General features: G+C 41.4%; 1 protein-coding gene across 1 annotated transcript; it reads left to right on the top strand.

The window, feature by feature from the left end:
* Positions 1-20,975: 20,975 nt before the first annotated feature.
* Positions 20,976-60,249, top strand: LRFN2 (leucine rich repeat and fibronectin type III domain containing 2; the record flags this gene model as incomplete). Its single annotated transcript, XM_081998298.1, has 2 exons — positions 20,976-22,348; positions 59,331-60,249. 2 exons carry the CDS (start codon positions 20,976-20,978, stop codon positions 60,247-60,249), a joined length of 2,292 nt encoding a protein of 763 aa, XP_081854424.1.
* Positions 60,250-72,089: the final 11,840 nt, after the last annotated feature.

Here is a 72,089-nt window from a genome sequence, read left to right as displayed (position 1 = left end):
ATGTGTACAATGAAACAGATATTTACCTGTAAAATACCAAGCATTAAGTTAATATAAATTCAAAATTAGCAGGTGGTAAAAATGAATTTAGAGTAATCCTGGTGTTTTTTTATTAGATTTCATCGTGTCAGCTTTTCCCGCCTGATGAGCTGGTGCTCTGTAAAGCTAAGATAATGCAAGCCTAAGGTTCACCTTTGATACGTGAAAAAGCAGGTGTGATTTTCCACGTGCGTGATGAGGTTTGTGCTATCGTTTTGAGACCACTGATCAGGCCTGGTCAGAGAGTCGCTGCTCCTCCTCGTACGGGAAGCCTTGCAGGGAGAGGGGTGCTGCGCCCGGAGGGGCGCTGCCGGGACGGCGGGTGGGAGCCCCCCTACGCACCAGGGCTGAGCCAGAGCCCCCCAAAGGCTCCAGGACGCCTCCTGCACCCCACCTGTGGTGAGCCCAAGACACCTTCTACAAGGGTAGGGCTCACAACTTCCATTTTCTAGTGAATTCCAGCCCATTTATTTGCTTTCTGCTCTACTGAAATTCTGCATGCAGTTTCCATAACACAGGGTGCTCCCCCAGCTCTAAAGGTATGGAGCATTTTTGGGGCTGGGTGTTGAGGACCCACAGGAACAGTTGTATGTTGGTAAGGGGGCTGAAAGTTATTATTCCGGCTTGCACAGTATCTGCACTGCCTAGAGATCTAGCTTGTCTGGATGAGAAGAGCTATAAATGTAAGGTATTATTAGCACATGGCTTTGTAGTGAGCCACCCTCAGGCCACATTAAGGTTTTTGATGTTTCTCAGTTGCAGCCTCTAAAGGGATCTTAACATGATTTCGGAAAAGGAAAGGAAAAAAATAAAGAACCTTCAACCTCTTTTTCAATTTTATAGAAAAATAAAAACACTTGTGTTTTGATTTTGATTTTTGTTTGGAGCCGACGTTTTGTTAAGATGCAGGCTGAGCATCTTGATTATTCTCTTTTAAAAGTGACCTTGATCTTTCAAAAATGTAAATTAAAATAAAAAATCTGGTGACCTTTTTATTGAGGTCTCCAAGGAGCTGAGAGGAGCCATCCCTGTCTCCTAGTGTTGCAGGAATACCTCCTGCTAGGGAACACAATATCAGCCTGCGTTAAAATGCCCCGAGGACATATTGATGAGGGGAAATGCACTCTCCACGGCCTTTTTAACATTCAGCAACGGTGTAACTTGTTTGTTTCCTCTGTGTTGGAAATGTCAACAAATGTCACCCGAGTTCTTTCTTATCTTTTGACTTATTATTTGATATATGTGTGTGTGAATGTAGAGTATATTAATAAAGGAGCTTTATTCTCCCGTGAATTAGCAGAGTGAGAGTAAGGCTGAACTGCAGAAAGCTTTTTTCTCTGAGTTTTGCCATTAGGAAAAAAGCAATGCTCTGCAAAAGACTTAGGGAAGAGAGAGGTAAAAAGAAGACCTGTTAGCTCTATCCTTCTTCTAGCATGGGGCCTCTGTTCATTACTCCAGGATTTTCCTTGAGACAAATTTTGAGTGCTTTGTCCAGACCATTCAAATATGCTTTTTAGCAAAGTGCTTTCCGGGGAGACTATTTCATAGTCAAAACTTCTTGGATCAAAATTTCGAAAGTCCTTAACTGTCTTTCACACCTAAATAAAAATTTCATAACTTACTTGGTTCCCCAAAAGTGAGATTCCCCAAGGTTCTCAATGATACTGAGAGCCTGTAGGTACCTTTAGTTGCTTTTGGACATATGTCTGCAGTTCCTAAACCACTAATATTCTTTGAAATTGTAGCCTTTGCTTTTAATGAGGCTGCTGATATTCAGATTAAATTATCCTTTGAAAACAGTAATTTATTATACATTATAGCGCTAGGTACATAATATAATTATAATAGGTAGAATATGACATTTAACATTTATAAGGCACTTTTTGTACCAGTATAATTATTTAATTAGAGCGATGCTGAGAGTCCCTCAAAGCAATTGGGATTAGAATTTGCACATACTATGTAAATGCATAGAAAGAAACAGTTTAATCTCAAACGGCTTTCAAATGTGTTGACAGGACCGAAAAACAATGAGAGGTGAAAGTCTTTGCTTTCATTCTAAGGACAGAGAACTCACACAGAAGAACGTAAAAAGACTTTCCAAAAAGACAAATACCAGTTGTCTGTGACAAAGCACTGAAATTAAGTCCCTGTGCATGACAAGACCATCTTTCCTTTTCGTCTTCAGCTGTTTTATACACACTGAATTCTGATGATTTATATACGTCTGCAACGTGTTAAACAATTATTTTTCATCTTTAACAGTCAGATGTTTCAACTGTTTCTAGACAGTTAGTCATTGCTCTATATATTTCTTTTTTGTTTTGTTTTTTATTCCAATCTGTCCTCCTAAAAAAAAATAAATAGTTCTGTTAAAACATCCCTGGACCCATCTGTGAAATTATACTCTGTAAAACATTTAAAGACTATGTACCAATGATGTGCTGTCTCCTTAATGAAATGTGCTCTGGCTGCAGTTTTCAGCATCCAGGGTGGGACGTGATGGCAAGGTGAAGCTCCAGGCATGCAGCTGTGCCACAGGCAGCAATCCCCAGTCTCCTGCCTTTCTTCCAATTTCCAGCCAAGGAAATTTCCATGAAAACCTCACAAAAGCAAAGCTATGAAAGGCCAGATATATACCTCATCACTTCAGGATTCCTAATATCAGGTATCCAGAATCTCGTGACACAAATCAATTCTTGAAGTAGTATAATTTTAAACAATTACTGTTATGAGAGGGTTAAAAAACCTCACAGGAAAAAGAACAAGTCTTGTATAATTGTTCTATGTTCTATTAATTTGTGACCACTTTAAACCACCCTCTTAAAGCCCCATAATTAATTTTCACCTTCCTTTTGCACTACAGGAAGGAAAAACTCTTTAAAGCTTTATATAATGATTGGGAGACTCAGATAGGGAATCTCATCTGACCTTCATTCCAATGACAAAACTTTGCTAAACTGGTGGAACCAGTACACATTTTTTTTTTATACTGAGTATTTTAAATATAGAAATAAAAACAAAGGGTTAAATGCTGAAGACTATAACTGATGGGCATGGTGGTGTTGGGTTGATGGTTGGACTCGATGTTCTTAAAGGTCTTTTCCAACCTTAACAGCTCTGTGATTCTGTGATTCCAGTTGCAGCAAACCTGAAATGGAGGTATAACTAGAGTCAAGGAGTCCTCAGTTCTTTGCATTTTTTTCTCCATGTTTGTTCTGTCAAAGCTCTTATTCAGCTTATTTCTGTACAAAGAGGGTAGAGGGCAGCTTGGTAAAATCAGCCCTGTCGTTAAAAAGTATTCCCCCTATGCCAGCAATCTCTTGCAGAAATGACAACTTTTTACAAAGAACCAATACAAATGTAGTGGTCTGGAAATGCTGGAAAACAGTGAAGCAGGCGCCTGAAATGAGATGGGACCTTTTGCATTTTCTCCCAGCTCTTTGTGCTTTGATTAATCATTTGCTTGCATTTTGATAAGCAGCTGCACTGTGTGAGTGTATCTGAACCTCGAGATGCTTGTATTATTTCAGTACATTGCATCATATGGGAAGCAGTTTCCAGATGCTTCCTGACTCACATTGGTGAAAAAGTAACTCACACTTTTACTGGGTTTTAAGGACGGTAAATTCCTAGAAACCGAAGGCTCCTAAGCAATAGGCACTTTATCAGGAGACGTTAGATTTCTTTCATACTTCAGTAAAACAGCTATGGTTGTCAGGTTATGAACAGTTTGACAGAGAAATTATTTTGGCTGTAAGACGGCTTTGACAGAGAGATGTAAACTTTCTGTATTTGAGATGAAAGATGCTGTAAATACTTTGGGCTTGTATGTCACTGCAGCAGTGATGGAACCACCCGGTTCCAGAGGTAGCAACAAAACTTGTTTTGTTCTCAGAGCCTCATGTACTGGAGAGCAGTAAAGGAATCCACAGGTTTTCCTGTGGAAAATTCCTACAAGGTCCATCACCGATTTAGGGTGTGCCTTTCTGTTTTCAGGCTTCCCCTGTGGCTCTCCTCTATCATGTTTCATCGCAGCATCTGACCATGTTCTTCAGCATGAGCTGTGATCAAATGGAAGATATGACACCTGAGGGAAATATTTCCATATATCTGGTTAGGTTCAGTCTGTTTTCTGAATATGTTTGTGTCATCCCTGTATTCTGCAGCTCTTTACATTGTGCCAGGCATGCATCCGTACCTCTGGAGACGGTGCTTTTCTTTAAATGTTGAATTCCTTAGGCTGTATTCACAGGCATTTTATGTGCAGCACTTTTTTCTGGAAAGACATTAATATGCACTACTCCAGATGATCTTTACTCTTCACCTTTCACCAGAGCAAATTTGCATGTTCAGGCAAGGCACATTGCTGCAATGAATGACATGCACTGAGCCATCAAGCCAGGAAAGATGAGAAGCCGGGACAAGCCAGAGAGACTGAACTGCCCACTCTTCATTCGTCTCCATGCCATAACAAATTTTATTTTATCACTGTTCTTACTTTCCCTCCTTAGAATGATGAGGACAAGTCTCCTTTCCTTTCCCCTCTCCCCCCACCCTCCATTGCACTCTCACTCCTATGGTAGGTTTAGGAAAAAGTTAGATGTTTACTTCATTTGCTGCCCCCGTTTACCTAAACTGGGGAAAAAGAAAGAAAGAAAGAGAGAGAGAGAGAGAGAGAGAGAGAGAGTAATTTAAACTGATTTCCAAAGTGGGCAATAATCTTGAAAGAGGGAGTATAAGACCCTTGCTTCCCAGACCATCATTTGGTTGCAATCATTCTCAGTCGTTTTAACAAAGGATTGATTTCTCGCAGTGGCTTTACCATAATTTATCAACCAGTGCAATCTGATCCCCCTTTGTGTCTGGAATATTGATCCATGAAAGTTGACCCTTCTCAGCTCTGTCTGGTACCTGAGCCAGGACCACAAAGTGTGGTGGATGGGGGAAATTGTTAACTTGTGTTCTGGAGAGAGATATTTTCTATAACAAAAGCCAGTTTGACAGAATCATCTTCACTAGAAATTAATTTCCTTATTAATAGAGTTCATTATTATGGTCTAGTTACTCGTCTCCATTATGTTCAAAGTTGTGTGTGAGAGAGGTAATGTTGCAGACAGCACAAGGGCAGAAGCTGTTCTGGCTCTGCACTGAGATCAGGAATGCATAAAAATATGTAACCAGTTTACACCACAGAATAGTTGAGTCTGGAAGGCTCAAAGCAGGGTCAAATAGAACAGGTTGGCCAGGACTGTCTCCAGTCAGGTTTTGAACATATCCTAGGATGGAGGCTCCTCAACCTCTTTGGGAAACTCATTCTGGTGTTCAACCGCCCTCATGGTAAAAAAGTTTTTTCTTACATTTAAGTGAAATTTAATGTATTTCAATTTGTGCCTATTTCCTCTTGTCCTGTCACTGGAAACCACTGAGAAGACTCTGGCTCCACCTTCTTTATTCCCCCTCACCAGATATTTGCAAACTTTGATAAGATCCCCCTGAATCTTCTCTTTTCCAGGCTGAACAGTCCCAGCTCTCCCACCCTTTCCTCATAGGAGAAATGTGCCAGTCCCTTAATCACCTTCATGGCCCTTCTCTGAACTCACTCACAGATGTCCACATGTCTTTTGCCCTGGGGAGCCCAGGATTGGACCCAGCACATCAGAATCGTCTCACCAGTGCTGAAGAGAGGGAAAGGAACACCTCCCTTGACCTGATTGCAACGCTCTGTCTAATGCAGCCCAGGAGGCTGTTGGTGTTCTTTGAATCCCAGTTCCTTTTCTGCATAGCTGCTTTCCAAATGGTTGACCCTCGTTGGTACAGCTGGGGGTTCAGACTTGTATGTGAAGAGTCTTTGAGAAGATACAGTTCATCTTTTTCTCATAATTTCTGATGCTATGCTGACCTTCTCCCGCAGATCATTACTTGGTGACACAGATCCTTCACCAGTATACACCTGTGGGCAAAGAGTCCATTTAGCCCCAGTCCCACCATGAGGTCTCAGGCACCTCTGCAGTCCCAGATGTGCAGAGCTGCATCCTTCCTCAGGAACGTGGTCTGAGGTGAGGTCTCTGATGTCCTACAGCTAGTTTCTCTAGGGGGTTCTGGGGACTGTGCCTTCGATGTCTCACCACCATTGCAGAGCCATCAGTGGAGTTTCTGGTCTTGCTCTGTGCAATAATTGCTGTGTCTACCACCTCTTTCTGTTCACTGTGCTTGTGTTGCACACCAGCAAAAACGTGGCTTGCGGTTGAAGGAACCATGTGAACGCTGACATGTATTTAACACTTCCTATTGTGCTCTCTTTGTTCTAGGTCCCAATACATCATCATCAAAATGTTATGAATCCCTTACATTGAACATTATTTTTTGAGTCTCAGTACAGTTTACTGGGCAACATAATTTGCCTCTTCAGTTGTTGGGGGGGAAAAAGCATAGAGGAGGATAGCAGCCAAGCGGAAGTTACAAACTAAATTACCAGCAAAGCGGAACAAGCATCGTAACTCTTAGCCCAATGTCTGCATCACATTTCCCTTTTATTTGTTCCAGTTTAGTAACTGTTGTTACCAAAGAAATGAAAGACTAGTGGGCATCTAGCATGCCGACACTCCATCCTTACTATTGATGAACATGAAAGGGACCATGAGTATACTCCAGAGCATGTCAGAGATCCACGAGAAAGCAAGCTATTGAAGAGAGAAAGTAAACAAAATTATCTCAATGAAATCAAGAAATACTTTGGGAGGAGGTTTCACTGTTGTGATCATTTAAGTCTTTCCAGCCAATGCAGAGATTTATGATGATTTTTTATCAAAAACTCACTGATGTCCTGGCAATGACACCATGCAGAGGGCCTGTCGCAGATGCTGTTTTCACCATCCCTATTTATATTGTCAGCAGGCACCACTGAGTCCCTCTGTACTGAGAGAACTGAGATGTCCTTGTGACACAGCTCCCAGTTAATGTGATGGTGTACATTGGACAGGGTTTTTTTTCATTTTTCGTGCCAAGAAGTCTGTGACTCAGAGGTCCATGTTTTAAGATCTTACTCACATTTTACTTGGGCAAACCTCCCACAGGTTGAGAACGGACACTCCAGAACTTAGTCCAGAAAAAGGAGGGGACAGATCAATCTCCAGAATTCAGACAGACAGAACATCTTCCATGAGCCAACAGGCATGAGGGAGCATGAGTAGGAAAATATCAAGCAGGAACTCATCCCTGTAGGATGGACACTTTCCTCCCCTTTCCCATTTTGAGTAGTTGTTACAAGGATGCACATGTGTTTACAGACCTTGCTGTAAGCGAACTCAGAAGTGGGAGAATGAGTTGGGTGTGTGTTGGGCAGGTAAGTTTTATCAGGAAACCAGGTTGGGGTAGGGTGTTATAAAATATTTCTGAGACTGAAAGGAGTTACGCTGTGAGTTGCTTGGTTAAAGTAAGAGATGTGCTTCTTTGGTCATTTAAACATACATGGGAAAATCAGTGGAAACTATGAGATATTAGGATAGATAACCCAAGAGTTATTTTTTATTTATTTCTGAATTATGATTGTCTGATTGTTTTAATCTCTTCTTTTATATGAACATCCATCTCCTGGGAAGAATTTCTGTGATTTCTCACTCCATCTGGTTATAAGTATATAAATAACATAAGGCTATTTGGCTATACAAAAAGTGTAACTTTTCTCCTATATTTAATATGAAAAACTCAACCCACGCAAAAAATCTTCCATCAACATGAAAGGCAACATCTTGTCATGGTCATGGTGAGGAAGGAGGGACTGTCAAGATCTCTCTGGATTTCAGCACCTCTCACATTAAAGTCCAGGAGGCCAGCACCTCTTCTCTCATGGTAGAAGATATGCCATCCCAGTTTTAGTCTTCTGCTTTGGGGAATGGATGCTGTGGTCCTGAAGCAGCTCTGGTTTTATCCAGAGTTTCAGTTGCCTTGACACTTTTCAGTCAGGGTCAAGCACAATGGTTGTGCTGATCTTATTCAGGCTGTTTGCTTTTGGCAGCAGGCAAGGATAACGTGTTCATGCTGGCCTGCTTAGATTTGGCATCATCCTTGGGTAGAAATGGACAGAGTGGATTGAGGCATCTGTAGATCCTGTCAAGCAGAAAGCTGTGTTTAATTAGCTCAATCTAATTCAGGGAGACCTTTGCCACACCTTGTGGCCACTGAACACACACAGCTCAGTGGCACAGTGCCGACACCATGCAGTTGTCACTGAGCTCTGCGTCCTTCTAGACCTCCACTAGCTGCAGACCCTAAGGAAGCAATGAATATCAGCAATCACCATGGGTATTTTTTCCCCTTTTTTTGTCTGGAATATTACAGATTTCCCTCTCTGGGATAAAAATTGTATTTCAGCTTTCCATAACTTTTTCTGCTGCAGACAGGAAGCTTGCTCTGCTCTACTGAACAACGTAGCTGTTTATTTGCTTTTATAGAGGAGTTCTCATTTATATCAGACTGGTATTTTATAAACAGCCATAGCTTTTACCCACTCTGGGTGCCACCAAGACAGCATGTTTTGCTTTGTTAACGTTTTACAGGACTCATGATCTTGAAACCACACGTTTGCCTTTCCACCTCAAAACTTGAAACATTTTTCTGATTATTTCTTGAACGGTGGATGACAGGAAGAGAATTTAAGATGGGAAAATCCAATGGTGTTGGATATTGTTTTCATAATAGCCGAACAGAAATTAAATATACAGACCTTTGGGATGTGTTGTAATTTCCTGGAAAATGCAATCTATTCTGAGGATGCTTATGAATAGTGAGGCAAGTGCATCTGTTCTAGTATGAGAATATCTCTAATTGTTTTCCCTTGATTTTGTGTTAATGCATCTACACTAAGGGCAGGGAAGAGTGTATTGTATCCACTGCAAATAAATCAGTGCAATTAACCGCTGGTATATGTAAACTGACCTTGAGAGCTAATACAAGGCTGCTTTTAATATCACGAATCTAGTTTAAAATAGGCAGTACAGGGATCTGGCCCTGGATCAATGAAGGAAATGTTTTGAACAAATTGGGACCACAGAGGTCAGTCTTCTGAAAAACATAATTAAATTGGGCCTGAACTGGAAGAGTCACACATCAAAGAACTGCAGTGATCAAATGATTAGGGGATGAAGGAAGAGGGGGCAGCAGAAAGGGAGAAAGGAACAGCAAAGAGTGTATAAGATAGCAGCTTTAAAGATGTTTGAGAAGCAGAGAGTGTCTAGAGGCATAAAAAAGGAAATTTAGTCAAAAGCAGATTAAGTAAAAAACCAAAATTTTTGAAACAAATACCAGGATGTGTTGGCACATGCTAGAAAGCAAAGAGCATGTAAGGAAATGAGGAACAATAAAGCATGCAGAAAGACAATATTAGGAATGCAACGAGAAAATCCTTGGGTAATGGAGCCTGTTGTTTGCAATATAAATTTAAATGCAGAGTATAGCAGCTGGCCGCTCTTATCTGATAAGACTGTCATTCTGTGAGTAGTTGGTGAGCAGAAACTGCGAAGTGAAGCAGAATATATATTTGAAATATTTGGGGCTCATATGTTTTATTTTATCGCCTGTTTTCCCTTCATTTTAATTTTAAGAGACTTGTTCTTTTTTGCTGACTTAGTGCCAGTGAAAGGTGCTATATGGAGGGCCCTGGGGATTGAAGGCTTTTGTTCCCTCATAAATAAACATAGCAAGTGTAGCAAAGAGCTATCCTCATCTTGCCTTCCACTCACCTTCCTCTAGCCTCACCTGGAAGACTTCTCATCTTTCTTGGGACAAGGTCTCTGCAAACCAGAGTTTGACAGGAGAATAGCAGTATCTTGTATGGTTTCACATTCAAAACCTTCAGCCTCATCAACATGACTGAAATGCCGTGATATGCTTGTACTGTTGTTATTTATGAAGTAATACAGGGGTGGTTTTTATTTACCTTCCACTTGCTTTCCTGGTGCTGTTTCACTGTGTACTCATTTGCACCAGTCAAGTTTTCTCCGTAACCAGGAGAGTTAGAAACGTACTCCGCTATACGTGAACTTACTACTGGTGAGAGCTGACACTCTCAGCTATGGTGAAGTCAGTCATTGAAGTAGAAGAATGTGAGGTGTCAGGAAGGTGGGAAAACCTTCTTTCAGGGGCTTCTGTGCTGCAGATACTCAGGGCAGCAGATGGGACACGGGGGACTAAAGTCACTTCAGCCGTGCACAGATACCCACCTCCTCTGACTTCTGTTAGCTGCCAGCCGCGGGATGACAACGAACCAGCCGCCGAGCTAGGGAAAAGGCTGTAAAGGCTGTCTCTTAGCCGCAGTCTCCCTTTCTGTTCCATGACAGCAGACTTCCCCGTAAACTGTCTTTAGACACACGCACAGTCTCCAGGTACCTTGCAAACAACTGATTAGTAGAAGTCAATAGGTATATTTAACTTTATCTCACAGGGGAGAAAGAAAAGTTAAGTGAAACTCGTCCAAGGCTATGTATTAAGACAATGGTACAGTAATCCAGGAGCTAGCATTAAAGACAGATTTCTTCCCCAGAGATGCGGGCTCACAGTCTCTCCTTTCAATGTAAGTACGCAAACGCTATCCATGATACTAGATTTGTATTAGCAAATAGTACAGTGACAAGTCTTATGTGTGGAAACGTCACTCTGCAAAGACAAGGTATGAGAGTTGAGAGAGCTGGGTTTTTCAGGAAGGACTTGGTGAGTAACCTTGGGCAAGACATTTGAGCCAGATTGTGGCTCTTATTCACCTGTAAAAACGAGGCAGTAGCAGTCTAACCTGATAAGAAAGAACAGGTATTACTACCAAAAACCCATGCTGCCTTTCTCTTTTCTGTCCAGTAACACAGCAGTTTGGAAATATATAACTGTATAACCAAATGTGACATGGTCTACAACTTCAAAAACCCAATATACGCACAGTAGAAATAATGGGAGTCCTCCAGAGAAACAGTGAATTATCCTTCTGCATGGGAATTGGTAATTGAGAGTAACTGGAAAGAGAAGATTCAACTGACAAATCTATTTCTGTCCAAACTAAGTGAAAAACAAGAAATTACATTATAAAATTTATCAGGCTGAAGAAAGAGCCCGGAGTCTGTGGAGACCATGTGTTGTGTTGCAACGGCATAGCAGGGGTCACAAGTTTCTATCTCAAACCTCTGCTGATTTCTTACCAAACCATAAACCAACCACAATGACAAACCATTGGGGTTGTACTCCCTGTAACAGGAGACCTCTGCTACTGAATGCCCACGCTAACATGCTTAGGAATGCTAATCTGGGACATTCAGCACAATTTTATTTTGTTTTTAGTGTGGACTTCAGTTTTCCTTGCCCATGTTTCATAACATCTCCAAATCTTTGCATATGACTTTCTGTGACAAATTAAATCTATGAGAAACATCAGAAAAAGATCTCTTTGTACGTATGCATTGTTTTTCCCACCAGTGCCTTTCTGAGTGTAGGTTGTACATGAAAGGAAAACTGCAGTCCATATTGCAAATAAAGAATACTTCCTAAGAGATATTGGACAGAGTTTGTCTCTAGGGTTAAATGAAGGGTTAAAAAAAAAAAGGTAACAAGCCCAGATAAAGAAGAGAATCCCAATTTTAATTATCCTCCTTTTCCTTTGATGTGGAAAGAAATTAGAATATATAAAGGCTTCTATAAGAATTAGAGTAAGTTAGGGATAAAGAGCTACCTGAGGAGTTGCTGTTATGGCTCAGAGCCAAGGAGAATTTCAATTTAGATGATGAGAACAGGCCTTCAATTGTACCTGCAGAAAGCAATAGGGTATGTTGATGGACATTTATGTTTCACACCATAGGCAATATCCCTGAGAGAACTGCTCCTTAGTACCTGTGCAGCTTCCCTTTGTGTTCAAAATGAGTAAGAGGTGGAATAACTGGTAACGTCTCTACTGTGTTGATAAAGCAAAATGCAGGATCCCTGTAAAGAACCAGAAAAATGAATGAACTGGATGGCTAAAAATAACAAAGGGGCTCAGCTTAGCTGGCTCATGAGTTTGTAGATGAAATCTGATGGAGACTGGCACACAGCATTAAAATAGGAGGCAAAAGTAAATATTGGGGGGCATTAAATGAACAAACTAAAATGAATGGACCTACAAATGGTCTGGGGGAAAAAAACAACCCAACCCAAACAATTTCTAGTTAGTGCTGTTGAAAATGCTGGTCTGCGTTTCCTGTGTCCCTCTCTTTGCAAAATCACCATCCTCCACAGATGTGGCTGCACTGGAAAACTCTAAGAAATGGGTCAGATAGACCTGTTGTGGATGCAACACATCGCCATGCCTGGGGAACGGAGTCTGTCTTCCCCTGGGCAGGAGCCACCACGTAATGGCTCGGCTGCTTTGGGGATTCTCTTACGTCCCACCTGCAGCTTCTCATCACTTGGCTCAGGCAATTCAGGGACAGTGTCTTGCCCGTGAAGAGCAGCAACATTGCATGCAGCTGAAGTAAATACAAATGCACATGCACGTATCAAATGGTGTTACCTAAGTCACTCTGTTTACCAAATGTCTACACTTGGATTTTCTAAATGGTCTCTTTCTCTTCAATTTGCTTTTGTATGCTTACAAGTATCTGTCAGCATGTTTAAATTTTGTGCATATTCAAAAACAGTGCAGATAGCTAAGCAGTTTTTTGTCCCAACAAATCAGGCAGTTAAAGCCTGTGCTTTCCAGTCAGTGAAGGAAGAATAATGCAACTGCAGTTATTTTCACAGGCAAAATCACTCTTGTCAACAAAATCTGGCTATGGTTATTAAGGTTATAATGTGTCATTCACGAGTTCTGGCTAGAGCTAAATAATTTTTTCTGTTTGGCCAAGTTTTCTCCACTGTTTACTAAACCTGTTTGTGAGGTTGTTCAGGTTTCATGAGACCATTTTAGGAAAGGTATTAAATGAAGCATTCAAAATATTTGTTTCTAGTGTTTCTGAGGTGTAATATTTTCATTTTGAAATCGTGTATTTTGTGTAGGTATTTGCCTAAGGTAGCAAGATTCTTAATGAATGAGTAAATCAAACGTGCCTGTTGGATTCACGCTGCAGGACTGAATTAATTCAGCTTACTACAATCAGCATTCAGGAGTTAAAAATTGAACCATAAACTTCAGGACAGATGCAAATGAAACTGACCTTGGCATTGAAGGTAAATACCATTCTAGCGTAAAAATTTCCATCTTCTGCAGCACAGGAGATTTAGGCTAATTGCTAAGTGGAATTTTAAGCTCATGCTTCTTTTGCTCTGTTCTCTGTGTGTCCATGAAAGCTTTTCAGTCCAAGCTTTAAGTGGCATAATGCCAGGTCAGACAAGGTATAGGTTATAAAGAAGTAGTGGCACCTGTACCCTTTGGGTGGAAACTCTCTTATTTTGTTAACTAGATCACTACATAGTACTCAGATTTGCACAGTGTGTTTGCAGAAACAGCAGCCCCCACTATAACAGCAGTGGAGCTATTTTCACAAAACAGTGTTACTATCTAGTGCCAGTTCTTTAAAAAACTTCTGGGGCACATGGACCTTCAAGGTCCATTGAAGTGCACTGGAATGGGGCATCCAAGTAGCCTGAATACTTTTCCAGGTCTGCATCCTCATTAAAATTTATATCCCTGAGCTGTCTGAAATGTGTTTTTCTGTGGAAACTAGTAGAAAGTCTGGCTTCCAAATGATGTGTGTCCCCAACTGGCTTACTCCTGAATTATGTTAGGATTGCAGAGTAAACTCACTGCTTATTAGACCCCAGAGAACCTCACAGCTCAGACCACCTTAACAGCAAAGAGGTCTGCCTCTTGACTAAAAATATTGAACTCAGGTTAAAGTCTTTTCAGCAGCCAGGATATTAATAATGTCTCTCTTCCATGTGACTTCTTTGATGCCCAGCAAGAGGGGGACTCACAATGCATTATTTCCTTTGCAGAACTCTAATGAAGCTAATGAAGTCTCTCTCCTCTGCATTCATGAAAGTTATTCTATATCCTTGAAATGTGTGAGTAGTAAATATTTCTGAGGTTTCTGCATTTCAGATTTTATATGAAGTGATGAAAATATCCCAAATGTATTGTGGGGAAGTGCCAGACAGGCAGATGCTCAGAAGTACACAGAATGTGTTCACTAAGTTTTATTTTCTCACAGAATGAATCTCAAAAGCTTGACTAATTTTGCACATTTCTTAAAATTGAATGGCTTATAATGATGTCTTCATTTCAGCAAAGTGCTAGTAGAAGTGAGGTGGGATCTAACAGACTTACACCTTGTTTCCTCTTGACTTAAGATCTCTTGCTGCATTTCCTAGGAGCTAAGATGTAAGCACATCCTAGGATGTAAGTGTTCTAGGGTCGCTAAGGATATTAGACACACATACTGTCCAGCAGCCAGGAGTCCGTATCTTCGGCAGAGAAGCTACAAATATGTTTCTCCTGGATAAAAAGCACTGTGAAAGATTAAAATCCTCATGTACAGACATATGTGAGCACATACAATTTTCCATTAGTGCTCAAAATGCCCTTTCCACGTGATGTCTGTATACTGCAAGAAAGTGACTCTAGGAAGGGAATTTGTACCATATATTTAAAGAGCTCAGCTAAGCAGCACTCGTCAGTAGTTCCAATATGTCAAACAGAAACAAGGTGCTGAAATTTTTGACTGACTCTGAAATTGTCTGATAAGATTTGGGTTTATTATTGTCTTTCAAGTATTACAGATGTTAAACCTTCATAGAAGTGTCCAAAGTTATTTTTTTGGTCTAAGTACCCTGAAATGTGAAGAGCTAACTGGTTGCAGGGGTTAACTGTGTTGGAATATTAGCATATGGATTTGTTCTTTTAGGGTGTATGGAAAATACTGCTTTTAATGGAAGAAATGAGATGCCTTTTTAAACTAGGAGACATGAAAGGATGAAAACATTTATCTGCGTTAAAGCTGTGAGGCTCCAGTGCCAGACACCATCAGTGCTATAACCCTGTAATTCAGCAGAAAAGTTGCTGTGAGGTCAGAGCTTCCCCTTCCAGAACCCTGTAGTGAATAGAGGTTTGCAGAGGTAATGTATGTTCCACCACACTCATAGCCTGGTGATGCAAGGATGTTCAGGTTGTGAGTGAATTACATCTGACCTAGCTCTGCGCCTGATTACCTACATTGATAATTTGGACTTTTGATAAATGCATTGCTTCAGTCTTGGGAATGGTAAAGGAATTGGGTAAAGTTAGTACTTAAAAAAAAAAAAAGAAAGAACCTGACTAGTGTCAGGGAAAGATCAGGAAAGCATTATGAAAAATTGTGTTGGGTTTTCATGCCAAGGTTGTGGTAGCAGAGGGTCTGCGGGGGTGGCTTCTGTGAGAAGCTGATAGAAGCTTCCCCTGACATCTGATAGAGCCAGTGCCAGCCAGCTCTAAGGCTGGCCAAGGCTGAGCCCATCAGCAACAGGGGTAACACCTCTGGGGTAAGAGTTAAGAAGGGAAAGAAAATCAGCACAGCAATTGCAGCCAGAGAGGGGAATGAGAACATGTAAAAGCAACAGCTCTGCAGACCCCCCGGCCAGGGCAGCAGGAGGGGCAGGAGGGGCTCCAGGTGCAGGAGCAGAAGTTCCCCAGCAGCCCATGGTGAAGCCCACGGCGAGGCCGGCTGTGCCCCTGCAGCCCATGGAGCTCCACGGGGGAGCAGATCTCCACCCGCACCCGGGGAGGACCCCACGCCAGAGCAGGGGGATGCCCAAAGGAGGCTGTGACCCCGTGGGAAGCCCACGCTGGAGCCGGCTCCTGGCAGGAGCTGTGGAACTGTGGAGAGAGGAGCCCACACACCTCTTTAGCATAGCCCTCCCTAAACGCTGCCAAACTAGGACTGCTTCCAGGGCTGAGGAGCACAGAGCAGGTATGGTGGACCCCCAAATGGAAAGGTGAAAGCAAGGGAACAACACTCAAATGAAGCAAACTGCATAAATGAACCTCATGATGGTACTGGGATAGTAAAATATTTTTGGTTGCAACCTTGCTATGGTTGCAGTATTCAAGAAAAAGTTGTACAAAGGGCAATAATTTTTTTTACATTTTTTTCACCCAGAGTTCCTTTTTTTCTGTTGCTGTGGAAGCAATACCAGTCAAATTAATATAGGTGGAGCTTAGTAAAGACAGCCACGAATACCTGGAGAAAAGTGTGCTTGTAAATGTTTCCCCTCTATGATTTATAAAATGTAAGATGGTGGCTGGAGAAAGCAAGCACTTCCCATGTTAGAGCTATTAATTCTTTCCAATAAAACTAGTTCCTAAAAAGGCCTGGCCAAAATCTAAGTTGCACTGTACTCATGTACACCTGACGATGAGCAGCGTTACCCCCAAGGAGTGCAGGAGCCTGGGCAAACACAAAAGACAAAAGCTAAACAAAAGCAGTGCTAGCTATCGCGAGCCCGAGCCTGTAAGCACACAGGTACGTAACTGACTTTGAACACCTAAACAGTCTCACAGACGCTCCCAAAGCTAGCGGTGGCTTAACACCCAACCCACGTTTTAATGTGTGTAGTACTGAGGACAGATTCAGATGCAGAGACATTTACTTTCCCTACCACCACTGTCATTCAGTGGTGAGTTAGGCATAAACTACCTGCATGGATCAGGGAGAACATGAGACCTACCTTTCCCACACAGTTTTTGGCAATGCAAGGGATTAAGGAGTAATTTTTGTCCTGACATTATCCCATCCCGTTGTACACATTGTAGACTAAACCGCTTCAGAGAATACGTGTGAAACTTCATCCGTTGCTGCAGTCCTTCAAGCTTTGCAGCTGGGGCGTAAGATTTCCTAGTGACAGAGGTTCACTGAAGACAGAGATAAGAGGTTAAGAAAAAGGAAATGGGCAGCTCCGGGAAAAGAAAATCCAGTTCCCCCACAGCACCTACAAAGCTGAAGAAAAGTATATTAACTCACCCATACAGTCTCTGGAACTTGGATCCCAGGGCACTTGGAGACAGTAGAATCAGAGCCGCTATCCATCCACCTGTCCTTTTTTTTTTGTCTGTCTTTTTTCTTTTCCGCAGCTTGTATGCTGCAGCTATAGCTTATTTGTCTGACAGTTACCTTGTACTTGGTGCTGTGGTATGCAAAGGTTATTGGAATTCATATGCAAAGCTCATTGAATATAGAATTAAAAAACGCCTTAGAGACATTCCTGAAATGAGATGCCAAATCTCAGAAGTTGTATCTTTATGAGGAAAATTTGAATACAAAACACCAAGGTTTATGACTCTTGCACATATTAATTCATACCAATACATGTTATTAAGAGGACTAAAGGGGCTATTTCTCATCTTGGACTGAAACAGGAAGTCTGCCAGATTTAGTGACTTGCTGAGAGAAATCTACTTTATCTGGCTGATAGATACCTTTAAAATGTGAATCAGAATGGTGAGCTTATCACAAGGCTACCATTAGTAACCCATAAAATGTTTGGTCTTGCAGGTCAACAAGGCATTTTGGGACCAAGGTGAACAAACTGGTCAGCAAAAACATACTCTAAACTTGACCCTTTATTTACTGTCTTATATGAAAGTTACTAGAACTGAAATAAAAACATTTTTTATCATACATCCATCCCCTTGGTAACTAGCAATTGCCGTGACTTTGTGGGAGAGTCTATATTTTACAATATACTATTATAGTTGTGCAAACTCAATCTGTGGCCCAGGTCCTTTGTCTGTCCAGAGACAAAAAGGAAAACCAGCTGCTCTATAGAAACCTCAGATGCTCTCCTTAAGGAGCCCTGACCACCGCTGTTCCCTCCAATGTCCTATAGGTAGTCCTTTGGGTTTGTACCTTATTTGCTGTGTCATGAACTGGTCACTTCAGGGCTATGTTGTAGAGAAACATAAGGCTCAGAAGCTTGAAATACCGATGCTGGCAACAGATCACAAAGGGGAGAAATTTCCTCTGCAGAAATATTTACATTAATATTTTCAAATGCATTCAATAGGTGGAATGGCAGCAGCCATGGTATTTCCATCCTAGTACAGCTGTTACTGATTTGTCCTCCTGCTGGTAAAAGCACATACTGCACTCTCTGTGTCTTTTTCACGCATGCATGCAAGCACACACATGCAGATGATGCACTTTCAAGCCATCCACAGATGGTTTCCCCATCAGGGTTTACTTTGCCATTTAGATCTCCTGCTTCACAGCCTCCTCTCAGTGTTGCAGTCCTTATTTTCTGTAATTAACTTCTGTTTCTCCCCCCGTTTTTTTTCTACAAGCGCTTTTCACTCTGATGCTTATAGTCAACCATCTCCCCAGAGCACTGTGATATTTAACAGCATCCGGAAAAAATGTGGTTAGAGAATTGGGACACTTAAAGGAGACACTGCTCTCGTAAGTGTGCATTCACATTTTTGAATAGATATTCAGAGGGTGGGAATGTAGATGAGGGAGAAGCTATGAAAGGGCTTATTACTAATTAACTGTATCTATTTCTCCCCCTTTTAAACTGCTTTTTGTTTATCATTTCAGCTGGTAGGGTAATACACTAAATTAAAGCTGCAGAACACAATTATAATTAAGATTCAAAAAGCCAATTGCCTGTTAGTAAACTACCAATTGATAATAATGTGAGGGATATTTATAGTTCTTTGCTAAGTATGCCACAGATTTGCATCAATAACACACTTGCTAATCTCCAAACATTTTATTCGGTAGCCTTTTATTTACTATTGAAGGTAAGATTGCTCTTCTCAAGCCATCCTTTCTAAAAGTATCTCACTTTCATCTTGTTTGCAGAGTTCAGCAAACATAGATGCTTCAGTCCTTTCCTCTCTCATGAAATAGTAATAATGGTATATAATGACTAACATGCAGAAAACCTTGCCACAAAGGATGTACTATACATAGTTCAGCACTCATAACGTCTTGCATTTCTACAGCTCCTTCCTTCTGAATCATCTCACATTTCTATAGTGGAGAAACCAAACCACCTTATGCAGGAGAGGAACTGCCCATCTTTGGGCAGAGCCCCAAATGTAGGGCCCTAATTTTCATTCCTTTCACAGGGGGCTGGAGCAAGACCTGTTTAAAGAGTTAAAAAAAATATTACTGAAGTGATAGATTTTGTTTTGTGTTTGATGTGTGTTACAGGGGGATAAATAACTAACCTTTATAATTTCTTTTAATTATTATAAGACATCCGCTTCACTGTCATTTCAGCTGTGTGATGATGTGTAAGTAATTGCGATGTGACTTTTTTGTGAAATGTGTTTCTTGCGTCGTATGTTTACTAAAGTTTAAGTAGCCTCGTAGTACTAATTACTGGAGTCATTATGAGACATTGTGTATTATCCCATCATGCGTACAGCAGTAAAAGAACTATCTTAGGCACAGGTGACTGTCTGCCATCCACTCCTTAGGCACTGGAGGGGTAGTTGATGAAGCATGAGGGTGTCTCATCTCTTACTGTGCCATGACTGCTCTTGAAACACGAGTGCCAATACCTGCTAAGGGTATGAGCACCTCTGTCATTGAGAAGAGATACGACATATACCAAGTACTGAGGACAGTGATACAAAGTTACGTGGTGGGGTAATGTAGGTTAAATTGAGGAAAAATGGCCATGTTGAAAATTATAGCCTGAATTGTGCCTGCAGCTACTGCCACAAGTGAGGGGCTTAGATACTAGAGCACGCTATCTTGGCAAAAAAGCCTGGGAAATCCCTTACAAAAATAAAGCTCTTTGTCAACCTGTCCCTTTCCTCAGTGGGAGAATGAGGGTTAAAAATTAAAGATCTGCCCATTCCTCAGCACTCCATGATAGCAAGGTCTGGGCAAGGGAGAGGCAGAAAGAAAACAAGTTTACGTATGTCTTGCACATGTGGGAAGGTCATGTAAGAAGATATTCCTAAACCTGAAGCAGGGCTGCAACTTCTCCCAACCACAACTGGCCCTCTGAGTCAGCCTGTAAATACATTTTGTTTATTCTTCAAAGACACATACCTTACAGCTCAAGCTGGAAAAGCACATGAGAGCTGAAAAAAAAAAGGAAGATAATGGTGCAAAGACAAATGTGCAGGATGCAAGAGAGGGCCATGGACAGAGGTGAGAACCATGCTGTCACTACAACAGAAAGGATTGCAGCATGAAAGCATAAGGGTGTGAGAAAGCTTGCCAGCAGCCTAAGGTAACACAGGTTTCCCCTGCATCTCTTCCCTTTGGAAGTTGGTGATGTCATCCTTCATATAGGTTGGCTGAGCGTAGGGTGAATCCAGGTGACAATTATGCAAGCGATTTCTGCTTCCTGTGCTGCCTAAAATGAATTTTATTATGGGTGGGCAAGTGAAGTGACTTGCCCCAGGACTGGCCAGATAATTACATGGTCATTACTAACCAGATTACTGAAGGGTAAATATGCAGTTATTTTTATCCATAAAATCAGCTCTTTCAACCCTAAGACTAATTCCACATTATTATGCAGCAGTATGTAATTACTATAAGACAGCTTCTACACTCAAAGAAGCAGGCACTATTCCAAATGAAATCTTTCAGGGTTTTAAGTAAGCCATGGAATCTGAAGGCAGGATTTCTCCTCTACCAGCTACCGTATAAAAATTATAAAACTGTAACTAGAAAATAGGCAGTCACAAGACCCTATTACCAGGCATAAACACTAACAATTCCTATACCATTCAGATTTGGAACCAAACCCACTTTTTTTTTTCTTTTTTTAGAAAGAAATGCTTTATGTGGAGAGACATGTTGCTATAACTTTCCTATTCCAGAGTGCTGATCGCCTTAGGTGTGACTCTTGAGAGGAGGCACTGCGAAGTCTCTCTAGGGGTAGATATTAGGTAAAACATAAGAGGGAAGGTACTATACCATAACTGCTGATGTTCCTTGTAACTCTTTTCATTTCTTGCAGGTACTGTTGCGTGATTTACCATGGAAAAATTGCTCTGCAGCATCCTGGTGTTTGGAATGGCTGTTATGGTCAACGCTTGTCCCAAATATTGCGTCTGTCAGAACCTGTCTGAATCTCTGGGGACTTTGTGTCCCTCCAAGGGTCTCCTATTTGTACCGCTAGACATAGATCGAAGGACGGTTGAACTCCGACTTGGGGGCAACTTTATTATTAATATCAGCCGACAGGATTTTGCCAATATGTCTGGACTTGTTGACCTTACTTTGTCCAGAAACACCATCAGTTACATACAGCCCTACTCTTTTACTGACTTGGAGAGCCTTCGCTCTCTACATCTGGATAGTAACAGGCTGCCTGACATTGGAGAGGATATTTTGAGAGGCTTAATTAACCTTCAGCATTTGATTTTAAACAACAACCAGCTAAGCAGCATCTCTGATGAAGCTTTTGAGGATTTTTTGCTGACATTGGAAGACTTAGACCTTTCCTACAATAACCTCCGAAGCATTCCATGGGAATCTATAAGGAAGATGATAAACTTGCACCAGCTCAGTTTGGATCATAACCTGATAGATTATATTACAGAGGGGACGTTTGCAGATCTTCAGAAATTGGCCAGATTGGATCTAACATCCAACAGACTTCAGAAGCTCCCCCCTGACCCTATATTTGCCAGATCTCAAGTAATTCCATTAACTGTCACCCCATTTTCTCCACCTTTGTCTCTCAGCTTTGGGGGCAACCCACTGCATTGCAACTGTGAGCTACTGTGGTTAAGGCGACTTGACAGAGATGATGATATGGAAACTTGTGCTTCTCCTCCAGGTCTAAAGGGAAGGTACTTCTGGTATGTACGGGAGGAAGAATTTGTTTGTGAGCCTCCTCTTATTACACAACATACTCACAAGTTGCTGGTTTTAGAAGGGCAAACTGCCACACTGAAATGCAAAGCCATTGGGGATCCCACCCCCATCATTCATTGGGTGACCCCTGATGACCGTCTCATTGGCAACTCTTCGAGAACAGCTGTCTATGACAATGGCACCTTAGATATCCTCATCACCACCTCCAAGGATTACGGGACTTTCACATGCATAGCAGCCAATGCTGCTGGAGAGTCCACTGCAACAATTGAGCTCTCAATTGTTCAGCTCCCCCATCTCAGCAACAGCACAGGCCGAGCAGCCCAACCAAAATCCAGACTCTCGGACATCACCAGCTCCAGTAAGTCTAATCGTGGAGAAACAAAAGGCTCACCAGAAAGAGCTGTCCTGGTGTCAGATGTGACCACTACCTCAGCTTTGGTCAAGTGGACGGTGAGCAAGTCAGCCCCTCGGGTAAAAATGTATCAGCTGCAGTATAATTGCTCGGATGATGAAGTCCTGATCTACAGGTAAATGCAATTGCTGTCTTGTCTTCTGATGATGGCAGGGGGAGAAAAGCAGGAAGTTTTTTATTCTTAGGTCACTGATTTGACTTTGTATTGAGGTAACACTGCCACTGCCACCAGTTACATTAGTGGTATCTGATAAATTTGCATTGTGTCTGTCAGTTATCTGTTCATCACTTTTCTGTCTAAGTAAGTCATACATTACAAATATCTACAGTATTCTTTCTCTAACAACAGTTGTTTTCAGTAAAATTTCCAGTTTAGGAAAAAAAAGCACCGCAGTTGGTAACCTCCTTACTAGGCTTAACAAAGAAAGAAAAACTTGATGGTCTTGAAGTCAGAAGTTTCCCTTTCCACCTCCTGTAGGTGGGATTGAAACATACTACTGAGAGAGGAAGCGACGTGGGAGGAAGTTTGTGCTGTCTACCCGTAACACAGGCTCTAATTATTCCCTGATTCAAGATTCCGGGTTGTTAGCAAGAGGTTTTTCACTTATATGATAAAGCTCATTTCTTACTTCACTAACATCTGTTTTACACAACTATAATGGCTGACAACTTTGGAGTATTTAATGTTTTATACCATATTAAATGCAAGAAGAGATAGAGATAATTTCAAAAGCAAGCTCTAAATGTTCATTATGCTGCTCCAGTTCTACAACTCCTCCAACTTTTAACGATGTAAAGCAAGAGTTGCTCTTGCAGTGAACCTAACTGTAAAAAAGAAAGAAGCAATAAATGTTAGGGATTAAAAATGGGTAAGAAACTGCTTAACAGTACAGGAAAACAATGTTACTGCTTTTTGCTTCTGTCTTTGAAGAATGATTGATCTAGTATGTTCATGCTAGTGATGAACCTCTAGAAAACATCCTTTCCTGCCTTTCTATTTCAGAGGCAGCAGTATCAGATGTACTGAGTTGAAGTCTGTTTTTGGATACATGTGATCTACCAGCAAAGTCAGAATCTCAGGGCAAAGTAGAACCAAACACATAACTCCTGTAGCTTTACAAGCATCCTGAAGCCAGTGGAGAAAAATTGGATCTGGTAGAAGAATAACAGGATTTGGGTTTTGGCTATAATTTTAGAGCAATCTCTGGCCTAAACATTGCCAAAGCCATTGATTTCCATAGTAGACCTGAGGTTACTATCTGCTGGCCTGCAAACTGGTCTGCTGGCTCCTTCTCCTACTGCCTGCAGTGAGACCTGAGGCACCAGTCAAGTCATGGTACTCAGCCTCTAGATCCCAGAACAGACCTTGCTATTTTCTTCTTTACCATTGAGTAGTTCTCTTTAACATGAGAAAGTCAAAATGAGTAGTAAATGCTCATGTGATGTTTTTCTCTCACTCTTCTTCTACAATGAAATCTAATTTTAAAGTTGTTTTCAGAACCGAATGTTTAGTTGACAAGGACAACATTTTGTGCCAGAAATACTTTTATCTCTATCAGTTGTAGAACAGAAATAATAAACTGATTTATTTAATTGCTACAAATTTAGCCACTCTTTGCCAAAAGAAGAAATATCGACAAGCAAGTCCAAAGAACATCATTTTAAAAGGATATTTATTCAAATACTGAAAAAAATCTGAGGAAATTCAGTTCTGTTCACTTCCATTCCTCAATTATAAAAATAAATTGAAATAATTGAATCAATTAGCAGGTGCAAGTTATTTGCCTTGCTCTTCCTAATGCACTGTGGAGCCGGTGTGTTAGCTTTGGGACTTGCAACTATGTGGAGTTAAGTAGAATGAACGGATAAAGATAAAACTAAGTCATGATAAAGTAATAGGAATAGAATGAAAGAAAATATGCTAGTGTCAGTTTTTCCTAAGGCAAATCTTTGGGTGAAAAACTCCACAGTATTTAAGACCTTGAGCCCCGTAGAAGTCTGAAAAAATACTCTGAAGGGTGTGTATAGTTGTAGGACACCATACAGTGAATTTAGCCCAGTGAACAGGAATATCCCTGCAACCAGAAAGAGACGTTAGTGGAGGTTGTTGGGTGTTGGAAGTGATTGGATGTATCGATTTGCTGAGGAGGAGGATGGTCAGGGTAAATAGAATAAACTGCGGAAGACATGCAGTCAAGTAGCTGGAGGGGTGAGAACTGGGTGGTGTGGGAAGGCATGAGAGAAAGATGTCATCTTGCCAGCCTGGTCTGGAGGAACAACTGGCTGTCAAGGTGTCAGGCAGCCCTAAATTCTTATCTTGTCCCCACTGCTGCCTCTCAGTGAGGTTTTGGCTCTTTGTTGCTTTACTTGATTGTGGCTCAGAAGCACAGTGAGGACAGTGCTATTCCCATAAATTTCCCATTGGGGCTTTTTGAGGATTCATTGATGATGCATAGCTCTTTTCATTCACAGCCCTCAAAAGCACTTCACCAAAGAAAACAAATTTTATTTCTCTACATTTTGCACCAGGGAAAAATGAAGCATAGGAAGATGAAGTGAATTGTCCAGTATCTAAGAGTTAATCAGTGGCACTCATAATATCAAAACCAGCTCTTATGACTTTCAGCCAGGGAAACACTCAGTCCCTTAGAGTTAATTAACTAAAGCTGTTTTGTTTTAATTGGTCAGATGCATGTCACTGCAATGAGCATGTAGAAAAACCTAAGGGAAAAGGATTTCTACAGTGTTCTGCTCTATAAAATGCTGTGTATGTGTTAAATGGGATGTGATACTGCTTAGCTGCTAAAATGATGGGCATTTAATATATTTTAAGATACATTGGTATGCCAGGACTGAGGCACACCGGCTGTGCTCAGCTTGAAGGAGTTCTGTCTCACTAGTAAGAAATGGTGTATGCACAAAAGACAAAACTTTGCTGCATTATCTGCTAAGAATTTTTCATTAATATTGAACTCATAGTGAAAGAGTAAAAGCAGAAGTTCTTCCCTCCCCATTGATATTAACATCAATAACCAGGACACCAGTCCCATTCTTGCTTCCATCCCAGCTGTGGTTTTCTATTTGCAGGAGCTGCAGATGGTGCAAAGGAGACTGCAATGGGGTGCAATGGCTCCATGAAAATTCAAAGTTGTGGGAGATAGTGGCAGGTGCTGTCTGTTGGGCCTCCTGATTTCACTGAGCTGAAATAGTATCAGAATCTGAAGTTTGGCTCTGGATACACCAGTGCCATCATAATGAGGATTAGCAGGAGGAGCACTGTTTGTCTGCTTTCCCCATCTGACCTTGCCTTGTACTTGTTGTCTCAGGGCCATGGCTGAAGATAGCAGCAGGTTTTTACCGTTTTCAATGCATTCAGGATGCCTATTTCTGATATTGATCTAATGAGCAGGTCCTGGATCAGCACTCTGTTCCACACGGCTTCCCAGAGTGAGAGGAGAAGCTAGAAGGAAGGGAGTGATAGCTTGCGCAAATGTCTCAAAGATGCAGCTTGGTCAATGTCATCTTGCAAAGACAACTGCCCCTATTGGCACCAAATCAATAACTTGAGGCTGCTCAGATGTGACATGCTATATTATCTTTTCCACATCATTGACAGAAGGGAATGTTCCCTCTTTAATGGAGCACGCATTTAACTCTTAGTGGTATCTCAGAGCTTCTTTTTTGTGCCTTGACCTGTGCTCATATCGAAAAGATTGTACAACAGGAGGCTGCGCTGGAGTCATGTGTCACACACAGGTACTGGTATATGTGTTCTCCCAATGGGCTCTTGCTCTGACTTGTCCTTGCTCCGTTTTTAGTAATCCTTCTGTCAAGATAATATTGTTTCACTTGGAAGAGAACCAGGATTCCTCTCTTCCTAGGCAGAGTGAAAGGAAAGCTTGTTTTGCCTTTTTGGTCCGTGGGGGGTTTTTTACTTGCTTTTCTTGTTTGTTTTTTTTCTTGTTTTGTATTTTTTCCCTTTTCTGATTTATGTTGTTTATTCATTCTGACTTTTCTTTCCTCTTCACTCTCCTTAACTGTCCTATTCATCGTTGTGCCGTTCAAACCCATGCTACCCTGGATGCTGAAAATGGAAATTGTTGGTAATGTTATGAAGCCACATCATGGCCAGCAGGTGCCACAGAGAGAGGATAATAAATTGCTATCTATAACTTCTGTTCATATACACAGGTTATGAGAACAGGCCCTTTTAAAGTGGAAATTAAAATTTCACTGAGAACTGCAAGTAATTTTTTTTAACTACTGTCACATAATAAGGTCCCTTGGCTGGCACATGTAGCCATGGTTCATGCTGCTGTGATCCAGTAAGCTGGATATACATGGGCACAGATAGGATACACCCACGAGTGCTGAGGGATCTGGACTGATATCAGTGCAAGGCCATTAACTTTGAACAGTCATGGCACTTGGGAAAGATACCTGAGGACTGGAGGAAACCAGGTATCACTCCTGTCTTCAAAATAGTCAAGAAGGAAGACCCAGGGAACTACAGGCCAGTCAGCGTCACCTCAGTCCCTGGGAAGGTGATGGAGCAACTAATCCTGGGAAAAATTTCCAGGAACATGATGGACAAGAAAGTGATTGGGAGTCACCAGCATGGATTCACAGAGTCATGCTTGACAAACTTGATAACCTCTTATGATAAAATAACTAGGTTGGTAGACAGGGCGAGAGCAGTAGATGTCTACATTGACTTCATTAAGGTTTTTGACACTGTCTCATAAGATCCTTGTAGAGAAATTGATGAAGTATGGGCTAGATGAGCAGTGAGGTGGATTTAAAGCTAAGCAAACAGCTGAGCCAGGAGGACTGTTATCAGTAGCGTGAGGTCTAATTGGAGACCAATAACTAGCAGTATACCCCAAGAGTCAATACTGGTCCACAACCTATTTAACATCTGAGCCTATTTAATATCTTCATTAATGACCTGTACGATGGCGCAAAGTGTACCGTCAGCAATTTTGCTGATGACACAAGACTGAGGAGTGGCTGAAAGACCAGTGTCATGCTGTCATCTAGAGGGACCTCGACAGGCTGGAGAAAGGGACTGAGAGGAACCCCATGGTATTCAGCCAAAGAAAAATCTAATTCCTGCCCCTGAGGAGGAATAACCCCATGCACCAGATATGCCACCTGGCTAGGAAGCAGTTTTGCAGAAAGGAGCCTGGGGGTCCTGGTGGACACGAGATTGAACATGAGCCAGCAGTGTACCCTTGCCGTAGAGAAGGCTAGTGGTATCCTGGACTGCATTAGGAGGAGTATTGCCAGAAGGTCGAGGAAGGTGATCCTTCTCCTCCACTTAGAACTGGTGAGGCCACACCTGAAGTACTGTGTCCGCTTCTGGTTTCTCAGTACAAGAGAGACATGGACCTACTAGAGAGTGTCCAGCAAAGAGCCACTAACATGATTAAGGAACCAGTGCACAGGTTCCGCATCGCACATATAAAGAAAGGTTGAGACACTTGCAACTGTTCAGCCTGGAGAAGAGAAAGCTCAGGGGTGAACTCATCAGTGTGTACAAATATCTGAAGGCAGGGTGTAAGAAGACAGAGTCAGTTTTTTTTCAGTGATGCCCAGTGTCAGGACAAGAGGCATCATCTGAAGGTGCACAGGAGGTTCCACGTGAACATCAGGAAATACTTTTTTACTGTGAGGGTGACTGAGTGCTGGCACAAGTGGCCATGGGAGGTGGTGGAGTCTCCATTCTTGTAGATATTCAAAAGCCTTCTGAACACAGTCCTGGGCAACTGGGTCTAGGTGGCCCTGCTTGAGCAGGGGGAGTGGACAAGATGACCTCCAGAGGTTCCTTATGACCTCAACCATTCTTTGATTCTATAATCCTGGGTGCCACTCAGGTGGGCACTTCTTTTGATACTGTGAGCTAATCACTGAAGAAAAGATATTTGTAACTGTCCCTCTAGAAAAGTACAATACAATTTGCAAAGGCCAGAGCCAACTGAAATTGGGTATGCTGCTTGGACAATTACGTGGGTTTTAATGCAGCAGCTTTTCCATTCTTTCATTCTTCTCTGTAATATAAATCACTCTTAAACACACACAATGACAGTAACTGTGTATTGTACCCATCATTTTCAGCCAAGACCAGAAATTTTTTACAAAATGCATAACTGAAAATCACTTCTTATCTGAAAGAAAAACATTCAGGAAGAGTAAGCAATGTCCAACAGACAAAGGGATGGAAGAAAACCAGAGGTCTGCAAAGCAATGTCTGTCCTTAGACTCAGGGTTAAAGGAGCAAACACTAGGAGACCGGCTCTACCATAGACAACCTACCTGCTCCTGGGAAGGTTAAGAGTACATTTTTCTCAGTCTAGGCTCTCCTTTCAAAAGTGTTTTAGATATTTAAGAGCATCAGGTTTATGGTCAGTGCAACTTAGGCACTGACATACTTAATTCATTTTGAATAAGGCATTGAACTGAAATATAAAAATTTGGAAAACAGTATCTTTGGGCCTCAGTTTCCCATCTGTAACCTGGGGTGAGAGCATTATCAGAAAATATGGTGGAACCAGGAGCCTACATAAATGAATAGGGAGACTGTTGCTTTGAAGTAATTGTGTGGTCTGCAGCAACAGGGATAGTCATGAATGATTAAGATGGAGCATTACATAACTGCAACACTTGAATTCAAATAGGACATCTGGGACAGAGATTGTGTCTTTTTTTTATGTGTAGAGCACCCTACATGATGTGGGACCAAATCTCAGTTTTGGCCATTGGGCATTGGTATAATATATAAATTCACCACTATTTCAAAAGATGAATAAATCTGCAAGTGTTTTGTAGAACTTCCCAGGTCATATTGAGCCTGCTGGCTGTGTTTTGAATTAAAGCAATGATGCAGCCACTTAAAAATGTGCATCTGAAGTGCGACACTGCCACTAGATTTATGAGAGATTTAGGTCGCTTTTATTTTGTGGTATTTTGTACTAAGAGTAATAAAAACAACCTTACAGATTAAGAATTATTGTAGCACTACGGTCTCCCTAGCTTGTAAATTCAGCACTGGAAAAAAAATTTTTATACATTTCTGAAAGCTTATTTTTTCCATATGTGTTTTATGTAGCAGGCAGTCTGAGCATTAAAATATGAATAAATGGCTCCACATCTCCAGTCTATTTAAACAATGGTGCCATGGATTTGATTACTTAAAGAATATAATAATTTATTTACATTTACACAGCTCCTTTTATTGCAAGTGCTTTACAGACTGGCTGAACAGAGATCACTCCGTCAACCACTGCTATCCTGTCACTTTTCAGTTAAATCTTAGCTACAGTTTGGCAGTCAGGTGATAGTGCAACTCCATTTTATGGGCAAAAAATAACTTCAGCATTTGCACTTATGGGTACTTTAACCTAGGTAGGAAGTAATTAACTGAGTTTGAATTTCTCACAGCATAGTGGGATAAATATACCCATGAACTCTTCTAGGCAATTGCATGTCAATAAGAAAATATTGCTGCAAACTTTAGAAATACCTGAGTTGTGTGAGGATGTCCTCTCAAACAGCTGTGCCACACCGAACACCAAGTCATGCATCCGAGGGGATGCTGCTGTCTAGATTGCTAATGCTTCTTGCAATGAAAGCCTGTTGTGTGGAGGTTTACCAGGTAAAGATTGAAAACAGAGGAAGCCCTGCCCTGTTGTGTTAGGGCAAATGATCTCAACAGTCTGATGCTGTAGTGAAGCATGATTATATTATTGTTTTTTTTTTTCTGAGGAAAATTAGAAATACATAGTTCTGGTAATTTTAGAAAAGGCAGAGGATTAATTTATTCCTAAAGGCCTGAACATCTATCCTTACTCATGATTTCGACAGTGGGTTCATATAGATGAAGACTTATGGGTAAATGCCCGCCACTCTTCTACCCCTTTTTCAGTTCCACCCTTGTCTCCAACCTGGCTAGGCACTGACCTTCCTCCATGTCTCACAGCTGGTGCAAAAACTCCCCCTCAACTTCAATATGTGAGCTGAGCTATTCCGCTTGCGCTGTAACCAGGATACAAAATTTGATTTGGTCAAAGCATTTATATATTTAAATACTGAATAAAACAACCATTAGGAAAAAGGACGTCACATGAAGACATTAATCACCATGAATTAATCATTTGTATTTGACAGGTTGAGACAGAAACTGTATAAAAATAAAAATGTGAAGTCACAGTACCAATGGGAAGCAAAATATATATAAGCGAAGCAGGGGAAAGTCTGGCTTGAATGTTTGGTACTTCAGGTCATCTGAGACTGGTTTGCTGCAGTAGTGTGCATTGACGTCTAGAGAACCCTCAGCATGTGCAGGCTTGCTGAAAGGCATCAGACATAATGAAGAAGCTGCTTCACAGAAGCACATATTCTGGGACTATGGGGTCTTATTTGCCTCTACTGAAAAAAATTTAATCTCTTTTTGTTTTGTCTCTCTTAATGGGACAAGTACAGGGACAAAAAGTATTTTAGAGTTGTTTTTTGTTTGCTTGTGCTTGTTATTTTCTTTTTTCTTTTTTCCCTTTGCAATATGAGAAATCGTTGAAGAATAAGAGAGAAAAAGCAGTGAAAATGACAAAAATTTCATGTATTGCCAGATAATGAAGTGGAAAATAGATAAAATACAAAATAAATATAAAAAAAATATTAAATTAAGCAAGAATTAAAGAAAAGTAAATGTACATCCTAGTATTGTCACTAAAGTCAACCTAGATTACTGTGACAAACTGTCATCCACCTGATGCTTGTACAGAAACTAACGAGAAATCCATTGGTCAGAGCCAGCCCAGCTCATCATGAGCAAAGGCAGTCCATGCAGACACTACCCAGACCAATATTTTCTTGCTTGATAACTGCCACAGAAAGGCAAAATACTAACGGCCGTTTATCCCTACAGGAGATATGTCCCCCCGAGGCGAGTCTGCGAAAAGTACGTGAGGGCACGTGAGAGGGCTCTGGTGTTACTGCCCACGCCGCAGTGCCCCAGCAGGGCGGAGAAGGGCAGGACAGCATCTTCCGCCGGCTTGGAGGCATTCCCTTTTCCTTCAAAGTTTAAAAACTGTCAGAAAACATTTAGCGAGGTGTATGAAGAGTTTGTGTGCTAATGCTCTACCCCTGAGCTCTGCCTCAGGGGCTGAAGAATACAAAGGCGAAGAGCCTGATTCTCGCCTCAGCCCCTGCTGTGCTGGGAAGTAACCCCACCACAGCCAGCGGTGTTGCACGGGGTGGAAAGGAGATCAGAATCGGTTTTCAGCATAAGACAGCAGTAGTCCCGTTTTATCCCTGCTGCTAATTATTTATTTAGCTCATCAAAGGCTGAGCATGTGTACTTGAGGGGAATTTGGGATGAGCTAACGCTTGCCCATAACATCTGCCACATCCCCTCTGTTAGCTGCTCCAAACTCAAATGCCAGCAGCTGCCCCCACCCCTCATTGCAATAACCAGCTAGACACTTGATGCCAAAATGAAGTATTGAAATAAGATTTTGATTAGGTTTCAGGTAAGTCAACAATTAGATGTCTAAATGAAAAGTTTTAACATATTCAGATTCACACCGTTCCTGAATATTAAGAAGCCAGCACACAGCTGCACAGTTACCACTATCTTTCCTATTTTAAATCTAGGGCATACTTATAGCAGTTCATGTCCTGCTCTGTGCAAAAAAACTGTTGCTGACTGCTTAACAGTAACAACCTCCCATGTCATTCGTAGTCATTCAAAGTAATAATAGGGCTGATAGCTACAAATGTTAACTGATCAAATGTTTGACTGAAGGCTTGACTCAAAGCCCTCAGAAATGAGTGGCCACCATTAACTCTGATGGTCTCGGGTTCATCCTGAAAATCTTGCATTTTAGGGATTGCCACTAATTTCTAGAGAGGCAGAGGGAGGAAGAAGGTTAACTAGTTTGCCCAAGGTAATTCAGTAAGCCTGTGGAAGAAACAACATGCCTACAGAATCACAGCAGGGAGTAGTCCTGATTTAGTTTTCAACGTATTCCTAATAAAGTCCTTCCTCACATTTTACATTTCAAATTTTATAATTTCCCCTCATAATGTCATGATGTGGGGAGAAAATACAGCATTCTTGGTGTTGTTACTGTTGTTAAATACAGGTTTTAAATTGGTTTGACTTGGGAAAGGCATCTTCAATAGTATCAAACTCGGATCAGGGCTTCACTGTAAGCATATACCTATACAACAGAGGTGTGTCGTCTCCATAAAGGAATAGCGAAAACATTGAGGCTAGATTTCCTCCATAGTTTGTATATGTAGTGCACCTTGAAAGCACCCAAGATGCTCCACTTGATGTCTGAATTTTCACTTCTTCAGGTGGTGCCTGCAGCAGGTTCCCAATACACCTTGTCTCTCCAGTGCTGATCCGTCGAGTTGCAGGTGGTGTCGGAGATCCCTTCCTCATTTTGGGTCACAGCTACTGACATCTGGGTCCTTTTAAGAGACATGGAAAAAGTACTAGTTACCACAGAGCATGACTCCTAGCCTTTCTAAATCTGTATCTGAGAACCTCCTCCCTTCACTTCACCCTTCGTTTTAACTGAGACACCAGCAATCCAGGTAATCTCCAGACTACTAAGAAACCTTCTTCAAGAGTGGAGACCCTGTAACAAAAGTAGTGGCTGAAAACTACCTGCTTGAAGGAGAGGATGGTTTATTTTTATCTACAGGGTTTTTTTTGCAAAAGAGTTATAAATACAAAATAAAAGCTTATAAGTATATTGTATTCCTAAAACATATTGTGTTCCTAAAATTTGCCTTGCCAGTTTGAGATCATTCTGCTTAGCTTAGCTCCCACTTGCTCACGCGCAGGCTCCAGGCTGTGGGTAGGTGAGACAGGGTGCCTTGACAGCTCCTGCCTCCCCAGCCATCTGACACCCTACCCCGTACAGCTCCCCCGTTTCAAAGCTGTCTTTGTTTCAGATTTTTGGTAGAAGGGTCTTGGAGGAGAGTGCCTGTTCCTCCTGCAGCAGGGTCCTGATACTCCTTGTCTCTCAAGTGCTGACCAGTTGAATTAGGACTGTGGGCATTGTTTTGGGGTTCATGTAAGAAATTATGTGTAATTTTTTATGTAGGACTGTTTTATCTATCAAATCCATGAGACAGGACAAGAAGGATGTCAGGGGCAGAATAAATCAAAGTTACAAACACAGTCAAAATCTAGTGCCTTATTTCACTGCTGTAGCTGCAGTCTCACCTATCTAATTGCTTGTTCCGGACTGTTTATGATACCCTCTCTCTTTCATACCAGGCTTTCTGCTTGTATGCTTAGGTTGTTTTCAGAAAAACTGTACTTTTTTGTACAATGATTGCACTGGTTAACCCTAAAGTATGATAGCAATGATACAGCTTGTTTCCTTGGAGAAATGACTTAAGACTCATCCTTTGAAAAATACAGAACCAAAAAAGGCACAGCACTGGAAAAATAAAAAAGAAGAATACGCAAGACTAAATAAATTATATAGTAAGTTTTCATTAGCTTTAGCTCTTACAAGCCTGGTTATTTTTGGATTTGCCTACTAGACAGATTTTCTAAGCAAAAGATACGCACTCAAAGTGAGGAAAAATCATTCTTTTCAGGTGATCCAGTTCAAGGTGAATGCAAAATTTGTTTCTGATTTAAACCTGTTTTGAGGCACTAGTTGAGTTGTTGATGGTGAGTAGTCTTTGTATTAATGCTCTGGTCAGGGAAAGACGAAAGAGGAGGATTTCAGACAGGCTGAGGAACTTAAAACTTGGGGCAGAAATCAGATTCCTGCTCCATGTAATTTTTTGAGCGTTGTACTTGTTGATTTTCAATGAAGGCTTGTACTACAAGAAAGTAATTTATCCTTTTTTTGTTCTTAAAAGAGCACAGGAAAATGTAGCTCAAATTTGCAACAGCAAAGAAAGAAAATGTGAGGTAATGGATGTCTTTGGAAACATGATATGGGTTATTTCGTTGTCATATTACCCTTTTTGCCCACACATGTCTTGTTTTACGGTCTAATATGAGGGCAGCACAGACATGTAACCTGTAATCCATAATAATCTGTAATACGGCCGAGCACAAAGGTAATCCAGTCCTGGCTGAGGATAACAGGCTGGTACTGCAAACGAAAGAAGCCTTGAAAATACAATGCAATTGAGAAACTCCTGTGTTTAAAAGGAAACGTTCTGATTTCCATAGCAGAGAAAAAGCAGCCCAGCCAGCAGGCTGACCCGCCCTCTGCCACAGCCCTCCTGGTGTCCCAGACTCACAGTGTGACCCTATGAGGTCCCAGAGCATTTGACGGGAATCCCACAAGGCGACGCTGCCCAGGAAGGGAACGGGAATTGGCTGCGGCCTTTGGCCGAGGGCACGGTAGAGTGGAAGCAAAATCACCTGCGTGCCACAGCGACAGAGAGGGCCGGGCTGGTGCTGGGCAGGGGAGCGAGACACTTAGTCTGGCATCCTCGGACGGGAGAGGGCTCATCCACGAGGCCGCAGCCGTGCTCTAGGGTGGCTGAAAAATCCCTGTGGACAGCAAGGTAAGGCTGTACCATAACCCCCTTCTGTTCAGCTGCTCCTGGTTTACAGATTCATTCATTTGCAGAGATGAACAGTTTGAGACAGCCAGCACTAGGTGTGAATTTGTGCTGAATTTGCCCATCTGTCCTCCCTTCCCCTTGCATCATTTTGAATTTGCCTAGGTTTAAATTTTTTAAGATATATATTACCTCATCATTTACTTCATTTTGACAAGAAAACAAGTAAAAAAGCTGTTTGCTCAACCCGAAACTTTTTTTTATTATTATCTACTTGTTTATTTAATCGGCTTGGATTGCGGAATGGTTTCTTATGTAGATAGCCCAAACCGTGCTCTGAATTCTTCTCAGAGTGGGGATTGCACAGGCAGTCGCTGCCCGGTAGCCATATGGGCAGCTGACAGCATCAAGGCACCCCACCAGCAGCTCTGTCATCTGGCAGATTGCCTCAGAGAGTCCGGCTTGATGAGTCCGTCCTCCTGCCAGCGCTGGGAGGGTGGGGGACGCCTGCGCCCCTTCTCCAGAAGGATGCTGCAGGACGAGAAGGGTACATGGCAGCGACCGCTGAGACTCCCCGCACGTTGTACTGCAGAGCTGGGACGGCAGAGTCCGAGCGAACTTCAGTCTTCCTAATTTGACTATGCAGAGGCAGAACTTCATCTTGGTTACTCTGGGGCAAGGATGGGTCCCTCGCCTGGTGCCCAGCGTTCTCGGCATGCCGAGAGTCACAGCCTGGGAGCATCATGGGGAGGAATCGGGCAGTGCTGCCAAAGTTTGGCAACAGGAGAGGGGAGGAGGAATGAAGGTAACTGGTTTGAAACTGGCCCATCTCTCTGCGCCTCTTCCCTTTCATTCCTAAATGGGAGCCAGATATTCACCAAAGCTGAGTATCCTCAGGGAAGGGAGGGGAGCCAAGGGGACCCCTGCTCCTCTCCTCCACCCGTTGGCCTTCGTGGCCTCCTCTGGTTCCTGCGTCAGTCAGCGATGCAGCAGTGCCTTGCTCTCCGAGCCGTCGGGAGGAGGAACGGCCGCCGTGGGAGGAGGCGGCTTCAGAGTCTCCTGCCCAGGGCCTCGCGGCGCCCGGGGCGGCCGCGGCCGCTGCCGCAGGCTGCTGGCGGAGCAGAGGCCGGTGCCAGCCCCACCTTCTCTGGGCAGCACCGGGCAAGCCTCCCGCGCGCCCGCGGCACTAGCGATGCTGCGACCTCTCTGCCGGAAAAAGAGCGCCGAAGTACCTCCGGTAGGAGCCTGGCTTTTGGACGATTTGTTGAGGGAGATGAGCAACGTCGAGGACACAGGGCTGCATGTATGGCTGGTAGTTTAAATGCTGTTTTCTTTCTGCGGGGACACTAACACTTTTTATGAGGTGACGGGCTGTTTGCAAGGGGAAGGGTGGGATAGACTCGTGCCAGCGAAGAGCGTTAACAAGAGCCTGGGGGACTGCAACAGCCCCACTTCAGCACCTTTGTAGGACAGCCGGTTGGAGTGGGATGAAGAGGTGGTGTGACCTTGTGCTATACAAACTGCCTAATGGAAGCGTAGGAGGTTTTAGCTGTTTGTTTTTTTCCCCTCACTAAAACATAATGTTGCTGTTTGTTTCACCTTTCCTCTTTGTTTTCCCCATCCAGGCTCTCTCATGGTAGATAATTATATTGGCTGTGGTTTAATTAGCTAATTATGCCACAGCTAGAGTATTTTTCAGAATAGATCCTTTTATTTAGTTGTTCTTAAACACCTCCCATTTGGGTTTTCTCCTATAATTTTCTTTGTATCTCGTTGTGTGGTAGCACAGGTGTTTATAACTGGTTTCACAGGGGTTTATGAATATGCTAGTCATCCAAGTGGAGCAAAAGGCATAGCACGTTGGAGGGCAGAGATGGCATACTCCTGGGACTGGCACACTGACTTAAAACTTCCTGCAAATTTTAGTTGTTATTTTGGCTGTAGTGTAGAAAATAATAATAATGATATAGCTTTACTCCGGAAAAAGTGAATTTAACCTTCATATTAACACCTTTAAAGGATGCATTTTATCTAGCAAGTATAAGGGGGTTTTTTTGATTTGGCCTTTGCATCTCCAAACAACCAAACAAAAAATCTCTTTTCCTTAGCAGGCTTAGTGTGTCGGTATATAAATCTTGCTGCGGTTGCTAGCTGTACTGTAGGCAAAGATTTAGATGCTCACTGAGGTGCTGAACTAGAGATTACAGGTGAATGGAATCAAAGCTGTCTGGTCTTTCTTGAAAAACCCAAAGACGACAAGGAGTAGCATAGAGAAGCAGGCAAGGAGAGCTTCTCCTTGGCCTGATTAGCACACACAGTGGTAAGGTTTATGTTGCTGTGATGTGGAATTGTAATGTGTGTTTTTTCCAGTGGTGTCTAACTCCAGCAAAGTTCTACATCTTCCTGTCCAAATCCATATCAGCTTGTAGTGGTGGTGGCTGATACTTCTCCATTCCTTTGCTATTTCATTTAGAGTCCATTTAGAGTCACTAGATGTTCAACTATCGAAGTTGGTGTTGAGCAAAGTCTTAGTAAGACTTTTTGCTGTCTCACTGCTTTCGCTGTGTGTATGTAGGGTTGTGCTGTAGACAACTTTCTTCTTCCTTCTTTTTTGGCACCCCTTGGGTGTGGCTAGTCACAGTAACAAGGCAAGGACACTGATGACACATTTGGAAACTGGAATTTGCTATCAATTTAGTCAGGGTTGCGCTCTAGCTCAAGGTGACCAAGCTGTGACCATACAGCTGCATGGTGCTGGGAAGTTTTCAGCTTTGGTAGTCATCATGGGGACCCACCTCCTGACAGTTTACTGGTCCCCATACCTTCCCAGTCAAGTCTAGATTAACATGCTTGCTAACCTTCACGTCCATCAGCTAGTGAAACTGTATATGACTGCACTAAGTTAAAACCTGTTTTCTACCCCTCTTTATGTGTTTTCGGTCCAGAAGCTTTCCATGTTTTTAGGGAAGCAAAGGGAGCACAGGAAAGTCCATAGAAGCAGAGTTTTTCTTCCTACTTAGAGAAAGACCCTGAGGACATGATCTGCAAGAGTCTTCAAATCACAGTGTATTCCCGGTTTCTGCCATTTTCCTCTCTTCTGCTTAATCCTGGTTAAGCTTGTTGATGACAAGGAGGCATATACTCAAAAGAACTGCAAGCTGCTTTTCAAAGCGGGTCACATTTAGTAGTTCCCAAACTAGAGATGTTATCTTGGGCAAATTTTGAAGCTAGTGCTTCAGATTACCCAAAGCAAAACTTAATCTGCTGTATGATGGGACAGAACCACGAAGTAATTGATTTCTCCTTACCTTGAACAAGGAGCAGGTTTTAAAACTAATTTAAAAAAACCCAAAAAACAACTTGGTCTCACAGTCATTGCAACTACACAAGCCACACTACTTGGTCCCACAGTCATTGCAGCAGCATGCAACATCTGTCTAGCACACCCTCCAACCACCTGCCTCTGCAATGGCTATGAAGAAACAAACCGTATATCAGCTCAGTTTTATTTTCTAGCCCTGTTTAAAATGGAACAAACCCTGGAATATCTGTCTCATGGGAAATTCCAATATTACAACATCTGTTTCTGTCAAGAATCAGGCTGAAAATTCTCCGTAACAGTTGCTTTGTTTGCTTGTGGAAAGAAAACTTAAAAAGTATGTAATTTGGAAATGTGGAACTATTGCTATCAATCTCTTTGTGGATGTTACAGCTTTGGGAGTGACAGCCCTATCCCCACCATGCATGATGCCCCTGGGGGGCTTATTCTCCTCCGGGAAGCAAAGCACTCTAAATTCATCACGTTCACTTTGCTCTCTATCCCCTTGCCGCAGAGATCTTCCTTCCCCACACATTGTCCCTGCTTTCAGCCCCTGCCAGGGGCGAAGGGGTGGTCGGGGTGCACAAGGAGAAGGGGCCGCTGTCTGTGGGAAAGGAGCAGAGGACATGGTGGGGGAGCAGAGCGAGGGCTGGAAGCAGAACACCCCTCACAGGTGCCAGGGAGAGGAAGAGCGTTGTGGTTCCCCACAGCTTTAGCTTTAGTTTTAATTTTCCTGACAAGACACAAGAAAAAAATGGATCTAGCAGAAACCCCTATTTTAACACCACAAATGTGTTTCGTTTGAAGTATCTGACCAGCTTTGCCATCAGAATACCAAGGTTTGACTAGATGCATCTAGTGGTAGCACCTGTAAGAGCTTTGAATGCACGGCCCGAGAGACACCCAACTAACGCAATATGCTTGTGCACTTTACAAAAGCTCCCTCAGGGAGGGTATGATTTGGTGTGGCTGATGAAACCTTCTGCCGGACAGAAACCAAACGGCTCTGCCTTAGGCAGCCGCAGCTGCAGGAGCCGAAAACCTCCAGCTGCAGCTCGTGTCCTGGGAGCCATCGCAGTTTTCCATCGTTCTCCGAGACTAGCAACAGGTACCACACTTGTCCCACGCCAGCTGCACCTTCCCCACTAAGGTTTGCCCTTCGGTGAAACAATAAGGCCCTCTTATGTTTTCAGATGTTTTGCTCAATTTTGAGTACATGGTGTTTTGTCTTTTTCCACTTTTTGCAGTGACAGCGCAGCTTACCAGGTGACAGGCATTGCTGTTTATCCGCAGTGCTGTCTCTTACATGTTTTAACGACAGTTCGAAAAGGCAGAGAGCTGCGCAATGTTTAGGTAAAGGCAGAGGAATGAAGATGGAGGATACAATATGAGAAAGGTGACATAAGTGAACACATAAAAAGGTGCATGAAGGCCAAGGGATAAATTTGGGGGAAAAAAAAAATCTTTATTTTTCCTCCCCCTCTCCCTTCTCAAATATTAATTAAATGTAACTTTGCTTCATGCAATCCCTGTTTCTATTCATTTTCTTCCCCTATGATTTTGCTACAAATCAAGAGCTGAGTAGAGCTAAACTATTAAGTCGCAACAGACCATCTGTTGGGACTGAGTCCTCTTTTTCCACTTCTGATTTAATCCATGACCAGACTGAGGTTTCTTCAGCTTTATTTTCTGTTCAGAATTACCAAGCTGGAGGTTTTGTGAGACTTTTTGCTAGTTAGTGTAAATATGAGAGCTACGACTTTTGACATTTCTGTGCAGAGATTTTTATATTTAAATGTTTCTCTTAGATAAATCATTTGGGATTGTGTTTTATGATCCCTGGCTTGATTGGCTGCTTATCCTTATGCTCTCTCTTCTCACCCCACTATTTTGAGATACCTTTTATGCTAACCATTATTTTACTGAGCACAGGTAGGTGAGTATATACTTAGGACACAGTTTTTTCAGTCAGTATAGCATGTTCCTGATACATGTATCTAACATATACAAAATGGCAACTACACTTGAGATAATCAGAGGTGGAAGCAACCTGCCGTGAGGACTCAGAGATAAGAAATGCAATATTGCTTTCAAGGATGGGTTAAAACACACAATTCTCTCAAAATTCAGTACTTTCTCAACTCCAGCACAAGGGTAACATGAGGTGCTTTCTGTTGCTGTAGAGCAGCACAGAACAGAAGCAGAACAGTCTTTTCTGTGGGTTCCAGCCTATTTTGCATCCTCAGAAGCTATGGAAATTTCACTGCTGTTCAATAAGATTTGGATAAGCTCCAAAAATTTTGTGGATACTGACAATTCAAAAAAAAATTCAAGCTTTTCTTAATTACGTCATTGCTAATTCTAAATATCTATAGGTAGAACAACTCAGAAAATCGTAGAACTTTTTCCTGCCAAATTAGAACTTTTTCCTGCCAAATGAAAAGTGAAATTATACAACATGTAAGAAAAATACGTAGGAAATGATATTCTATTCCATTAAAATTTTAAAGGCTTTCACTGAAAACAAGCCATAAAAAAAAGGTTCTTAAGTTCTGCTTTTGAAAATGTATAGCTGAAAAGGCTAATTTTTTTTTCTTGAACCTGTGAACACTCTTATTAAAAATAAAAGATGCAAATAAAACTACTTCATTTAATTTATTTTTTTTTAAATAAACCACAGCTTCTGACAACTACAGGAGACTTTTCTGTTAGGAGTCCAGAAAAGCTTTGCTAAACTTCAAAGCAGAACTTTACGGTGTGTAGCGGAGAGTTCCTGCGGTATAGCACTTTGGAAATCTCACATGCCTTCTCTTTTGTTTACGAAATAGCTGAGTGTAGTTGTCAGCCTACACACACAGACTGCCTGGCTCCCCAGGAGAGGTTTCCGTACCACCTAGTTTAGACTAGGTGATTGCAGAGGCAGCTGAAGGAGGGCTGCTCTTCCTCCTCTCCAGCTTCAGCACGCGGTCGGAGCGGAGTGACAGCCACTTTCCCTTTCCCTGGGGCTCACGTCTCAGCTGGGCCCATGGGCTGGACGCACCACAGCCCCAGGCAGCAGGGCTGGCCCCCTTGTTGCCAGGATGGGGGAAGACTCTGTATCTCCATAGTGGTAGATTTTGAGCTCTGGCCAGCCAGGAAGGTGGAGCTTTTAGTGGCTGAGCCATTTTTAAATGGGGCAGGAGCCTGAACATAGTCCAGCTCCATCTGATACACGAATTTGTTCTACAGAGCTATCAGAAATAAAAACTCCTGGTGGCTAAAATTGGCAGATATCTCCCCAAACGATGTGACTGATACACTACTCCCACAGGCAGTCCTTTTGAAGGCTGCCTCGTGATGTTATTATAGAGCTGCTTTTGGAATAAGTCGTGTGCTTCAGGATGCGCTTCCCAGCACAACTGCAAGTTAAATGACTGCTGTAGGTGCAGACACAGTGTCCAATAAGCCATGTCTGACATTTTCTTCCTGCAAAGTGAACAACAGTGAGCAGAGTACAGAAGGTGACAATAACCAGCCTTAAATTACTTCACTGATTTTTCCTATTGGTGATGTGGCTTTCCCCTTCTTGTGTTACATGCACATATTAATCTGAAAACTATAGCCTGACTTGTGAGTTTCCTAGAGAGCTGGAAATTTTTTGCTGGCTTGGAAGGATTTATGGGTTTATCTGTTCCGGGGATGCTCCATCATTCTCAAATGCTGAAGCTTTGAGTGAGTTACGGCCCTGAGGATAGTGAAATGCAACTATTAATCATTGGCAGCAATGGGATACCCTCCATGGGCATCATGTGCAATTGTCAGTAGATCACAGAACCGTTGACCTTGAGTGGAGAAAAGTAAAGGATAAAGGTCATCTTTATTTCATCCACACAACAAAAGTTTTGAAAATGGCTTGTTATGAAACCATTAAAGAGCTGCTGCTCAAACCCCTTGGGCTGAATGGTACTGGCATTCCTCCACAGACTTTCTGATTATCAAAGTGACAGTAGAGGCACCTTAGGACTGAGTAGTACTGTAGAAACTGTAACTAACAGGCTAAGCTTGAAAGATACTGGGTTTATGTTCTGTGTTCGTGTGGTCCTGTGACCCTCAGAAAAATTTTCTAAGTGTTTGGGGTTTTTCTCTGTCTCTTTTAATAGTGATAATAACACATAGAAGTACCTCACAGTCACAGGGACATTTCAAGTGGAAGTGGCTGGATACAAAACAAATGACCTACCTCTGGACACTCCAGAACTGGCTTTAAATACTTGGGACTACCTTCTTTTTTCTTTTACACATGGAATGTCATAGTTTTCCTTTTCCCATGGTCCCTTTGCATTCCCTTCAATTTCAGCTAGTTGTCCTACATCTTTTCCCATAAATAAACTCTGTATACTTGATTTCATGTTTATCATGGCCTTGGGCAGATTGCCGGTGGCCGCTGGGGCTTTCCCAAACCTATCCCTCAATCATTTCATGAGGAGCCATTGGCTATTTAGCAAATCATCTTGGTCAGTAACAGACCATCCATCACCCATGACATTATTCTTTCTATTCCAAATCTCCACAAGTCCTGCCCTCCACCCCCAAGTATAGAAGCTCATAGCACCCTCTGAATGTTACAAAAACAAAATCCACAAGTTTAGTAATTCACAACAGCTTTAAATAGGCTGACTTTCTCTCCATCCTGCCGCAAAGTCTGTTGTTTGCTTATCGGTTTGGCTTTATATGCAGATGTGTAAACTACTTACTCTCTATATTTCTCAGGCTGAAGTGAAGACCTATACCTTCAAATTGGAAATGAACTGTGACATTTTAACCTTCTGGAATGAATCATTAGGAGGAGGTGGAGTCACCAGCTCCTCATCCCCTGAGAAATCCTTAAGACTGTATGTCCAGGCCTATGCTGGACTTTTCTGTCCAGAAGATCGACTAGATGATTATGACTAGCCATACTGCTCTTAACATTTGGGAAGCAGCAACCCACAAAGACAAGTATGTAAAAGCAGTCAAACTGTCAATCAAAGTCTTCTAGTAAAGTCAGCAAGTTCAATAAAACCAAACATCTCTGTGTACGCTAATGCTACAATTGTATGCAATGTATTTCAACTGCCTTAACTTCTGTGTGTGTGAATACTCATTACTTTAAGTGGCAGTCATGTCACAGCAGTCACATGCTGAATGGATCTTCTTAGGCTGTATCAAAAATAGGTATTACATGGCCTCACCTTCCTTGAGAACTAAGAGTTGCCTTTTTAACTGACAAAGTAGAAGGCTCTCAGTCAGTGTTTGTCTCCAAGTACCAGACCTCCCCTTACAGTCCTGAAAGAAAGGTTGATGGAAACAACAGGTACTGACCATTTCAGGTCTTCAGAAAAGATCCTATCAAGCCTTAAGTGATGTCCACAGATGTAGAAAGTATATGGCAGGATCAAAGTCTCTCTGTATATCATTGTTTATTTACTGTGTAAGCCATTAAGCTGCAATCCATTAAGTCTCTCCTAGCTTGTTCCTCTGGAATCTTTTCAATTAATTTTGTCTCAGCAAGACCCAGCTTGCAAGAAATATTTGTACTTGTGAGTAAACCGAGAAGAAGGTATTATGACGCTTTGTGCAGGGCTGCAACTGAGATGAGGGGGGAAAATATGAAAATGTATACTTTCTTGCATGACTGCAGGGATGCTCTTTGCTAGCCAGTACTGTGGACAGTTGCTTCCATGGATCTTTCAAGCACAGCAGACACATCTCTCTGCCTTTCAGCCTGCCTTCTATGCTGTTACTCATTGTGGAAGAGGTTTGGTCTAGGACTGTCTTTTTGTGTCTATTGTTGTCTGGGATGGTTAATGGTCACTGGAGTAATTCCTCAGTGTCTTCCTCTTTGCTGGTTCTGCTGGTGTTATTGATATGCCAGTGTCAAGGTCTCAAGTACCGCAATGCCAGCAGTACTGCAGTTGAGAGGCTGCAGTATCAGATTTCCCTTAAGAAATAATCACAGACTCAGTTCAGCGGCACAGGTTTGGCCAGATTTAGTGAGCACAAGCACAGCCTTAAAACACTTCTGCTGATACTCACTACACAGAGTTAAGGCATAGTGTTAAGGCATAGTGTGCTGATGGCTGGGTGAAGAGTCTCAGTACCAGAAGGCTCCCTAGGACCATTGTGCTTATTCCATGACTCTACTCTGATTTAAACCAAGGTGAAACGAGCTGATGCATTTGCATTTTTGCAGTGTCATCTTTTATGGCCATACTGCCCCATATACTTCCAATTCACCTTTTCCGAGTCATCTTGTATCCATGGTAAACTTTTCTTCCTTCCATCCTTAAAAGTGTGCACTCCTGACACCAGCCATCATCAAACTTGCAACTTCTGCTTAGGTAAGGGGTTTGTGTTTCAGTCAGGTTTCCTAGCTACATCCGCTTTTGTTATGCCTTAGTAAACTTTTGTGTGGGCAACTGTGGCAGCCACTGCTCTACCAAACCTTAAATCTATTGTAGCCAATGCACAGAAACATCAGAGGAGCCAACTCCACCTGTACAGGATTGCCTTATAGCCAGGAAGAGAGCCAAGTGTTCCTTCAACTCAGGGTAGCTGTCTCTTGAGTTTTAGAAAAGATTTCTGTTAGAGGCTCTTCTAGTTAGGTATTTTTTTATATTGGTTAAAGCATTCTAAGTCCTCAAAGTATTTGTCTAAAACTGTAGTGAATTCCCATGAAAAAATGACCCTTTTGCTTTCATCACATGGGTGTCTCTGAAGAGGTTTACAGGTTCTTGAGGGAGAGAAACCTTGTAAACTGAGAAGATTGTTTTGGGATAAAATATTATGCTAACATCTCTTTCAAACTGAGAGCAGCATAGAAATTTGTAACTTTGAAAATCTGTCTTTTTGAGTGATTACAGGTTGCTGTCTTCAGAGACAAAAAATTGTGGCATAATGTCAACAAATACTCCAGAATCTGAATTTCTCCTATGGGGAATGAATCTGGACCAATCTAGGATGATGAACACAGAAAGGAGCATAACTTCCGTATGTTTGCTTTTGTATCTTGTACAACTAGTCCCTGGCAGTAGAGAGAGTCCAAGTTTGCTGAGCAATACATGAAAGGTCAGTTGTAATAGGAGTGGGCTTTCCTCTCTCGAGGAATCATGAACATGTTGGAAAGCAGTAGACAGAATTATGCTGAACATGAGCAGTTTGAGAAAGAAAAAGCAATGCTATCTCCTAAATCCTCCATTGGGGACTGTGTGATAAGTGATCCATACAGATACACTCCTACAAGATAACTCTTTTTTAGGCTGCACCATATGTTCAGGAGCAGCAACCACATTTGTCTTCGTGCTAGAGAGAGGGTGGAGTGATTCATTCCATAGCGAGGTAAAAAAAAAAAAAAATACATAGCAGTAGATTCAGAAACATGTCTATGAAAGTTCTGGGACACTTCAGAGAATAAAGAGGCCAGTATCTGCAGGCAAACCCAGAGTGCACATGATAAAAAAAGACCTAAAAAAACCCCTGTGGTAGGCCACCATGTTTTTACACTATGGAGCGAGAAATTGCACTGGTTGTTACAAAAACGTTGCCATCCTTTCACCTTTTCTATGGCACTACAAAAAGTTGCCAGCATGGTCATTAAAAAACAACTAATTTTCTGAAACACAGTTATGAAGTTTATTCATGACACAATAAATTCTTTTCTACTGCTGAGGTCTTAAAACCAATTAAGCATTCTTCAATATTTCATTGAAATTTAATCACCATGAGTCAGAGTTATGCCTTCATTAGGTGCATAGCCACATGAATTTAGGACCAGACTCATCTTCGACTTCTGGCTTATAGTCAGGCTAATGTGGAGGAGAGAAACACATGCATTGTGGGGAATAATTTGGCTCTGTCTGTAGTTTCTGTTGGCTGAGATAAGTTAATTTCAATCTGCCTACGAGGCATGTTAGATAGTAACTTCTCTAAGTTATGTAAAAGGCAGCAGCTTGTAGAAGTTTTCTGCAATGCCACAGCTATCTTCATTCCTGAATGCAGCAGTTTCCCACCACCAAATAATGATTGGTGGCATCGTCACAACAGGGCAGATATTTCCCAAGTCAGGTCTAGGAAAAAGATTCACCCTGAACATGGGATGATGGTACAAATGCACACCTGCAAAGAGAGTGTGCACATGGCCAGGAAAGGACTACACCCTAAATGTCTCTTCTGGAAGAAACCCCAAATCTTAAAGTGGATAAAAAGCCCTTGAGGTGCTTGGACACAGGATTTTTCTCACCTTTATGATCTGCTGGGGAAGGTATAAGGAACGAAACAGGGGGGTGTTCTGCTTGAGATGTCTCCAGGGACTCTGGAAACAAAGGCAGCTCCCAAGTGCACTTTAAGGACAAAAGACAGCTCTTGATAGACCATTCCCATTTTGCTTCTTTTGCTACATCTTTTGCAGGAAATATGGGCATCCCTCTTACACGTGCTTGGGTACAGACCACATCGTCCCTTCTTGTTTAGTCAGAGTTGCTGTTCAGCAGGTTTGCTGCTTCATTTCTTCTGCTGCTGACTCTCCTTCCTTCTGCCATTTTGGTGAGGCACAGAAATAAGAAAGGAAATTAAATTTAAAAAAACCCAATTCCTTCTCTCCAAAGCTGACTGACTTCCCCACAAGAAAGTAGGAAAGGTCACCTCATCAGTCAAGATTCTTGAGTCTAGCCCTCATTCCCACTTCAAACAAAAAGACAGACACTGTGCCTTGTTGAAGTCCTGCCACAGTCTGATGGTAGTGCCTACCCAAATTCCACACATAGTGTGGACAGCACTGTCTTGGAGTGACCTAGAAAGGAGACTCAATCATCATTTAGAGAAGGGAACTCAGAGCCCTGCAGGTGTGTATCAAGTGGTGCAGGGACAAGTTTAGCACTCCTCCCAACCCAGCCCTCTGCAGAGGAGCCAAAATCAGCAGTTCTGCTAGTGGACCACAGCTTTGCAGGATTCCATAAGGGAGTGAAATTCTTGTTTACTTTATTCCCTTGCTCATACACTCTGAGCTGCACTCCAGTCCTTCTGGGGTGATCATTTATTGAGAAAAGAAGGGAAAATGCTTTACTGAGGGCAACAGGTTTTTTTCTTTCTTGACTGCAGATGTAAGGAACTCTCCCAGACCCTGAAGTGGTTAAGGAAGGACATGCTTAAGTTTCCTTTGAAGGATTACATTGGCTGGTAGAAATGTTGAGTTGAGTGCCCTTGTTGATAATACTCATGATAAATACATGTATGGGAAAACAGTCATAGAACTATCACACATTAGAATGCAGTGCTGCCTGTGCTCTCCAAGTAGCCTGGAATCTTATATTTCTATGTAATGATTTTTTTACAGTATTTATTTTACCCTCCTTTCTAGGAATGATAGAGTCTGTCTTTTTACTCCTTAGTCTTTTCAGAGGGGTCACACTGAGGTTTTGATGCTGCTTGATGTTATGAATCAATGTTCAGCTCATCTTTTTTGCTCCTAAATATCAATAAGCATTTGGTAAATTTCTACTGCTGGAGGATGAGGACAGCACTCCCTTGTCTGATAGTAGAGGTTACAAATGATTCTGTTTTTTCCAAGTGGGCAAAAATTGTGGGTTTAGTATCATTGTGTAGTTGATTTGCATTTTATTCCATGCTCTCCTTTTTTAGCTCTCAGGGTCATTTTTGCATGACCTACTTACTTATGTTATCTGGAGTTACAGTAGGAAAGCTCAGAGAAGATTTTACATAGTGAAGAAGAGAGAGTTTTACAGGCTTTACACTTGAAACTCTGCAGAGCAGAGTAATCTGCCAGTCTCTTCCTTCATTACTCACTCCTTTGAAAGTTTTTCAAGCAAAGATAAAGAAAAATCCATTCTTTCATTTCACTTTCAACAGTACAGGGCGCTCTTACACATATGATTCCACAGTATTTATAGGATTTTTCAACAAAACGATTCACAAGCTCTTTTCCATTACCTGTAATGACCTCATATGGATGCCTATAAGATGTAGAAGCTTTTGTACTACTGGTGGACAAAAAATGACTGCAAAAACCTTCAGGTATAATAGCTAATAATGAACCATGGTAAAGAAGTAATAAACCTAGCAGATCTGGATGTGGCTGTATCAACAGACTGATGGCATACCTAGCATTTGCTGTAGTTGATTTTCAGGTGAAAGCTTATTAACTTGCTGATCAGCTGCTCATTGTCCAAGTCTGTTGGATCCTAAAGCCATACTCAGCAAAACTGCGTAACTTAAGCTGTAAGTGGGAAAATCTCGGGACCCAGGGAAAACTTTAATCCATTGGAGAAGTAGAAGCATTCGAAGAAATTCTTGTCTCTTCTCAATGTTATACCATCAAACCTAAACAGATCAGTTATGGTTCTCTGAAATAAAAGAAGGACACCAAATTTGAGCAGTCTTATATTTGTAAACTCATTTAATAGGTATCCTTGCTTAAAAATAGGATTTAATTTCTTTCTGAGTACTTCCAAACCTTCTGCATACTTTCCGTGAGTGAGAAGTAACATGAGGAGGGCCAAATACATATTTGTAAAGTATATGGCTGGTACCTGGAAGAAGAAAATCCAACAAACACTGCTCATGCCTTCCTCTTTGTGATGGGTTCACTGTCAGGATGCACAGTCTGTGATTCTGGACTGCTTACATTAATTTTTTGGGTCACGCCATTAGCCTATCAGATGACTCGTATCAGCTTCCTTCAGTTTTCTGGGTCTCATTTGTAACATGTAAGGAACTAGCAGACTACTTTTTAGTACACTTTGTTCATGTACTAGAAATCTGTGACACTCGCCTAAGATCCTTTAGCAGAGAAACATATTTCTAGGCAGTAATATTGCGCTACTATTGGAATCTACCACTGATGACTCCTTTTCTTCCTCCTGGGGTCTTTATAAATTAAAACTTGTTTTCTTACTGGATTTTACTTTCCTTTTCAGTAATGTGTTTGTCACTCTTCACACCGTATCTTTTGGGTCCAGGCTCAGCTTTGAAAGAAGCAGGGTGCCTCTGGTTGCTGAGAAATGTTTTTATCTAATTTTGGTATCACAAACTGAAAGGATGTAACTGTGTTCTGGCCTTTTGTAGAGCATTCCAAAATTCAATGTCTCCATGTCTTTCTATCCTATCTAGTCCTTCTAGCCTTCCTTTTCCTTTGCTTTATATGCAATGCCCAGAAAGTGGCAAAATGTCAAACCTGTGCTTTAGGAAGTGCCTTTATTACATATCTATGATGCTTTTTTTTTCCCCCCTCCTTTTTTTTCCCCCTAGGAGGTAATGCTTTTGACCATCAGTGATTTTTGCACCCTGTGTTCTCATTCTGCAATTTAAAACCCCACTTTTTTCCCCAACATTATTGCAAAAGTCACACTGAATCATCCTGGTTCTCTTTACATTGTGCATTTTTGTACATGTTTCACAGAGATTTTTGTTGCAAAAGATTTTCTCCCACTTCTAACTTAGAAACTAAAACCTTGATGATTGATATTAAAAGTTTATTATTCAAACTTTCCCTTACTGTTTTTCAATAAGTTTACTTAATTTATAAGAAGCAAGCAATTCTACTGTATCCATTTTAGGTAGTGAAAGGTATTTCCAATGTTTCCCGAGAGGCTGGAGGGTTGGGTCCTCAATCTTACAAGTTTTCCTACTTGCTTTTCAACCTGTCTGTGATGGTAAAAATCTCTCAAAATAAACACCTTTTCATGTTTCTAAATCACGGCTATGTTCTTCTCTGAATATAGGTATTCTCTAGCTGTATCTTGGTAAGTTGATATTTCTTTAGCTCATTTTTGGAGAATTGGCAAATGCAGTTCTCCTCTCCTCTCCACGGGGAATTAAAAAAGTTTTTTCAACTTCATAATAAGAGACATGCTCAAGATTCTGGTAGATAACCATTTCTGATCTCTTAAGAATATTCACAAGTTCAGTCACCGAGGTGGGGGAACACTGACATGATATGTGATTGAACTTTTTAATAACAAATAAATTGTGTCTTAAACTGATGTTGAAACACATTTTTATACAGGCTGATATATCAGTGTGTACACCGTTACTATGGGCAGTGAGACCACTAATTCACTTGATAAGATTCTTTCGTCCTGTCAGCTGTTAGTTGGCACCACATTTCTCTCACCAATGCACAAAGATTTTGTGACAGAAGAGCCTGAAACAGCATGTTGAAGTTTTCTCTGGAAACACTCACGGTCAGGTTGGACAGGTCTCTGAGCAACTTGATCTGATTGAAGATGTACCTGTTCATTGCAGGGGGCTTGGACTAGATTAGATAACCTTGAAAGGTCCTTTCCAACACAAAGATGATTCTATGAGTTTGCTTTGACCAGTGAATTGCAAAACACAGGCAAATATAACTTCAAGCAGTGGAGTTTTTGTCATTCCAGCACAATCTATCGGAGATAAAATTAACCTGTGTGATAGGACACAGAGTTTCTGCAGGACATATGAGTTGCAACCTAGCATAAGTGCTCTGCATAGTAAGCATGAATGAAATTGCAGTAAGTCACTGAAGAAACGCCTTTTCACCTCAGCTCACATGAGCTCTTACAGAAAAAGAGGGTGGGCAGCTATCAACCACTGTAGGATCCCAGTCAGCTCTCTTTGATCCTACCATTATAATATGCACAGATTTCACTGCCTGGGAATAAGCGGAAAGCCCCACTTGTAACTCACAAGAAAGACCAGCAGATAGCTGAATCTCACAGCTGTGTTACGCCAGGAAAATAGCAGAATTCCTTTTGCAAATTAATTTCCTCTGAGCTCCTAAATGTTCTCCTTACTTTTAATGTTGCTTCTCTTCTGGGAAACTCTGTTGGTATGGTAGAATGACTTTTTTGGTGTAATTGTCCAACTCTGCATAAAAGAGTTCAAAATTACTTGAGTCAGAGAGAATAACCATGACACGTCAGCCAAGTGGATGTGTCATTTGTCTATAAAAATCTGCCAAAGGAGTGTCCCAGGTCCCACATTCTGGTTGATGACTTGAACACACCTTTCATGGATAACTTTTCTCTCTTCCCATCTTCAGAAATGGGGCAGTTGTAACGTGTTGTTGCTACTGTCAGTAGAATAACTTACTGACTTCAGATGTTTTTTGATTAATCTCAAATTTACTGTCTGGCTTTTTGAAACATTGCTGTGAATTATGATAGCTTTCCAACTCTACACTAACATGATACAGAGTGAATTTATTAGTATGGCTATGCATTGCTTCCATAAATACTTCAGCTTCACATTTACTAACATGATCTTTCAATTACTCTGCTAATGAGCTCAAATATGTTTTAGCTGGATTTGAATTAGTGTGATGATTTGTCTTCAGCGGCAGTTGGTATCTCAAATATATTGAGGTGAAAGGTATTCTGTGTGTAGCTGAATAGCTTGGGTTGACTGGATTTATCTTTTGTGCTGTCAAATGTTCCTAGGGTATGTCTGCATTCCTTTTAAAGATAAAATTTAATTATCAGGGCACTAAATGCCTGCTGCTGTTGTGTCCATGTGAAAGAAATGATAGCATAGAATAGAAAGCTTGAAAGTCTAATTTTGTGTTGTCCTATCAACGTTAACCTAAACAAGGTTGTCCCAGTGTAGCAGCTTGCACCTGGACAGCTGAACTGAGCACCTTCATTGATTCAGGGCGTTACAAGATGGTTCTGGTGGTCTTCATTCATCCAAAAGTGCCTCACTAGTTCTGCCTGCCTGCAGCTCCCCATTATTTGCAAGAATCTGGTTGGGAATAATAGAGAGAGGAGCATTTTCTCTTCAAGCAATGGCTAATGGAGGGAAGCAGAATACCTTGTACATTGTTCCTTTTTCTCAGCCTTATGCAGTAATGTCCCCTAGATGCCTACGCTTTCTTCTGTCACCTGCTGAATGAATTCAGTGCATCCCCAGGAGACACCATTCTGCAGCCTGTCAGATATCACCAGAACTGTATATTCCCTGAGCTAGTAGTTAAATGTTTGTGGCTTGGTTTTTGCCTTTCCCCTGTAGCACAGGGGATATATTCATTATCAGTATCTCCCTGGCTCACCATCTTGTGACAGACATATCAATTGCATATGTCTCTGTCTTCCCCACCTCCCACCCCACTTTTCCAAATGAGCAGAAAAGAGCATAAGCAAATTAGGAAATAATAATGAAACGATATGTACTATCTGTTCCATTTGACAAGACAGGTTCTCTGAAGGGCAGCTGGATGCATGAGCGATGAGAAGGCAAGATTCAGAAAAGCAGGAAGGGATTTATGTTTAATAATAAATGTTCCATCTGAAGGCAAAATTATGATTGTATGTCATAAAAAAGCCCAAAACTAATAAAATAAAAAATGCAGGAAATTATTCATGCTGGGTTGAGTTAGTGTTTACTGAACAAGTCTGGCTACCTCCTGGTATTATCTGACATTTCCTTATGTTGACATGACTGACAGAGGAATTATACCCTGTTGCTAATACTAACAACTATCTTTTTTCCCAAGACACCAGAAATACAGCTGTCATTTTTTTGAGATGCAGGTCACAGTAGGTCTCTGTCTTTCTCAGATTCTTAAATTAAGTATCTTGAATCAGATGCCAAAAGACTGTGAGATCTCACACAGTAATATACTTGGTACTTTGTATTTGTTTTTTGATTCTTGAGGCTTTAGGATGATCTGAAGACATTTGAGGGCTTTTATGGAAATTTGAAGGGTCATAAATTAATCTCTATTGCTAGCTTACTTAATTTTGAATAACATTTTAGATTCTATGAATGCAGAAACTGGGGCTTTCTGGGATAAAAACTCAGCAAAATATGACAACAACATACACCGTAAAAGTTTCAAGGAAATTACAAAAGCTAGCAGCAGAGAAGAATGCCAACTGTGAAGTCCAAATTTGTCTATTACTTGCTCTTGCTCCCAGGCAATATATCACATGTGACATTTTCACTGCAGTTTACATCCTTCTAGTCTTCCTCTGATCTTATTTTGCCCATTTCTCCAGCCTTCTTAACATCTGCCCAGCATCTGGACTCTTTCCAGTCTTGATTCACTTTACTATCTTTTATCTGTCTTGCTTTTTCTGAAAGATCTTCATCTATGTTTGATTTCACTTAACCATACGTTGCGCTGTTTTTGTGACCTTGGTCCCCATTCAGTGGCCACCTGGTCTTCTTCCATCATTTTGATGGCAGCCACGTGCCTGATAGTGCCCTGGCAGTGGCTGCTTTGAACCTGTTTGTCTTTCTATCATTTTCTGCTGCTCTGACACTGCTAGTGCCACCAATGTTCATTATCCTCTTTCCTTCTTGCATTCTTTCTCACTTCAACCTTCCCTTCCTTCTTCTTTCCTTACCTGTCCTCAATTAAATAACACTTCATTACTATCTCTGTCTGGTAGGAAACAAAATCTATGTGCCACTGAGCTACATCCACCAGGCTTTAATACACATATGATACTTCATGTGGTCCTTCTTCAGGCAATGAACTCCATCCTCTGATGACCCACTCTTTTTATGTGCATTTTAGCCAGGCTTTCTCCAGCATGTCATCATTGATACTTTCCCTTTCTCCACCATCCTACTTTAATCCCACTGGGACTGAAGATGGACACTCCACCTGAAAAGTAGGACATTAGCAGATCCTTCTACAATACTTTAAAGGAAGATGAGCTGGAATCATCATTTTTTCAGAATTACCTTTAGCACTACTGTTTAGGAGTTGCTTCATAATTAGTGTATAGATTGCACTGGTAAATTAATGAGGGCCCAGAAACATTCCCGCTCACCAGAACCCCATCACCTATGCTCCTAATGTCTTGATACAGTTCCTTGCATGCTTTTTCCAGCATGGTTCAGGAGTTAATATTCCAAGGGCTATTTCTGACATACAGCTTTCTGAAGTCACTCAGGAAGAAAAGAGAATTTACCAGCAGAGACATGGACCATTTCTTGTGAGGTGTCTGCCCTGGGACACAGCATTTTGACATGGAAGATTACAGGAAGACTTTGGGTTGAGCAGCTTAGGCACAGAAAATTCACACCCAAGCAATTAAGGTTTTTTTTTTCTCATATACAAGCTTTTAATAAATTAGCATGACTTTCCCTTTTAAACTCCTAGCTTTCACTTCAAAAGGAGAAATCATATTGCAATATAGATAGTATATAGCCCTGAATAATAAAAAAAAAAGACCATGAGAAAAGCAACGTAGTCCAGCAGGTCAGTATAAAACAGTCTTGGGAGTTGCAAGTGCCTTCCCAAAGGAACTGCCTTGACAGGTCCCTGCAAGTTCTGTGATTAAAGCAGTTTCAGGCTAAAAGTAGATAGTATCATACCCATCTTGCAGGGAGAAAAGGAACAGAATTGCCTAGCCAATTAGCCTAATCTGTCCTTTCTCTAATTTGTTTATTTGCATAACTGTAGTATTAACCAGTAGTTCACTCTGGCTAATCCCCAGTGCTACAAAGAAGAAAAGAACACATTTGTGTATTACAGTGTAATCATAACATCTACTAATTTCCTTCCATACACTACGGGCCTCTTTTGAAAGGAGATTGCTGGCATTTTCCCCATTTTATAAATGAGGAGACTTACAGTACAGCAAAATGATTTTTCAGGAACTGAGAGTTACTGATAAAGTAGAGCCTGATATCGGTGTAACTGATAAAGTAGAGAATAACACTCAGGTCGCCTAAATTCTCAGCACAGTTCACTCCCTGCAAGCTTCAGTGTTCACTTGCATCTGGGCTGTGAGTGACGTCTGCAGCAAACCTTTTCCTCCTGCATTTCTAAGTAATGTATTTTCTAATTTCCTTAATATCATCACACACTGAAGTGACTAATTACAAACAAAATTTCTTGCTTTCTGTATACTGTGTCTACAAGGACATAAGAAGGACTTTTTAGTGTTGGTGGTAGAAAACAAAGTTGACTTCAAAGAAGTGTGCTAGCACTATCCTTTTTTTAAAAAAGAGTGTTATGGTCTCATTTTGGTGCTTTCACAAAATAAGATGTAAATCTCCATGGATTGAAGGGAATGTATTATTTGCAAAAGCCCTGCAAACTTTCATCTCAGTTTCATAGCTCTTCATCACTCATCAAAATGTCTGCCTATTGCTGTTCTATTTCAGATGCTTATGCCATGCCTCAATCCCAGACATAGGCCTCCTCCTCTTCCAATAAGTGATGCTATAGTGCCAGAGGGTGAGAGAAGATGGCTTTTTTGTAAATTAAGAAAGTAATTTGTAAGACCCCTATGCTCATTTCATTCCTTACAGGCAAGATTTTCAGAGAGATCAGAACCATGTTTTTATATGAATAGTTTTCCTTGGGGTATTTTGATCTTCAGGTAGGATTCAGAAGCTATCTTAAGAATCAGGTAACAAAATCCTGGCACCAGTGTGGAGGAGATTTACCTGCTCCTCCTACCCCAAGGAAAATAAACCAGAGGAGAAAGATAGAAATTCCCATGTCTTATGTGTCTGGACACTGTTAACATATTTGACTGTTAATTTGCTTTCCCAGTCCTCACTGTTCCTGGGCTCCTTAAGCTGTACACATTAAAACTTATCATAACCAATCATTAGTTTAAAAATAAGCAGGTATTTTGCTAGTTGATCTTCTCTTGCAGTTAGTCAACTGTTACTCTTTTTTTTTTTTCCTAAAGAAAGGCTAGTATCAAATGTAGATCTCTCTTATTCTGTGATAAGAACCATCTCTGCAAGACCACACTGCCCTGAAGGGCAGGTGGCCATTATCAGGCTCCTTGCCTCAAGATACTGCTGCAATTAAGAATGTTTGCTACCTGAGACCTAGCAAATGAGTACTAGGATCTTCTGAGTTTCAAAAACTAACAACTTCCAAAAGATGGTTTTGCTCTCCAGTGAACCAGGCTATAGATTCTTGTTACCTGAAACCAACTTTCTGTGTTTAGCTGAAGAGCTGACTGAACAAAGCCTTGCAGGACCTCTACCTAGACACAGTTTTAATGACCCTTTTTCATTTTGTGGCAGCTCCTAGCCATTGAGGCTTAGTGGCAGGACATGGTGGTCCATGATTAATGGTGCTAGACATACAGAGCAGCCATGAAGACACTCCCTCTGTTAGGCAGCAAAGCAAAGATTGAAGTGGCATCTTGCAGTTATCTATGTCAGGGACAATCAAAGAGTCATGAATATCCCAGAGTGAAAATGTGTCTGCATCAATTTTAGGTGTTGGGAACCTTAAGAGATGTCATCCATCATAGCTGACTGGCAGTATGTTTGGGGAGGGTGGGCTAAAGCATGGAGAAATACCAAAATACTGTTACAGTTTGGCAACTTCATGAAAACAAGATCGTCTTCCCCACAAGCTAAGACACTGAGTCTGAGATTAATTACTTAACTCTTGGTACTCTTGAACTTGGTGTTTATTCCTGTGCTCAGCTGTTCTTTTACAACAACATTAATCTGAATATTTTACAAGAACATTTGAAGTTTATTTATGGAAATATCCATAATTCTTCATGTTAGATGTATATGGAGAGTTGATTGCTTTTTCCATAATTGGGATTGTAACTATGATCTTTTATAAAGATATTATTAGTCCCAATATTATCACAGCTGTAGCTTTCAGGACTAATTGAGTTTAGAAATTATTTGGTTTCTTTTAAAGGCTAAGATGAGCTGTTACAGTAAGTTTCAATACAGTTAACCGGGCAAGCTTTAGGATTGGTTGTGCCTCACTGCTGTACATTCAAAAATAGACTGGATTTACATTTCATGCCACTATCACTACCTCCCAGTACTTGAAATATTCCAGGTAGTTACATTTCCTTGGAAGCTTGTGTGTAATTGTATTTGAAGAAAACGAGTTGTAAATGATTGAAGTTATCAGTGTTCACTCTATATAAATTGGCATAGGGTGTTAGGCTGGAAGACTGTATTTCTATTTATGTAAGATATGTGCAAAGCTATATACTATGTAAACCCAGTTTGCTGTTCGCTTGGAGAGAATATAGAGGCCTCCCTCTGTTTCATCAGTGCAAAGCAAAAGGAACCACTCTAATACATGTGCTATACCTCTCTTTTTTGAGAGTTATGACCCAAGTCCAAGAGCCAGTTTTATAGGGCTGACTATTCTTTCTGCTAACAGTGCTACTTGTTTGTAATGAGGTTTCACGGTGAAATAATTTCTGAAGGACTTACACACTGCAGAATTTTTTAAGCACGTGGCTGGGAGTGATGGTGGAAAGTGGAGTATAGCACTAGGTGATACAGAAGCAGATATGAAGCAATTGGTGAAACTGTTCAAGAGTTTGAAGATCATGTGTTTGAAGATCAATAGTATTCTGTTATTCTGTATATTATCCTTGGTGTGTGCATATGAAATTCCTTGAACAATTCAATAGAGTGCAAGCATTGCCCCAGCTGCTGTGGCCAGTGGTGTGTTGCTCTCAGAGCCGCAGGGAGGCAAGAACAATTAGAAATAACCTGAGACCAAACATTTTGACTATTAGAAACCATTTTAGCAACTGTATGTAGAGTTTTCAAGGAGGGCTGCTTTATGACCTCTTGGCTCATTCTGAAGAGCTCATCTGTGTCAGTGCAGAACGTCTCCATTAGGACGATAAATGTGCCAAGAACCTCCAATATAACATTGAGTAAACCTGCCAGGTGATGTTTATATTCCAGTGGTCTCTCGCTGATATTTCTTTCCCTTACAGATTTTTTTTGTGCGTTTGTTTTCTTTTTAAAAAGGACCCATATCCTTGCCTGTGGCCAGACCGAAGGGTTGTCTAAGTGGTGTGAATGCATAAATGCAAAGATGATCAGAAGCTCATCTTCGCAGTGCCTTGAGGTGGCTCCCTCCCACCGCACAGAAGGGCCCCTGCAGAGCTGCAGTGTGCGCTAGCTGTGATGATGATTTGAAGCTAAGAAAGCCTGGCAGTCCCACAAGGGGTATGCTTTTTCCTCTGGTCAGGCCTTACTGTCCCAGTTACAGCCACGGCAGCTTGCTGTGTGGTGTGAGTGCCTGTAGGGCTCCCTTGTTGCTGGTGCTAAAAATCTGCAGCTTTAAGTCAGAACGGGTTGTTTATAATTTCAGCTTTTTTCTCTCACTCAAGCCTGTTATATGGAAGTCAAGAGAAACATGCATGGGGTATCTCTTTGGTTTTATTCTGGGTTACCCACCAGGCACCCAATCTGGGTTTCTCCACTGTATTCCACTAATGTGCTGCAATTTTCACCAGTCTGAAGTGAGGATAGACCACGTTCATTCCCACCTGCTAATTTTTAATGCTAGTGATGCTCTAATATTGCATGGATTCAAAATTCCTTAAGTTTTGTGGCAGCAAAGAATAATATCCATAGATGACCTTGGGAGGCCCCTTTCAGCCCAAAGGTTCTATGATTCTACGATTCTATGACCAAACTTGGAGCACAGCTCGGGCCTAGCTATTTGGTTTTTGAAAATGGGTTTGTATTTGAGTAGAATTTATTATTTTAAAGAAAGCTTCTTGTTTCCATCCCTTAATCTTCCTACTTCTCCTCACACTTCCACAGTCTGCACTGCCAGTGCCAGTATTTCTTTTTCATTCGCACGGAGGAAGGTGGTTGCAGGCAGAAGTTTCTGGCAAAGAAGATGATAGCTGCATTTCGAGGAGGTGTTTTCCACAGTGGGAAGTAGGAGGATAGGGAAAGTAGGTGGGAGAATGGAGAAAGAGAGAGAAGGGGATGCTTGCCTTGCATTCTCGGGGAATGCAAAAGCTAAATGCAGCCCCTTGTCTTCACAAGGTAAGCAACCTGCTGATGTTACGCAGTAAATGTTCAGGCACCCATGAAACGTTGTGACAGCTGCCAGGTTCAGACTCAGCAAGTGCAAGGGTCATTTGCACACTCATAAAGAACTGCTCTTTGTAGGTACGTGTTTTTATTCTGAGTTATTTGTTCAGGTTGGAATATGTTTAAGATTAGGACAGATGCAAGTGAGGAGAAAAAAAATCCCAGACTAGTTTAGTCTGCTTTTTCTTGAGGTGGCCCTCAAAACTTGTGTGTTACTGAATGTCAGGATGTTGGACCCACAGGAGATGGGAAGCTTGAATTCTTGTTTGAATTTTATGGCTCTGACTCCCCTCTGCCAGTACGCAGCACAGCAAACACCACGCTGTTCTTATGTCTGTTGTCCTCTCTTATCCCTTAGAGTCAATAGTAACCAATTTTTTTTTCTCCTTTTCTACTTTTTTTAAAGGATGATTCCAGCTACAAGCAAAACCTTTGTTGTAAACAACCTTGTTTCTGGAACAGGCTATGACCTCTGTGTCCTGGCAATGTGGGATGACACAGCCACGACCCTTACTGCCACCAATATTGTGGGATGTGCCCAGTTCTTCACCAAAGAAGACTACCCTCAGTGCCAGTCGATGCACAGCCAGTTCCTGGGTGGGACCATGATTCTGATCATTGGAGGCATCATTGTGGCAACTCTGTTGGTATTCATTGTAATACTCATGGTCCGCTATAAGGTCTGCAACAATTCCCAGGGGAAGATGTCTAATGTCAGCAATGTCTGCTCACAGACTAATGGAGCACAACCTGTTCAGAACGGAGTCTTGCCCCAGGTCAACCCCAAAGTGGTGGTGAGAAACGAACTTATGGAGTTTAACTGTCAGTCTGCACGGAGCAGCATCTCCTCTTCCTCCAGCTCTGCAAATAGCCACGAATGTGATGACTATAGCCTCCAAAGTGAACAGGGCACATTGTCCAGTAAGTGGAGGCCCCCTTCCAGGTCAAAACACAATATTGACCGGCTAATGGGAGCTTTTGCCTCCCTGGAACTGAAATGTCAGAAAAAGGAGGAGATGACAGACTCCAGAACTTCCACGGTGGCCCACCACTCGGACAAAGAGCCACTGCTGGGCCAACCAGAGTCAAAATTTCGCAGCCTCCTCATGCTGCCTCTGGAGGGCAAAACTAAACGTAGCCATTCTTTTGACATGGGGGACTTTGCCACATCTCAGTGTTGCACCTACCCAAAAAAGATAACAAATATTTGGACAAAGAGGAGCCTCTCAGTGAATGGCATGCTTTTGCAGTACGATGACAATGACCTAACAGGGGCGAAAGGGACTTTTGGGAGCTCAGAGTGGGTAATGGAAAGCACAGTGTAAATATGAGTGTCTCCCCCACCCCTTCTCCCCTTATGTGTTATAAAGTGTGGTTTGCTGCAGGGCCAAGCATTTGGAAAGAGAGGGGAGGAGACGTTTTCAGTTGTACTGGCCAAAAAGATAAGCAAATAAAATGAGTAACAGGGACATTAAAAGAGAAAGAAGGTCCTGAAATGTGAATAGGCACGTATGGCACCATTCTTGTCTGGCCGCAACTAAACAATGCGTGAATGTGTCAAGGAATTTACTAGTTGTATTTAGCATTGCTTTCCAAAAGTTACTGAGGCTCTTGGTGATCCATCACACACAATTAAACAAGGAGGATGAAAAGGGGTTTAACAACAGAAATTTATTTTAAAGGGTTTCTTTTTTTTTTTAAAGGGCACTTCCTTCTTTTCTTTTAACCACAGTACTACACTTCTGTGGATATAAGACTGGGGCTAGGATGTATCTGGTTGTCACTGCAAGCAACTTTCTCAGAAGTGCAGTCAGGGCATCCACAGGGACGGATCAGAGCAAACTGTTCAGCATAATCTCATGGTGTTAACTGTGACATCTTGGAAAACAATACTTGTTGTTGAGTGGGCTTTTTGTCGGGATTTAATGATTTCTGTTTTGTTTTTCCTTGTTACTGCTTTTGGGTTGTTTTTTCCCCACAGCAGAAAGTATGTTTCGATGCTTTTTTTTTGGTTCATTTTCAGTCTCACCAAATCCCCCAGATGAAAAGAAGGATATGTACAAAAGTCAAATTTCTGATGTACTGTATAAACCACCTCCAATACCACCCCTTTATGTCCTAGGAAAAACTAAATCTAGGTGCTAATAAATTTTAAAAAAATCATCCTCTTTCTTCCATCTTCTTCATGGCCTCTGCTTGTCAATGCTCAAGGCAGATCGCAGCAGCTATTGATATCTGTAGGGGTGTTGCTATCAAAGATGGGAAGAACAGTAATCAAGCTTTCCTTTTAAAGGATAAAGAAAGGGAAAACAAAAGTGGCTCCCATGAACTCTGCACATTATGAGTAACAATTGATGGCAATTGCTTCTGGCAAAGGTCACACTGTCAAGCCCGTTCAACTGACAAGTGCAGACTTTCACCCTATTGTGACAAAAGCTCTTTGGCTGTACAATTGCTGGGACACGGCTTGACCATATCAGTAGCATCACAAGAAATGTAAGTTTTTGTGTATTTCAGGGGATTGGGTATGTTCTTAATTAGCCACAGAAACTGAGTTAATTCAGGTGGCTCGGAGCAGGGGGTCTCCCATGTGTCCCCTGCATTACAGATAACCCTTCCCCAGTCCTGGTCTACTCCTGTCCCCCTGTCTCTCCCCCTCACTAAGGTACTTGTTAACTAAGAACAGGAACTCTTTAGGGCTTGTAAACTGATTCTCAGATTTGGTTTTGGAGAGCATTGCTGTGGTTGTGGAAATGCACATGGCCCACCCAGCTGAATTCATTGTCCTTGATGACTTTACTGTGATTTCCAGCATCCTGGTGGTTACTGCAACTGTCCTTTCATTTGTTTATTTATTTGTTGGCTCCCAATGATCAGCTGCTGGGAACCCTTCTGAAATTGCACATTGTTACTATGATTTTGTAAAAGACATGTGGAGAAAGGGTGCAAGGCACAGAGAAAACAACACATGAAAAAACTCTATGTATTTTTTTTTAAAGGTGCAGAGATATATTGTGACATGGCTGTGTACTTGATCTTGTATTTGTCACGTTTCCTACTCGGAGTTTTAGAAAATTACATCCCTGTGATCAGAATATTTTTTCCTTTATTTTCTTTCTTTTTTTTTTTTTTGCTACAAAATGTATAGTAAAAAACATTCTTGGGGAAAAGTACCTGCTTTTCATTTATTTGCTGTTCTGTGGTCTGCTTTCAAACCTAAGTAAGCAGCAGTAATTATTCTTTTAAATTATCTTGAAAATTTAGATGTTTGCTTTCTCTTTCCCTCAAACTATCTTTGACTTTAGGATTTCAGGTATAAAGTAGCAATCAATAAATACATACCTTTTTGGAATGCATGAGAAGAGATCTTGTAAAAAGGTATTTCATCTCTTTTTCTGTGGTCACATTTATACAGATCTGTATCACTAATATATTTTAAACCCTGATCCAAAATCTGCAGAAATGAGAGGAATCCTTTTTAGGTTAGGACCTGACTTTGTAGGTTTTGCTCAGATTAGCGCTCACTGCCATCATTAATATATTCAAAAGAAACCAAGTCAAACTTTGTTTGCAACATCTTCCATAGTCTCTGATTTTCGCATGCTTTCCAAGAGGAATGACAACTCTAGTGCCAGAAACTGCATCATCCAACTGTCCAGATGGCACCTTCATATTAACCATTAATGACATTTACATTTACATTGTACTGAAGACTCTTAAAGGTGTTCATGCAATTCTTTTCTTTTCCTTGTTATGGTGTGGTGCGGTTAGACTTTTTTATGATGTTGCTGCTTCACTTTGAACATGACAACTGGGTTGTTTTTAATTTAGCTGTTGAGTTCATCATCAGTATTAGTTGCATCTGCAGCTGTGAATTTTCAAAAACAATATCCTATGCTGTTTTCTTTATGAAAAAAGAAAACAACCCTTTCACTTTCTCATACAAGACTAGAGGAAGTAAGCCAACAAATGCCATTTTAAAATAATGGATAGTTGCCAAAGAACCCAGGTAATAAAGTCCACAATCTAACAGCTGCACTTATTTCTGTTAATCATGATTTTAATTCATTTAGCTTTAATGAGTGAAACTCAACCCACATCAGCAAATTTGCAAATACTGAGCACAGCAAAAGGAGCGCCCACCAATTACCGTTGAGGAGGAAGAGGATGCAGGGACTCAGGCGAGGCAGGGATGCCCATGGCGAGTCAGCAAGTGCCCAGCCCCAAGAGGGGGATGGAGCCAGCCTGGCAGGGTGATGCCCGTGCCTGGGCACCTGCTGTGCTGTGGTTGTCCTTCAGGTGCCAGCAGCCACTGCCCTGCTTACACAGCCGGCCAAGCAGAGCTCTGAAATTATCCTCTGGCCTGCCCTTTACCCCTCTGAGAGCTGATGAAGACGGCTCTGTCTTTTAGGTTACATCCTGAATCCATACTCTAGTTGCTAATGCACAGGTGTGACCCCAGGGTCCTTCACAAACAGTCTGACCAATCTCTACCTCGCCTTTGCTTTGCCTCCATTTTCATGTGTGCACCTCACTCGACATCTTTGTATTTGATTATTTTCTTTGTAATGCTGCTGTGTGGTGGGTATTCTTCCTTGCTCCACTGCTGAGCACAACTGCGTGTCAGTGCCTGGTGAAATGATATATAGGTATCCACTCACCTGGCTCTAATAAATATTTTCACACATCATTGAGGAGCTGAGATAGCTCCAATGGCCTATTTCCCTGGTTCACAACCCTACACTGAGAAATTTATACAGGCCGCAAGTAACAGTGTTGTCTCATAAATTAATGTGTGGTAGTGTGACGTGCAGCTGCACCAAATGTGCTTTAGATGCAGGTGTTAGAGCAGAGAGTCAGGAGGACAACAGAGATCAACAAGAGCCGTCTGAAAGAGAAGCCTGGGAAATTAAAGGTGCTACAGAATTTAAAGTGAAGCCTGTGGGAGTAATTAAAGACAACTGCATATGACTGTGTAACCTCTGTAATTTTTTTTTTTACATGCTTTGTAATAATAGAATATGTTTTTTTTCTAAAAATATATGCTATTTACTTGAAAGAACAGGATATGATTCCACTGTGAAATTCTGCACACAGTCAGTCATGCTAAAAAAAACAACCCAAATCCCCAAAATATCATCCTGGAGACTATTGAACAAGATTACAAAATGGAAATTTCTGAAATTAGTGATGATGTGGATTTAATTTGATGTCTGCTAGGAACCAAATGGTTGTACGAAATGAAAATAAAAGTGTGTGTGTCTGTGTGTGTCTGCATATATACATATGTGTAGCAAAGCAGACCATACTATTTGCTTACAATTTATATCCTCCTTACGGATTTCACAAATTGGAAAGTACTTCTGATTTCAAATGTCTTTTCTGAGTTTTCCAGCTCTAGAGAGTAGCAACCGATTTGCTTTCCCCTTATCCTTAGAGGAATATAACCTTTTCTATGCCTCCAAACTACACCCAGTACTTGGTTACAATTTGGCTTAATTCACTTGTAAAGCAATGCATAACAACCAAGCAATGAAAGGTACCTCTGTCCTGCAGGATACAAGACTGAAAAGGTGGTAGCTTTTCCTTTGTTAAACCTGTTTATATCCCACAACCATGCGACTGATTTGTTCTGGAAACAGAGGAAAATAATATTCCAAAAGACTCTGCTTGTTCCATTCTCATTCTTCACCCAGCAACGAGTTGCAAAGACAGATGACCGAAAAGAACCCTTGGAGGTCTCTGAGTGAGTGCAATAAATACAGCAACAATTTAAGCACTTTCTAACCTGGAGGCCACTGCATAATTCCACCTGATAACCCAGAAAACATTTTAGTCTTTGAATAGCTTGAATGTCACATCTGTTTGCAATGTTTTGTACCCATTAACCTGTGGGTAACCCACAGCACACCATATGCTGGTGCATGCAATACCCACTTCTACCCCTTGCAGCCTATTTCACTGGAAACTTTTCTCAGTGATTCTCTCCCCCCTGTGTTCAGTGTTTGTATTTCAATACTTAGGCAATTCTGGATGTGTAATAATATTCTAGATGTGGAATTAACAAGTACTGTTATTAACATCTTACATGTTTCATGTTTAAATTCCCTTAAACATGATGAGGGAGATCCCTCCAAAAATATTTAATTAGCTTTGATTTTAGGCTGTAGGCCAGATGAAAACTAAATCAAAGAGTACCTTGAAACTCCTGCTTTCACTATAGGAATTTTATGTTCTGCACTATGTTTTCCTTGTCCTAATTAATTACTCTTTAATACCCAAAGGTACAGCATTCCCTAGAATCAGCTGTCAAAAGGCCCTACTATAAGAAAACAGTGCCAGATGCTTATTCCCAGCATTCACTCTCAACAGATGGCAAATGCCAGAGATATAAATATATATCCATATATATCAGCAAGTGCATTTTTATTCATGCGTAGATGTTCATGTGAACACACGCACAAATGTATATGTTGTGCTCTGTAACTGTATGGTTTGTGATGCACAGATTTCCTAGTTTGGTAATAAGGGAACATTTATATTTTTTATTAAATACTAATGTGAGAAAGAGAGAAAGAACAGAAACCTCCTCTTTCTAGGAAGCAAATTAGTTAATAATCTGTATCTCATCCCAGCTGGGAGAGTTCAGTGCTTCAAATTAACTTAACTGGAGGTGAAAGGATTCATTTGTTTCATATGACCACAGCAAAAGCTCAGCTCCTACACTGGGGCATTTATTCACCTGATCTCCCATTGCATGCTGTAGGTAAGTCTCCTGTAAATGAGGACAATGAGTCAAATCACAAGATGGGTGTCTGCACAGGAAAAAAGACTGTTGTTTCAGGGAAGTTGGTCCTCTCTGCCAATGTTATTGACATATCAGTATGAAATGTAGAATCAGAGAACACATAGGCAGGGCTGCATGTGGTGAAAGGTCTACTTTTTACCCTGTGGTAATGAGCCTTAAACAGAAGTCCAGAGAGGGGATGTGTTAATCTTCCTTCCTTTGAACATGACTCAGAGATGTGAAACTTCAAATAATTAGGCTCATAAATCTGATGTACCATTGACAGAAAAATGGCACTCATTGGGCTGGTGTGATCCAAGTGTTATTGCAGCAGGGAGTTGCATGCTGGTCACTGGTGGAACCGGTGTCATGCACAAAGGCTGGACTTGGTGAAGCAGGATCCCCGGGAGGGGATCACTAGAGGTCACAGTATGGACAGAAGGCATGGTGGTGTAGAAACATGTTAGACTTGGATAGTCCAATAAATCATTCCTATCCTAGTATCCTGTGACAGTGTTCAACACTAGTTACTTCAGAGAAAGTACTTTCAGGAAAACTTCAGAGAGGTCTGTCCCAAAGCCCGTTTGGTCTGGAAGTCCTTATCCTATTCTCCATAAGGAAGAAAAATAATTCTTCCAAAATTCACATCAAGACAATTAAAGCACAACTTAGAACTAAAACTGGGACAAGAATGAGCTCTGAATGACTCCTCCTGTTTTGGAGTCTCTGCCTCTGAGCCTGTCAAGCCTGACTTAAAAAAAAGACAGTCCTTGTCGTCTGAGACTGGGTTGTCCAAGGACTTTCAAAATGCACAGGTGAGTATTTACAGAGATTATGAGAATATTCCTCATTTGCAAGTGCACCTCCTCTGTGTCTCATTGTCACTGAACAGAGACCAATGTGTACAGCAACAACATTAAATCCAGTAACAACTTTATAAAATATGAAACTTTGTGCCATAATGCAGCCCCCCCCACCATCACCTTGAAAAGTGCCTTTCTCAGACAGTTTTGAGAAACAAAAGACCAGATATTTTCTCCCCCATTAAAATACACCTCTAGATATGCACATATCCAGATCCCATCTTCTAAGAGACCGTTGCACAGTACCAGGTTGCATAGTAATATTTGGAGATGAGACAGGAAACATTCGGTATAGCATAAATTTGATTCTAAGAAACGAATGTCCCTAGATTTAAGGTCAGTAGAAGATCTTATCTTATCTGTCTTCCTGTTTAATACAAGCCATAAGATGATGGCTTTCTATTGAATAAACCCCAATGGGATTGTGGACCTTTAAAGTTAAGTTGTGAGGCAAGTGCAAAACTCAGTAGGTGTATGAACATGTAAACAGTCCTGGGATCATTAGTAAAAAATGCTTTTAACAGCTGCCAGAGTGCCTCAGCTTGCTGTATGTTTGGGCTGCTACACAAACACATCCAAAATGACTACACAGACTCAAATGGTTGAAATGTAACTGCCCATAATACACTGAGTGTTGGCTAGTGGTTGGCATTGGTTAGAAGTTATGAATACAGATGAGAGCAATACAGTTTTGGCTGCAATTTCTGGGCTACAGTCATCTATCTGCTGGGTGTCCAAATCACTGTGCTGCTGCCAGTCTTGGCCACCCAGAGTCGAGGGTCAGAGCCACCTGGGTTGTCTTCCTCCACAAAGACTACCAAGCGTGATCTTGAATGAGGTTGAAGAACTTGTCCCTCCTTGAGGAATGTAGGTTACAGATCCCTCCCGGACCTCAGTCCAGGAGGCTCTCTGCTTCTGCCATCTAGATTAGCTTGTGTTTATTTGAGGGAAGGACCATACATCTCTAGCTTGGCCTTCCAGTTACCCTGCTGCAACTTTGCTGTTGAGTACAGTGACTGATGATTACAATTACAATTGTTTGAATTATTCAGTGTAACAAGACAATCAGATGAACTGAGCTCCTTCATCACTCACAAAGCGAGGACCCGAATTTCCTGAGAGTATCTGTCATCCTTCAATATTCTCCCAATAGGTGGCATGAACACAGTTCAATATTGGGGACCTTGCTACCTTTTCACTCCTGATCAGTAGTTTGGGGGTGGTTGTTTCAGGATGATCTCTTCAGAACAACCACAAAACAAACAAACAATTTGGCTGTAAATACACTGACTAAACAAACCCATTGGTTTGTCATTGTTCCAGCAGGAGATAAAGTATAGACCTTAAGGATATTAAACTGGTGACCCAGATTTCAAACAGCTAAAAGCTATTAGTATGTCAGGTGTGTTAGATTTCCTGTTAATGCCACTATGTTTAAATTGTATCTGGCATTAATATGGAATACACCTGGTGAAGAGCTTCAGAAATAATCTCTAGGACACGTGGCCTGGATCTCGTTTTAGTGAGGAGAGGATCTCATACCCTTCAGAGGCCTCATCCCCTCCTGGATATTTGTGACAATCATCTGCACTATCTGTTTAATGAGGTAATTACTGCATATATTTATTTTATATGTCTATGTAACTTCATCCCTATAAAGAGTGAAGTGTGGCATGTTCCCATTATCTGTACTACTTGTGGTGGGTGTAGATGGGCCATAGTGCTGTTCAGAATGAAATCCTGTACATTAGAACAAATACCCTCCAAAATCCACCAGGTTAAATCTCCAGACTTTCAGGAATGGATTTATTTTGGATTTATACCTCAAGCGTAAAATGGAGTGGTACAATTAGAGCTAAATATGAAATAATCTTGACAGAAATATTCACATATGGTTTCTGCACAAAACTTCAACCCCAAATGTGCTGAACAGAAGTAGATCTTCATTCTTCTGGTCTTAACCTGCCACATAACCCCCAGTATCACCTAGCCAGTGCTAGAGACCTGTATAAATTATAGCAGTTCTACCGGTCTAAATTTTTGTCTGTTTTCTGTCATCCTCAGCACACCCAGCAAAATTTGTTTAGCAGCCCTTCCCAAAATAGCTAGGGGATAGTCTTTTCCTGCACTGTTAATAGCCTTCCTTAGATCTGTTGTTCCCTCTTATTTTTACCCTGTACAAGGCATCTGATGATGGAATGAGACTTTCTTTACCACCTCTGTTGGTGAAAACCCATCCAGACTCAAAATGTGTTTGATTCCAGTGTGGTTTGTCTATCCTGTATTATTTTCAACTCATAAATATTTATGTCAGTTATTTTTCATTCATATGACTGCATGGGGAATGGCCCTTCTACCACTGCCTGCATTAGCATATAGTACTCCTGCATGAGTACAAGTATTCTCCATTCATTACTTGCTGTTCATCACATCATCTTCATTACTTGGCCATAGAAAAAGTTATTCTTGTCCGGCAAGGGACTAGAAGTAATAACATTTGATCTACTACAAATAGCTATATGGGGAATGGAACAGCTGAAATTAGCAATATAATCACAAATCCTAGAATGAAATGTCTGTCTTTGAAATTATGTGTAAATAGGACCAGTATTTGCTAACATTAGGGTAGGTCGGAAGAAATTCATGAATGAAAACACAACAAGAACAAAACAAATCAAATTCATTAGATGATTTATTTGGAAAATATAGCTGTAAGAGCTTTAATGGTGAGTTAAAATGGAAATGATGATATTTCCTGAACTGCACAGCATCTACGCCATGTGCAGTCAGAGCAAGAAAATCAGCTGTGAGGCTAACATAGAGCTATAGCATGCAGTTTGCAACCTAACACTGTATAATTTCTAAAAGGGTTGTGAAATTCCTGAAGGAGGAATGCATTTACCAGAACTGGGATTAACTAATAATAAATAATCAAATTTGAATCCTAATTGGAAAGGCATTTTGTCAACATCCCTTATGGAAGGGAAAAGGAAGGCACTGTAAAATGACAATGTTGAGAGTCGATTTGCTGTCCAGGCCTAATGTTCAGTTTGCTCCTGGTCTCCAGATTATAGGAGATTATCGTAGATCAGACCCCTTTAACAGAAAAGAACCTTTTAAATCCATCCCAGCGTTGCCCTTACTAGGAACAAAGGAGAGAGGCTCCTTCCACTGGGAGGACAAAACCCCTTAATTCATGGCTTGTCAGAAGAAAGGCGCTTGCTTCAGCACTGAACCAGGTTAGTTATGACCCTAATTTACACAGCAGCGTGTCATCCTGGTGGAAGGGATGGCACCTTTAAGTAATAATGAACAAGCGTGCATTGACAGAATAATAATCACTGATTGAGAAGGTTACAGCAGAGAAGGTGGTAAAGCTAAGTGCCTGCTTTAATTCCGCTGGGTGCCATAATATCAGAAGTTGGGAGCTGCACTTACAATATAAAATAACATTAGTGTGGCAATTAGGACTTAATGGTTTGTGGAGAGAAGTCTGCAAGACTTTATAAAAACATCCAAATTAGTCTGTATTCAAGTTTTACTTCACTCTCACTTTTTCTTCTGGCTGTATTGTCATCTCCCTCAGAGGCAGAGTTCTCTTAAAACATAGTGAAGAAATGCCAGAGGCATCAGGGCAAATTCTCCTTTTCTATCTATGGGTATAATCTCAAGGACACTTCTGCCAATTTAACCCAAGTAAAGAATCTAGCCTAGGGTGACTGGATAAAACTGCTTAACCCAGAAAACCTCATTTGCTCGAACGAGCAGACAAAACCAAATCACTAGGTGTATATCGACCTGGTCTCCTGTTCGCAACATTTTGACTTCTCTTAAGCTGCATAGGATGTCTAGTCCCAGTGTTTAAAAATCACTACAGACAGCCTACAATACTCGGAAAAGCATGACTCAGATGGGAGTCTTTTGAGTGAATTCAAACTGCACAAATTTTCTTAGGACCTTCCTGAGGCCCAAAAGTAAGGGATCTGCCAGATTTCTGGGAGATATTCTGCATTTTTTACATTTCTCCTGGTTTCTTGGGGGTCCCTGCCACCATGATAGCAGGGTGCCAACGGCCTGGCAGCAGTGGTCTTGGCAGGAAAATCTAGAGTGAGAGCATGTGGGAACTTCTCGACATGTGTGGGATAGGAGGCAAGCAAAAAGGGGATTGTTTTTTTGCAGTCAACTGCATGGCACAAGATTTTTAACTTCTGTGAAAATATGTTTCCTCAATAGTCTTCATATATGCTATGCATTCAGCACGTCAAACAAACAATGCCCTACAGAGCGTATAAATCTTGGGCACCAAAGAGAAAGTAAAACAGCACTGTCTCCACTCCTGTCTGACCACTGCACAGTTCTGATGTTGTCTGAAGACTGGATTTACATGTAGTCCTCAGATTACTGGAAGGAAGAGAAAGACTCCAGCTGATTTGCTTGGGCATTTCCTTAAACTTAGAGTACGAACTGACAGAAATTAATTATGGCATCACCTCTTCATTGATCTCCCTTCCCTTTCACACACATACAAATATTCTGTTTTATTATGCTTCTTACCTCTGACAGATATATTTATAAGACTATATGTTCTCTGGCTGAGACTTGAAAGCTGAGACCAGACAGGCCTATATTGATCCATGTACTGACAGTGTAACTATTCTATTAGTTCCAAGAGAGATTTCAAACCACTCCTTTCCTTTTAGGATACTCTTTATGTAGGCTTGGTGTGAAACAAAAAACTATATATATGTGCAGGTTTTTGTTTGCTTACTTTCTCTATGCCTATGAAAATAAACAGGTGATTTGGAAATGTCTGGAATAAAACCAACCTTGATAAGTAAAACTATGCATACATTGGTGAAGCACTGGCACAGAGTGCCCAGAGAGGTGAAAGATGCCCCATCCCTGGAACCATTCCAGGTCAGGTTGGATGGGGCTCTGAGCAACCTGATCTAGTCGATGACGTCCCTGCTCACTGCAGGGGGGTTGGACTAGATGACCTTTAAAGGTCCCTTGTGACCCAAACTGTTCTATGATTCTATGATTCATATATACCTATATACATGCATACATACGTGTATATATATATAATCATTATGTCAGTCTCCAGTGCCAGTTTGTTAAGGTATTTCCATGACATTTTCATTTTTCTGCACCAAAGTAAAATGGCCAAGGTCACAGAAGGGGACGGTGTCGGAGGTGAGAGATTGACTGCCGACACGCTGCGCTAACAGCTGTCTCCCTCCAGTGCTGATTGCGCTGATCCTTCCACACTAAACATCAGGGACTGTGTTCACCACTGCTTCTTTATCACCCATACACTTCATTCCCACCAACACACGCCTCTCTTAAAAAGAGACAAGAACTTTAGACACTGCCCCTAACAGCACTTTGGGTATTTTTCCCTTCTTCATTTCAGTGGTGACTGGGTACTTAAAAAACTTCGGGGATAAGGATCCTCATTTTGCTGCCAGACCAGCCTGAGCCAGGTCAGTATGAGAGAGCAAAACGAGCACAG

This window comes from Phaethon aethereus (genome assembly GCF_964289735.1).
Source record: "Phaethon aethereus genome assembly, chromosome: 3".
In the NCBI taxonomy this organism is placed as follows: Eukaryota; Metazoa; Chordata; class Aves; order Phaethontiformes; family Phaethontidae; genus Phaethon; species Phaethon aethereus.
This window is presented reverse-complemented; position numbering and strand designations above follow the sequence as displayed.